Source organism: Engystomops pustulosus, chromosome 7, assembly GCF_040894005.1.
Source record: "Engystomops pustulosus chromosome 7, aEngPut4.maternal, whole genome shotgun sequence".
Lineage (NCBI taxonomy): Eukaryota > Metazoa > Chordata > Amphibia > Anura > Leptodactylidae > Engystomops > Engystomops pustulosus.
This window is the reverse complement of record NC_092417.1, coordinates 19,399,587-19,471,006: the sequence shown is the minus strand read 5'-3', so window position 1 is coordinate 19,471,006 and position 71,420 is coordinate 19,399,587. Positions and strand designations below refer to the sequence as shown.

The 71,420-nt window shown below is 46.4% G+C and overlaps 3 protein-coding genes across 3 annotated transcripts; all 3 read left to right on the top strand.

The window, feature by feature from the left end:
* Positions 1-20,697: 20,697 nt before the first annotated feature.
* On the top strand, positions 20,698-24,786 carry LOC140070066 (olfactory receptor 5B12-like). The gene is made up of 3 exons (XM_072116396.1): positions 20,698-21,588; positions 24,461-24,576; positions 24,666-24,786. Exons 1-3 carry the CDS (start codon positions 20,698-20,700, stop codon positions 24,784-24,786), a joined length of 1,128 nt encoding a protein of 375 aa, XP_071972497.1.
* Positions 24,787-41,689: 16,903 nt separating this feature from the next.
* LOC140070065 (olfactory receptor 5B12-like) lies at positions 41,690-45,778 on the top strand. The gene is made up of 3 exons (XM_072116395.1): positions 41,690-42,580; positions 45,453-45,568; positions 45,658-45,778. Exons 1-3 carry the CDS (start codon positions 41,690-41,692, stop codon positions 45,776-45,778), a joined length of 1,128 nt encoding a protein of 375 aa, XP_071972496.1.
* A 16,353-nt stretch (positions 45,779-62,131) lies between these two features.
* On the top strand, positions 62,132-66,220 carry LOC140070064 (olfactory receptor 5B12-like). The gene is made up of 3 exons (XM_072116393.1): positions 62,132-63,022; positions 65,895-66,010; positions 66,100-66,220. The coding sequence occupies exons 1-3, from the start codon at positions 62,132-62,134 to the stop codon at positions 66,218-66,220; spliced, it is 1,128 nt and encodes a 375-aa protein (XP_071972494.1).
* Positions 66,221-71,420: the final 5,200 nt, after the last annotated feature.

Below are 71,420 nucleotides of genomic sequence, written 5' to 3'. Positions count from 1 at the left end.
GTTTTACTCAAACAGGGGTGTAACAACTGGTGTTGCAGCCATAGCAGCTGCTATGGGGCTGAAAGTGTCAGGGAACTCGGCACCCGAACTGTCACACTGAAGAATGGAGGAGTTGCACTGTAATATACATATACACCATTGTACACCATATGCATATAACAATGCACAGCTTCCCCAAAATACAGCTGAGCTGGAAGCTGAGATCAGAAAGGGAAGGGAGAGGAGGGAGAGAGCAAAAAAGTAGGACTGGACGTCTAATACTTCTATTTCCTGCTGTCTACTTACATCAAGTGGTCTGTACTAGGCTTCATTTAGATGTGTGGCCTCTGACCTTCCTAGTGTAAGACGAGTACTTGACATTGAGTAAATATAAATGTCTGTATATACTGAATGTATGTGTATATGAATTCTATATATTATGTGTTTGTGTGTATATGCTATATGTAGGATTATGCAGTATGTTTGAATATAATATGTTTGAATAATATATATAATATATATACTGTTTGAGTGTATAAATATATATATGAGTGCATAAATGTGTGCATATGAGTGTATACATGTATGTATTTGTGGAAAAGTGTATAAATGTGTAGAACTTTGTGTGTATATAAGTATATAAATGTGTGTGGTTGTATAAAAATGTACAAATATGCATATTTTTAAGCAGCAAGGAGCCCCGTGCACCGGTCTGGTGACTTTTTGTCAGGATTTGAGGTAGTGGATCCTCTGTAACACTGCGAGCGATGGAGTAAGCCGACACCTGGGTGCGGAGTCTAAGTGGCATCGCAAAGCGGGATGGACTTGCTGCGGCAGGGTACCACAGGGCGCGACTTTGCCAGCGGTGGTGGCCAAGCGTGGTACAAAGTCGTGAGGCAGAATTGTGGTCAGGGACAGGCAAGAGGTTAAGACAGGCAGCACAGGATCAACATCAGGAACAAAGCAGGAGGTCAAGGCAGGCAGCACGGAGTCAAAGTCGGGAACGGAACCGGCGTCACAATGGGAAATCAGCAGACAGGCACAAGGCAACAAAACAAGCTTTCTCAGAGGCATGAAGCACAAAGATCTGGCGGGGAATGCAGGAAGTGGCAGCCTTTTATAAAATTCCAGGAAATGGCCAGGACCAATTAGCGGTGTGCTGGCCCTTTAAATCTTCGAGCGCTGGCCTAGGTGCCGGGGACGTGCGCGGCGCACTGCTGAATCCTGAGCAGGAGCATGGAGAGGTAAGGAGGTGTGGGGAATGCTGGGGGCCGCCGAGGAGCCGGGGACCGAAGCGAGGCACGGGTGTACCCACGACCCCCTTTGGCCTACCCCTCTTCTTGGTTTGGAGGGACCTCTGTAGGAGGCCACGGTCCAAGATATTGACCTCGGGCTCCCAAGATCTTTCCTCATGCCCAAACCCCTTCCAGTCAACAAATAAGAACCACTTCCCTATCACTGACTTCTTGTCCAGAACCTCCTTTACCTCGAATACATCAGTGGAGTCCGCCTCAGGAGCCGGAGGAGGAGATTGCCGAGACAAGCGGTTCAAGATGATGACAGGCATCAGGAGAGAGACGTGGAAGGATTTCGGGATGCGCATAGTGGGAGGAAGGCGGAGTTTATAAGCCACAGAATTTATGCGTTTTATCACCTTGAATGGCCCCAGAAAACTTGGACCAAGCTTGTAGCTGGGAATCTTCAAGCTGACGTATCTAGATGATTACCACACCTTGTCAGCTGGAGAGAAAACTGGAGGAGGCCTGCGCTTCCTATAAGCTTGGGTTTTGGTGCGGACTGACGCCTGAAGCAGAGAATGACGTGTCTCTTCCCAAATCAATTTGAGGTCCTGCACCAATTCTTCCACCTTCAGGGACATCCGAGGGCATGGACAGAGGAAGCGGTGGGCGTGGAATTAGTCCAAAAACAATAAAGAAAGGGTCAGCACCAGCAGACTCAGATTCCAAAGAGTTACAGAAGAACTCTGCCCATGGTAACAGGGTGGACCAGTTGTCCTGACGAGCAGAGACAAAGTGACGGAGGTAATAGCTCAGAGTTTGGTTGATCCTCTCTACTTGCCCGTTAGTCTGGGGATGATATGCGGAGAAGTCCAGCTTGACATGCATTTGATTGCAGAGGGAAGACAAGAATCTGCAAACAAACTGGGTCCCATGCTCCAAGAAAAGGTGCAGAGGGAGTTCATGTAGCCGAAAGATATGGAGGAAGAACAGACTGGTCAGACGAGGAGCTGACGGCAGACCTGACAGTGGAGCAAAATGAGACATCTTCGAGAACCTGTCAGTTACCACCCAAATGACGGAATTTCCAGAGGAAGGTGGTAGATCCATAAAAAAAGTCCGTGGCCACGTGAGTCCACGGGCAGCTGGGTAACAGCAGCGGCAACATGAGACCAGCAGGTTTTAGGCGAGATGGCTTATTACGAGCACAGTATGTGCAGGAACCCACAAACTCCTGCACATCTTTGACCATGTCTGGCCACCAATAGTAGCGAGAAATGAGGGCTACTGAACGAGGCACCCCAGGATGCCCAGCCACTCGAGAGCAATGTCCCGAAGTCAATATCTTTTTCCGAAAAGCAGGTTGGACATATGTCTTGCCAGGAGGGAGCTGCCGCAGATCCACTGGAGCAGCAAGAATCAGTCTTTCAGGAGGGATAACATGCTGCGAAGCTGGTTCTTCCCCAACAAGATCGGAGGCACGAGAGAGAGCATCGGCTTTGACATTCTTCTCAGCAGGACGGAAGTGGAACAGGAAATTAAAGTGAGAAATGAAAAGGTACCAGCAAGCTTGTCATGGGTCGAGGCACTGAGCAGTTTGGAGGTACAGGAGATTCTTGTGGTCCGTATATACACAGACCGGATGTTTAGCCCCCTCCAAAAGATAGCATCACTCTTCCAAGGCAAGTTTAATAGCGAGAAGTTCTCAGTTCCTCTTGGCAGCAGAGGAGAAAGTGAGTGTTTGGCCTATAGGCCCTTTCCGGGTGAGAACTGCTCCAGCACCTACAGAGGAAGCATCCACCTCAAGTTGAAGTGGTTTCTCAGTGTCGGGCCGTGTAAGGACAGGGGCATAAACAAAGGCAGATTTAAGCTTGGGAAATGCTTTTTTGGCTGTCAGAGGCTAGAGTTTAGGATCAGCGTTCTTTTTTGTTAACGCCACAATGCTGGACACAAGAGAGGAAAAATGCGATATAAACTGCTAGTAGTAATTGGCGAAACCCAGGAATCTCTGTATAGCATGAAGTCCTACTGGGCGAGGCCACTGAAATACTGCAGATAACTTGGTTGGATCCATCTGTAGGCCGTCACCGGAGAGGATGTATCCAAGAAATGGAAGACTCTACTGATGGAACTGGCACTTCTCCATTTTGGCATAGAGACGGTTTTTCCTAAGGCACCTAAGAACTTGTCGTACGTGGACATGGTAAGACTCCAGGTCAGATGAAAACACCAAGAAATCGTCTAGGTAGACTACGACACAGGTGAAGAGAAAGTCTCTAAAAATGTCATTGACAAATTTCTGAAACGCTGCAGGCACATTATACAGTCCAAAGGGCATAACCAGGTGTCCAAAGTGCCCGTCACGAGTATTGAAGGTGGTCTTCCACTCATCGCCTTCATAGATGCAGATTAGGTTATATGCCCGCTGCAGATCCATCTTGTTGAAAACCTTGGCATCAAGTAAAAGTTCAAAAAATTCTGTGATCAAGGGTAGTGGGTAGCGTTTCTTCACCGTGATTTTATTGAGGCCGCGGTAGTCAATAAGGGAGCCATCCATCTTGGCCACGAAGAAGAATCCAGCACTGGCAGTAGAAGAGGATTTGCGGATGAACCCCTTCTGCAGATTCTCCTTGATATAGGCCAACATAGCCGCAGTCTCAGGCAAGGAGAGTGGATATACCCGACCACGTGGAGGAGAAGTGCCTGGTAGCAACTCTATAGGACAGTCGTAAGGACCCGAGCGGCAGCTACAAAATTCCCTGCCGAATTGGAGTCCAGGAAGGCCAAGACTGGAACAGGATCACTGGTTCCAAAGCTGAGCAGAATTGGAAGATGCAGGCGTGGAGAAGCTTTACTCTCGCCTAGGGATGGACCTCCTCAAAACCATAGATGTGAATGACTTCCTAGACGCTGTGGACGCACTGGACAAGACTGGAGGAAATGTTCCGGGCTCGCACAGTAGATGCAGAGATTTCCCTGTCTATGTCTGGAGCACTTTTGGGGTGTTAGCCGGGTTTTACCCATCTGCAAGGGCTTTTTGGTAGCAGACGTAGGAGATGGAAGAGGAGATCTTTGGAAAACCAGAGTCAGACGAGAAAGACGTCGGACTCTGGGTTGTGCCAGTTCAACCCGCTTTTCTTCCTTGTGTTCAGAGTAGCCAAGGAAATGAGACCATTCAGGGTGGCAGGTCTCGTGCAGACAAGACGTCTTTGATCTGACTAGACAGTCCTTTTTAAAAGGTAGCGACCCAAAGCTGCTTCATTCCAGGAAAGTTCTGAAGCCAGAATATGGAATTGCACCACATTTTCGCCCACGGAGGAATCCCCTTGGCACAAGTTCAGAAGGGCAGTCTCAGTAGAAGACGCCCGGGCTGGTTCCTCGAAGAATGTCCATAATTCAGCGAAGAAAGCGGTAATGTCTGTTGTAACTGGGTCTCCCTTGTCCCAGAGGTGTGTTCCCCATGCCAGGGCCCTTCCAGAGAGAAGACTGATCACGAAAGCCACTCTCAACCGTTCAGTTACAAACTGTGTAAGCATTAGTTCAATATGGAAGGAGCAATAAAGACTTGCACAACTTCACATCTCCATCATATTTGGAAGGCATAGAGAGCCTCAGCCTAGGTTCAGTGGAAGGTAGACAAACCGGGCTAGCAGATGGAATCGCAGGGACTTGATGTGGCTGCTGGGAAGACAATAGCCGCTGTAGAATGGCATCTCCTAGCTGCTGACTTTGTACAGCAATATGCTGGGAATGCCAGATTACTATGGCGGAGAGATCAGTCAGTTCTGGTAGCGGAACCTTGGCGGGATCCATGGCTGGATCTTACTTTATGGATCTGAGGTAGTAGGTCTTCTGTACCACCGCAAGCAATGGAGTAAGTTGACATCTGGGAGCGGAGTCTAAGTGGCACTTGGTTTTCACCAGAGCCCGCCGCAAAGCGGGATGGACTTGCTGGGTCAGGGTACCACCAGATTGCTCCTCAGGCGTGACTTTGCCTGCGGTGGTGGCCAAGGTTTGGTACAAAGTCGGTAACGGAACCGGGATCACAACGGGCGATCAGCAGACAGGCACAAGGCAATGAAACAAGCTTTCTCAGAGGCATGAAGCACAAAGATCTGGCGGGGAATGCATGAGGTGGCTGACTTTTATAAAATTCCAGGAAATGGCCAGCACCAATTAGGCCAGCACCAATTAGAAGAGGGGTAGGCCAAAGGGGGTCGTGGGTACACCCGTGCCTCGCTTCGGTCCCCGGCTCCTCGGCGGCCCCCAGCATTCCCCACACCTCCTTACCTCTCCATGCTCCTGCTCAGGATTCAGCAGTGCGCCCGAACCCCTTCCAGTCAACAAGGAAGAACCACTTCCCTATCACTGGCTTCCGAATCCTGAGCAGGAACATGGAAAGGTAAGGGAGGGCGGGGGGAGCCGGGGGCCGTGGAGAAGCCGGGGACCGGAGCGAGGCACAGGTGTACCTGCGACCTGAGACGTGGGTCACGGGGACACCCGTGACACTTTTAAGATTGTTACAAACAAGTCAGCAGTGTATAAAGTTGATTCTATGGTATATAGCGCTATTCACACTGTATAGTAGTATGTCATGTGGAGTTCTCAGTATTTGTATGGGTTTTAGCTAAATGAATCTCATATGAATTACGCAAGATTGCACATATGGTCTATTTCATCTTTTGAAACTGTACAATCTATAATTACGCTTTTTAAATTTAATTGATTTAATTAATTTTTTTTTATGGACATCCAGGCTTTTCTCTTGAACATGTATAAAAAGTTAAGGATTTTTTGTGAGCCAGGTGCTCCCTCAGCTTCCGAAAGGACATTTGTGGACATACTATAGCCAGAATAGAATAAACTATAGAAGAGCAATTCAAGTAAGACCTAATAAATAGAAGGGAAAGGCTTTTTATGATTTAGGGGTGAGAACACAAAGGTTATTGATAGTGATGAGCGCCCCCATTAAATATCTGTGGCGGACAAACCCGAATTTTAAAAAACTCTTTGGGTTCAAGTACTGAACCAAGACCTGAAACACCAACGGAAACACTCGCAATTGGTGCTTGCACTTATTGTGGGTGATCACTGTTTAAATTAGAGGGGCCACATGTGTGCTGGCACTGACAGGAGTAGCCATTTTAAGGAGGGTCGTTAGTCTTGCAGACATAATCAGGAAGCAATGAACCTCCCCAAAATGGTGACTCCCTGCACCGCTGGCATGCTGGTGCCTGCAAGCATGCCCACAGCTATTCATATGCCAGTGGCATGTAAAGAGATAATGCAGCAGCAATTGCAGCCATGAATGGCGGTGTGGCTTGAGCTAAACCCAGACCTGGGCCCAAACTATTAATAAACTTCTTTTCAGTTCTGCTTAACACTAGTTTTGGTCTTAGGTGTGAGGGCATAGATGTTCATAATCCACAAGAATAGGGGCATAAGGGTTTCATGGAATAGAGGAGTTAGCATACAATTGCTGAATCTATAGAAGTGCAATCACAGTATACAGTATAGCTTTGTATGAAGAACATGGTTGTCTTAGTCTTATAGAATGGGGTTAGGGTTAGAGATGAACGAGCACTAAAATGCTCGGGTACTCGTTATTCGAGACGAACTTTTCCCGATGCTCGAGTGCTCGTCTCGAATAACGAGCCCCATTGAAGTCAATGGGAGACTCGAGCATTTTTCAAGGGGACCAAGGCTCTGCACAGGGAAGCTTGGCCAAACACCTGGGAACCTCAGAAAAGGATGGAAACACCACGGAAATGGACAGGAAACAGCAGGGGCAGCATGCATGGATGCCTCTGAGGCTGCTTAATCGCACCATTATGCCAAAACTATGGGCAACAGCATGGCCATGACAGAGTGACAGAATGAAGCTAGATAGCATCTAAAACATCCAATAATTGACCCTGACACTATAGGGGACGGCATGCAGAGGCAGCGGCAGCAGCGGCAGGCTGGAGAGTGTCATGGCGACATACCCTAAATGGACTCAGGCTTCAAACCAATGGGTGGCAGAGAGGAACCAAAGGAGGTGAGCAAGAAGCGCTCAAATAATATCGGTACATGATAAAAGTTTGCCAGTATATTTTGTGGATTACACAGCAGGGTGGCGACAAAGTTAACATGGAAGCCATGAAAACAACCCAAAATTCTGGCTGACACAGCTCGTTTGATAAGGGGACCATGTATGGAGGCAGTGAACTAGTAGTAGATTAAAGGTGCTGCAGTTAAAACTATGTTAGTTGGATCTTGGCATGGAGCTGGCGCTCCGCTGCCAGGCGAGCTTTCGCCAATCCAAGCCCCTGTCTCTAGGCTACTCCCCAAACAGCACTTCTAAGAACCTTTTGTATAAGATATAGTGTAGTAGCGTTCTTATAAGTTTAAGATATGGCGGGTGAGGGGAATGTAAACAGATGCGCAAGAAGCGCATGATGCGCATGGAGCTGGCGCTCCGCTGCCAGGCGAGCTTTCGCCAATCCAAGCCCCTGTCTCTAGGCTACTCCCCAAACAGCACTTCTAAGAACCTTTTGTATAAGATCAAGTGTAGTAGCGTTCTTGTAAGTTTAGGATATGGCGGGTGAGGGGAATGTAAACAGATGCGCAAGAAGCGCTGAAATAATATCGGTAAATGATAAAAGTTTGCAAGTATATTTTGTGGATTACACAGCAGGGTGGCGACAAAGTTAACAAGTTTGATGTGGAATGCCCTGTAATAGCTCTTGGGCGGTGTGCCTTTTATCGCCTAGGCTCAGCAGTTTGAGCACCGCCTGCTGTCGCTTAGCGACGGCACTGCTGCTGTGCCTAGAGCTACCGACTGATGGCGCCATTGCCACGGATGGTAATTCGGAGGAGGAGGAGGTGGAGGAGGGGTGGGAGGAGGAGGAGGTATACTAGACCTTTGAGACCTGGACCGAGGTAGGCCCCGCAATTCTCTGCGTCGGCAGTATATGACCAGCCCCAGGGTCAGACTCGGTCCCAGCCTGCACCAAGTTAAGTGTAGTAGCGTTCTTATAAGTTTGGGATATGGCGGGTGAGGGGAATGTAAACAGATGCGCAAGAAGCGCATGATGCGCATGGAGCTGGCGCTCCGCTGCCAGGCGAGCTTTCGCCAATCCAAGCCCCTGTCTCTAGGCTACTCCCCAAACAGCACTTCTAAGAACCTTTTGTATAAGATCAAGTGTAGTAGCGTTCTTATAAGTTTAGGATATGCCGGGTGAGGGGAATGTAAACAGATGCGCAAGAAGCGCTGAAATAATATTGGTAAATGATAAAAGTTTGCCAGTATATTTTGTGGATAACACAGCAGGGTGGCGACAAAGTTAACAACTTTGATGTGGAATCCATGAAAACAACCCAAATTTCTGCCTGACACACCTCGTTTGATAAGGGGACGATGTATGGAGGCAGCTATATGGACGACTTTTGGAGGTAGCAATGGAGACAACGTGTGGAGGCTGCTATGGAGACAATTTAATTTGGATAGTGCCTGTATGTGGCAGTCCAAAAAAGTTTTCAAACCAGAGGAGCAGGTAGGTGGCCCTCCAGAAAAATTGAATAGATTGAGTGCCTGTATGTGGCAGTCCAAAAAAATTTTCAAACCAGAGGAGCAGGTAGATGGCCCTCCAGTAAAATGGAATAGATTGAGTGCCTGTATGTGGCAGTCCAAAAAACTTTTCAAACCAGAGGAGCAGGTAGGTGGCCCTCCAGTAAAATGGAATAGATTGAGTGCCTGTATGTGGCAGTCCAAAAAACTTTTCAAACCAGAGGAGCAGGTAGGTGGCCCTCCAGTAAAATGGAATAGATTGAGTGCCTGTATGTGGCAGTCCAAAAAAGTTTTCAAACCAGAGGAGCAGGTAGGTGGCCCTCCAGAAAAATTATATAGATTGAGTGCCTGTATGTGGCACTCCCAAAAATTGTTTAAAACAGAGGACCGGGTAGGTGGCCCTCCAGAAAAATTGAATAGATTGAGTGCCTGTATGTGGCACTCCCAAAAATTGTTTAAAACAGAGGACCGGGTAGGTGGCCCTCCAGAAAAATTAAATGCATAAAGTACTATAGCTAGAGCCAGTGGGCCCTGTCAAAAAATAGCCAGTTTCCTCTGCTTTACTGTACAAAGAGGAGGAGAAGGAGGAAAATGAGGAGGAGGAGGAGTGGATCAATTATTCAGGTTGAGCTTCCTTCACCTGGTGGAGATTGGAAATTATGAGAAATCCAGGCTTTATTCATCTTAATAAGCGTCAGCCTGTCAGCGCTGTCAGTCGACAGGCGTGTACGCTTATCGGTGATGATGCCACCGGCTGCACTGAAAACCCGCTCGGACAAGACGCTAGCGGCAGGCAAGAACCTCCAAGGCGTACAGCGCCAGTTCGTGCCACATGTCCAGCTTTGAAACCCAGTAGTTGTAGGGAGCTGTGTGATCATTTAGGACGATGGTATGGTCAGCTACGTACTCCCTCACCATCTTTCTGTAAAGATCAGCCCTACTCTGCCGAGACTGGGGACAGGTGACAGTGTCTTGCTGGGGTGACATAAAGCTGGCAAAAGCCTTGTAAAGCGTACCCTTGCCAGTGCTGGACAAGCTGCCTGCTCGCCTACTCTCCCTCGCTACTTGTCCCGCAGAACTACGCACTCTGCCGCTAGCGCTGTCAGAAGGGAAATACTGTTTCAGCTTGTGAACCAGGGCCTGCTGGTATTCATGCATTCTCACATTCCTTTCCTCTCCAGGGATGAGAGTGGAAAGATTTTGCTTGTACCGTGGGTCCAGGAGAGTGAACACCCAGTAATCGGTGCTGGAATAAATTCTTTGAACGCGAGGGTCACGGGATAGGCAGCCTAGCATGAAATCTGCCATATGCGCCAGAGTACCAACGCGTAAGAATTCACTCCCCTCACTGGCCTGACTGTCCATTTCCTCCTCCTCCAACTCCTCCAACTCCTCTTCTTCTGCCCATACACGCTGAACAGTGAAGGACTCAACAATGGTCCCCTCTTGTGTCTCGCCAACATTCTCCTCCTCTTCCTCCTCCACCTCCACCTCCTCCGATATGCGCTGAGAAACAGACCTAAGGGTGCTTTGGCTATCAACAAGGGAATCTTCTTCCCCCGTCTCTTGTGACGAGCGCAAAGCTTCCGACTTCATGCTGATCAGAGAGTTTTTCAACAGGCCAAGCAGCGGGATGGTGAGGCTGATGATGGCGGCATCGCCACTGACCATCTGTGTTGACTCCTCAAAGTTACTCAGCACCTGACAGATATCAGACATCCACGTCCACTTCTCATTGTAGACTTGAGGAAGCTGACTGACCTGACTACCAGTTCTGGTGGAAGTTGACATCTGGCAGTCTACAATGGCTCGGCGCTGCTGGTAAACTCTGGATAACATGGTCAGTGTTGAATTCCACCTCGTGGGCACGTCGCACAACAGTCGGTGAGCGGGCAGTTGGAGGCGGCGCTGCGCTGCCCTGAGAGTGGCAGCATCTGTGCTGGACTTCCTGAAATGCGCACAGATGCGGCGCACCTTCGTGAGCAAATCAGACAGATTGGGGTATGTCTTGAGGAAACGCTGAACTATCAGATTTAACACATGGGCCAGGCATGGCACATGTGTCAGTCTGCCGAGTTGCAGAGCCGCCACCAGGTTACGGCCGTTGTCACACACAACCATGCCTGGCTTCAGGTTCAGCGGTGCCAGCCACAGATCAGTCTGCGCCGTGATGCCCTGTAATAGCTCTTGGGCGGTGTGCCTTTTATCGCCTAGGCTCAGCAGTTTGAGCACCGCCTGCTGTCGCTTAGCGGCGGCACTGCTGCTGTGCCTAGAGCTACCGACTGATGGCGCCATGCCCACGGATGGTAATTCGGAGGAGGAGGAGGTGGAGGATGGGTGGGAGGAGGAGGAGGCATAGTAGGCCTGAAACACCTGGACCGAGGTAGGCCCCGCAATCCTCGGCGTCGGCAGTATATGACCAGCCGCAGGGTCAGACTCGGTCCCAGCCTCCACCAAGTTAACCCAATGTGCCGTCAGCGATATATAGTGGCCCTGCCCGGCAGCACTCGTCCACGTGTCCGTGGTCAGGTGGACCTTGTCAGAAACGGTGTTGGTCAGGGCACGGATGATGTTGTCTGACACGTGGTGCAGGGCTGGGACGGCACATCGGGAAAAGTAGTGGCGGCTGGGGACCGAATACCGAGGGGCGGCCGCCACCATGAGGTTTCGAAAGGCCTCGGTCTCTACTAGCCTATAGGGAAGCATCTCCAGGCTAAGCAATCTGGAGATGTGCACATTAAGGGCTTGGGCGTGCGGGTGGGTTGCACTATATTTGCGTTTCCGCTCCAGCGTCTGGGGTATGGAGAGCTGAACGCTGGTGGATGCTGTGGAGTATCGTGGAGGCGACGATGGGGTTTTTGTGGCAGGGTCCTGGGCAGGGGGCTGACAATCAGCTGACACAGGGGAAGGAGCAGTGGTGTGCACGGCCGGAGGTGAACGGGCTTGTTGCCACTGAGTGGGGTGTTTAGCATTCATATGCCTGCGCATACTGGTGGTAGTTAAGCTAGTAGTGGTGGAACCCCTGCTGAGCCTGGTTTGGCAAATGTTGCACACCACAGTCCGTCGGTCATCCGGTGTTTCCTTAAAGAACCTCCAGACTTCTGAAAATCTAGCCCTCGCCGCAAAAGCCCTCGCCACGGGAGCTTCACTAGTTGACACATTTGGCGCTGATGCACCAGCTCTGGCCCTGCCTCTCCGTCTGGCCCCACCACTGCCTCTTCCAACCTGTTCTGGTCGAGGACTCTCCTCTGTCTCAGAAGCACTGTGTTCACCCGGCCTATCAACCCAGCTTGGGTCTGTCACCTCATCATCCTCCGATCCCTCAGTCTGCTCCCCCCTCGGACTTCCTGCCCTGACAACAACTTCCCCACTGTCTGACAACCGTGTCTCCTCATCGTCGAACACCTCTTTAGACACTTCTTTCACTACGTCAAGAAGGTCATCATCACCCACAGACTGCGACTGGTGGAAAACCTGGGCATCGGAAAATTGCTCAGCAGCAACCGGACAAGTGGTTTGTGAGTGTGGGAAGGGTCCAGAAAACAGTTCCTCAGAGTATGCCGGTTCAAATGCCAAATTTTCCTGGGAGGGGGCAGACTGGGGGGGAGGAGGCTGAGGTGCAGGAGCTGGAGGAGTGCCGATTTCGGTGACATGGGTGGACTGCGTGGAAGACTGACTGGTGGACAAATTGCTCGAAGCATTGTCGGCAATCCACGACATCACCTGTTCGCACTGTTCTGGCCTCAACAGTGCTCTACCACGAGTCCCAGTAACTTCAGACATGAACCTAGGGAGTGTAGCTCTGCGGCGTTCCCCTGCTCCCTCATAAGCAGGTGGTGTCTCACCCCGCCCAGGACCACGGCCTCATTTTGAAAATGAGAGTTATAACTTTAATTTTTTTTTAACTTTTTTTTGTGTTTTTTTGTTTTTTGGTTTGGCAAATGTTGCACACCACAGTCCGTCGGTCATCCGTTGTTTCCTTAAAGAACCTCCAGACTTCTGAAATTTAGCCCTCGCCGCAAGAGCCCTCGCCACGGGAGCTTCACTAGTTGACACATTTGGCGCTGATGCACCAGCTCTGGCCCTGCTTCTCCGTCTGGCCCCACCACTGCCTCTTCCAACCTGTTCTGGTCGAGGACTCTCCTCTGTCTCAGAAGCACTGTGTTCACCCGGCCTATCAACCCAGCTTGGGTCTGTCACCTCATCATCCTCCGATCCCTCAGTCTGCTCCCCCCTCGGACTTCCTGCCCTGACAACAACTTCCCCACTGTCTGACAACCGTGTCTCCTCATCGTCGAACACCTCTTTAGACACTTCTTCCACTACGTCAAGAAGGTCATCATCACCCACAGACTGCGACTGGTGGAAAACCTGGGCATCGGAAAATAGCTCAGCAGCAACCGGACAAGTGGTTTGTGAGTGTGGGAAGGGTCCAGAAAACAGTTCCTCAGAGTATGCCGGTTCAAATGCCAAATTTTCCTGGGAGGGGGCAGACTGGGGGGGAGGAGGCTGAGGTGCAGGAGCTGGAGGAGTGCCGATTTCGGTGACATGGGTGGACTGCGTGGAAGACTGACTGGTGGACAAATTGCTCGAAGCATTGTCGGCAATCCACGACATCACCTGTTCGCACTGTTCTGGCCTCAACAGTGCTCTACCACGAGTCCCAGTAACTTCAGACATGAACCTAGGGAGTGTAGCTCTGCGGCGTTCCCCTGCTCCCTCATAAGCAGGTGGTGTCTCACCCCGCCCAGGACCACGGCCTCTGACCCCTGCAGTAGTTGGACGCCCACGTCCCCGCCCTCGTCCTCTACCCCTAGCCCTCGGGTTAAACATTTTGAAAATGAGAGTTATAACTTAAATTTTTTTTTAACTTTTTTTTGTGTTTTTTTGTTTTTTTTTGTGTTTTTTAGTTTTTAAAACCAAACGATGCTATCCTATTGCTATGGCTATTTTCTAGCCAAGTATGAAAGCACACTACTATGGCAGATGAGATGACGCTGAGTTATTAAACAAAATAAACGTAAAATAAAAAAGGAAATGGCAGACTGTGCCTAATTGAAATCCAACCCCTAATAAATTTTCCCACTTCGGTCTTTGCAATGGATATGTGCGTCACTAAGCGCAAAACACAGCGGTCGCAAGTCTCACTACAAATTGCTCACAATTTGCTAGTAGATGCACTGCAGCAAGTACAGCCACCAGCAGATCAACCAGAAATCAAATATATATAACGCTACTGTAGGCGTAAGTAAGCCGTTTGGATTCTCCTATGGCTATTTTCTAGCCAAGTATGAAAGCACACTACTATGGCAGATGAGATGACGCTGAGTTATTAAACAAAATAAACGTAAAATAAAAAAGGAAATGGCAGACTGTGCCTAATTGAAATCCAACCCCTAATAAATTTTCCCACTTCGGTCTTTGCAATGGATATGTGCGTCACTAAGCGCAAAACACAGCGGTCGCAAGTCTCACTACAAATTGCTCACAATTTGCTAGTAGATGCACTGCAGCAAGTACAGCCACCAGCAGATGAACCAGAAATCAAATATATATAACGCTACTGTAGGCGTAAGTAAGCCGTTTGGATTCTCCTATGGCTATTTTCTAGCCAAGTATGAAAGCACACTACTATGCAAGATGAGATGACACTGAGTTATTAAAAAAATAAACGTAAAATAAAAAGTAAATGGCAGACTGTGCCTAATTGAAATCAAACCCCTAATAAATTTTCCCACTTTGGTGTTTGAGGTGGATATGTGTGTCACTAAGAGCTAAACACAACGGTAGCAAGTCCTTCTGCAAATTCCTCACAATATGGTACTAGCTGCAAATTAAAAAAAAAAAGTATAACGTTATTGTAGCCCTAAGAAAGGCTGTTGGGTTCTTCGAGAATCACTCCTGCCTAACAGTAAGCTAATAGAACACCCTAACGCTTTCCCTGACCAGCAGCAGCTCTCTCCCTAGCGGCATCCAGACACAGAATGATCCGAGCAGCGCGGGCAGCGGCTAGTCTATCCCAGGGTCACCTGATCTGGCCAGCCAACCACTGCTATCGACGTGTAAGGGTACCACGTCATGCTGGGTGGAGTGCAGAGTCTCCTGGCTTGTGATTGGCTCTGTTTCTGGCCGCCAAAAAGCAAAACGGCGGGAGCTGCCATTTTCTCGAGCGGGCGAAGTATTCGTCCGAGCAACGAGCAGTTTCGAGTACCCTAATGCTCGACCGAGCATCAAGCTCGGACGAGCATGTTCACTCATCTCTAGTTAGGGTTGATGTTGTAATACTCTGTCAGAGTGGGGTGTTATCTGCACAGTCATAAGTAAGGGTACATTTCCTATTAGATCTTATATGTGAATAATAACTAAGATGGGAACATGTCTGATTGATTGATGGTTATTCTTTCAGAGTGATATCTTACTTTGAAATGCTTTTCAAACACTAACGTTACAGAGCATTGTCCAAGTTCTCTACAAGAAAAAAAATAAATTAAATAAAGGCGCCAAATACATTTCAATAACATTGATGATTCAAAAACACAGTTCTCCTTGTCTGAAGTAAATACATTGTGGGGAATTGGTTTAACTTTTAAAATTGACTTTTTTGAATTTAAGCTTATTTTATGACGGAATAGGCAGTAAAGTCTGCCCATCGCAACAGTGAAAATGACTGTCAATAAATGCCTTTGTTGTATGTGTCTATGTAAGCCAAAAATGGGTTGTAGCCTCCTAAGTCCCTGCATTCTGCTACTTCTGGTTTTCTCCCCTTATCTGGTTTTGATCACTTTGGTCTAAGAAGAATGTAAAAAATGGTATTCAAAGTGTGTTTCCCCCCCCCAATTAAATATAAATAAAAACTATATCTCATCCTGCAAAACAGAAGCCTGGCTAAAGCTATGCCAATGGAAAACTAAACGGCAAAGTGTGATTGAAGCATTTGAAAATTAGCCTGAAAACTTTATGGCCAGTTTTACACAATAAGGAGGATTTATCAAAGTTTTAGTTTGCTGGCATACAAGCCTTGATTTGTTCGTATTCTTGGAGCATGGCTAGGGTCACCTTACATCATATCCACTTCAAGTCAAGTGCGGAGTCAGGATCCAGGGGTAGTGAACCCACTGGACCACCGCGGACAATGACGTAAGCCAACACCTGGGACCTGAGTGTAAGTGACAACTGTTTTTCACCAGAGCCCGTCGCAAAGTGGGTTGGACTTGCTGCGGCATGGTACCACCAGGTCGTTCCACAGGTGCGACTTTGTCCCCATTGGCTGTCGAGGCAAATACAGAAACGGAAGGCAGGTCCATGGTCAGGGACATACAGGAGGTCAAGACAGGTGGCAAAGATTTAGGGTCAGAGGCAGAGCAGAAGGTCAGGGCTGACGGTGGAGGAGCGTAAACAGGAACAGGTCCGGGGTCACAACGGGAAATCACATTAATCACTAAGGTCATGGGAAACAAGCGCTTTTTAAGGCTGTGAGGCACAAAGATCTGGCAGGGTGTGCGGGGAGAGGCTGGGTTAAATAGAATTCTGGGTAAGGCCAGCGCCAATTAATGGTGCACTGGCCCTTTAAATCTTGTAAAGCCAGAGTGCATGGAGCCTAGCCCTGCATGCCTATTCACTAGCTATAGCCTGTGCTTAATCCAGGCACAGGATACAGTGCAATTCTATACCAGATAACCTGGTGTTTAATTGTCCGGCCATGTAGCTAACTACCGGAAATATCAATAGGCTGGCGCCTCTTTATACTGTTTATCTGGTGTGATAGAAGAGTTATGGTAAATACGAAAGGGTGATGTATCATGTGCCAGAGTGAGAAAAATTCCTGCTAAATGTATTTCCCTCCAGTTTTCTCTGACAATTTACAAAATCTTAGTATAACAAGCAGTGTAATGTCACTGTGTCACCTAACCTTGGCTGTCACCTTGACTGAAGGCTAATCGCAAGGGCTAAATCCATAAGTCCCCATTAGTTTGCACCCTTTCACCCCATGCAGGGATCTGGACTTTGCTGAGACAAGGACTGAAAGCTGTTGACTTGAAGCTGCCCCAATGTTTATGATAGCTGACCAAAGTGGGCCATACAGCACCAGTCCAAACAAATAGGAATCAGACAAAGAATAGTTGAGAAAGTCCAGGTTTGGAGCCGGAAAGCAATAGGTCAGGGAAAACATCAGACAAAATGCAAGTTACCTGTCAGGGGTCAGGGCAGGAAAATAGGGATAACGAGCAGGTCAAGCCAAGCTTGATCACAGAACACGGATCCGATTCTGAACCAGTCAAAGAACAGAGTTGTGTACAAATACAGAAATTCATATAATGGCAGACAAGCATAACTTTGCATAGAAACTCAAAACTCTGGAAACTCCCAATGCTTAATAAATCTGCCCCAAAGTGTTAGCTTTCATGATTTATTAGTTTTCTTTTTATTTATTAACATATTTAAATTGTAATCTTTATTGTTTAATATTCTCTTTCAATTCTGGACAAAAAAATTGCAGTTGTAAAGTTTCAGTGATCTAAAATCTTCACTTTCTGCAGTGTTCTTATCTTGTCTCAAATCAATGTAAACATTTCTATTGGAATAATATTTAAGGTATTACAGGTATTGTAATTGTGCTGGGAGAGTCCAAGACACAAAACGGTGATACAATTAAATTGATTGCACCTTCTCCCAAAAAAAAAACAAGTCCTCTGGGGATCGTAGAAGTATATTTATTAGGAAATATTTTATGGCACTGACCATATTCTCTATATTTGCTTAACATCACAGATGTGCATACTGTGCACATAGATAATACAATTTGGACATAAGCACAGTAAGTATATATGCATCACTTTATTTAAATGGTGAACCCTGTAGCTCCACTGGCCTAAATCCTTTGAAACCTGTCTTAGGTGCCTCATTCACATTCCTAATGCAACTTCTTTATGGTCTACAAGTGGAAATAGAGGAACTTCTTCTTTGTTGAAAACATTTTGGAGTGCAAATTTGTGCCATGTATTCTGAGGATGGTATCATTTGAGGGACAATTTAGGGGGTCTCTGTTAATGCCACTCTTAAAGGCATCTCAATATTTTTACGAGGGGCACATTCTGTAATCATTTTCTAATCATTAGTTAAAATATCATAACATCAATGTCTAGAGAAGTAGAAATAAAATCAAGCATCATGTGGATATCAGCTTCTTCTTCTTTAATGAAAAATGTTTTAAAAAGGCCCTACAGCCATTGCAAGCTCCCCACACACTGACCAATTTCGTTTTCACAAAGTCTTACTTATGGTCATGAGTAAGACTTTGTGTAGTTGAAACACATTTGTCGTCTCAGAGTTTGCAATGGTGTATTTAAACATTTTTCAATAAAGAAGATGTTCTGCCAGTATCCATGATGTGCTGGATATCTGTCTACTATCTGGCTTTAGGAATTAAAAGTGCACCTGGAAAGTGCACCTACAGAGCAGAAGCCATTGCCGGTTGCATTAGGGTGAGCGGTATAGAAAAGCAAAATGTGATAAATATTAAGACATAACTTTTAATAGTAAAGATAAAAAACATTAAATCCTAAAATCTGAATGACGCCGCACAGCATGTTACAATTGGTAAGGGCAAGTGTATATATCACTGATAGGACACAGATCTTTTTATGTACACGTGATTAGTGCATATCATACTCCTATACAGATCATTAGCCAATGTCAAAATCATGTAACTTCTTATAGTCAATAACATAACCAGCTACAGCACATAGAGAGGAGGAAAAGTTGAACCAATCTCACCCAGTCCAGTAGTGCACTTGGTTCGAGTTCAGATGCTGCGATAGGATGACAGGGAGCCTATTGTCCAGATGTGACAGCTATCCCTAAGTTCTCTCACCTATCGCCCAGAAGATTGACTCCCGCCCTAACAAGGGCGGTCCCACACTTGCCCTATTGGTTATGCTGTCCCTAGATGTCCAAAGGGTCCAGAGAAAAAAATCCCATCCCTATTAGGGTGAGCTGAATCAATGTTTTGCTCTGTTGTAGGTCTCTAGTAAGTGAAGGAAATCATATTCCATTACAAAAAAACCTAAACATTTAATTTACCCTTTTCCCTTGAAATTATTTACAAGTAAATGTAACAATTATCATAAACATGTTAAGCATCACTGGGGGACATGTATCATTATTTCTGCTTGTCAAATTGTCTCATTTTTGCGACTTTTGTCGTATTTGCGACTTTTTTGCGACTTTTCACTCGTCGTCTTTCAAGTACGCCTTGGACTGCACCTTTTGCAGTGTGCCTTATGTATCTTTGTTTTCCAGATGTTCCGTGCGACGTTTCACTTAGGTTTCACTTTTTAGTGCCTTTTTTGCGACATTTTAGGCGCAAATCTGCACCTGGTCCAGGGCAAGTGCAAAGGGAGTTTTTTTTTCATGGACCCGATTTTAACATGTAAATAGGAATTATTTCACATGCTTTGAATCTTTAATATTTTGCACAGTAACCTCTTTTGTCAAAATTCTTAAATTTTTGCATTTTTTTTTTTAAATTGTTACATCTAAGGGGTGAGGTCACACGAAGCAGTTTAATTGCATTTTAATGCATTTTGAAACCAATTACAACAGCTGAGCAGAGGTGATTTGCCTTATTTCATTACTGTTAACATTTGTGCTTACAAAACGCAATGCATGTGTTATTATTGCATTTACTATGCGTTTTGTAAATTCAATTGTTAACAGTAATGAAATAAGGCAAATCACCTCCTCAGCTGTTGTCAATAGTTTCAAAATGCATTAAAAATGAAACATGTTAAATCCCAAATTAACAGTAGTGTCCACTCCGGTATATAACCCCCTCACATGGCTTGTATCCTCTCCTGTATATAACCCCCTCACATGGCTTGTATCCTCTCCTGTATATAACCCCCTCACATGGCTTGTGTCCTCTCCTGTATATAACCCCTCACGTGGCTTGTATCCTCTCCTGTATATAACCCCTCACATGGCTTGTGTCCTCTCCTGTATATAACCCCTCACATGGCTTGTGTCCACTCCTGTATATAACCCCCTCACGTGATTTGTATCCTCTCCTGTATATAACCCCTCTCATGGCTTGTGTCCTCTCCTGTATATAACCCCCTCACATGGCTTGTGCCCTCTCCTGTATATTAACCCCATCACATGGCTTGTATCCTCTCCTGTATATAATCCCCTTACATGGCTTGTATCATCTCCTGTATATAACCCCCTCACATGGCTTGTGTCCTCTCCTGTATATAACCCCTTACATGGCTTGTATCCTCTCCTGTATATAACCCCCTCACATGGCTTGTGTCCTCTCCTGTATATAACCACTCAAATGTCTTGTGTCCACTCCTGTATATAACCCCCTCACATAGCTTGTGTCCTCTCCTGTATTGAGCATCTCTGGAGAGCCTTTAAAATGGCCTCCACCAGTGTTCGCCATCCAACCTGAGGATGACTACTTGGTACAAAATGTTACAAATTATTGCTATAGACATTTCATTTTTTCCCCTTTTTTGCCATGTATATCCGAGACTTGGCACTTCTGTGATAAGGCTTGGCTGCCAGTAACCCAAACGTTGAGATTGAAGTCATTACCTAGTCTTCTCAGAAAATCAGAAATCCTAAACCATTTTAGCTAACATAAATACATATAACTAGTATTAGTGATTCCCAAATGTACTGTCCAAATCCTTCACCAAGAATAGAACCGAGGGGAAATTTTCTAGTTGAGGTTGGAGACTTTTTCTGTTGGGGAGAAGATGGGTCACAGTCGGAGAGTAGATGGGTTGCAGTGGTGTTGAACTATAGGTCTATTTATAAACTGAAAAAACTTATAAAAATGTTAAATTCCAGTCTCTTTCTTACTATTAAGTAATTTCCAATCATTTATCCAGTTAAATAATAAACATCTTATGCAGATAAAATATGAATCAAACATTGGTGAAAACCTTTATCCTCATAGGACTCTCTAACAATCCAGATTGGCAACTTATCCTCTTTTTTTTGTTTGTCTTTATGTATTTGGTGACACTATCTGGAAACTTTCTGATAATCATTGTGGTGAGGTTTAATTCTTCTCTCCAGACACCAATGTACTTCTTCCTCAGCAATCTTGCAATTATTGATCTTTGTTTCTCCACCACCATTGTACCCAAGCTGCTTAAAAATACCATATCCCAGGATAGGACAATATCTTTCTTGGCATGTGCTACACAGATGTACTTCCATTTGAGTCTGGGATCTACAGAGTGTTTGATGTTGGCTGTTATGGCTTATGATAGATATGTTGCTATCTGTAAGCCTTTGCATTATAAAACAATCATAGACACAAGGAGACGTCTAGGGTTGGCTGCCGGATCCTGGACTTTAAGCTTCTCATTCTCTATGATCCATGCAGTTCTGACCTTCCGGTTGTCCTATTGTAAGTCCACTCAAGTGAACCATTATTTTTGTGAGATGCCACCACTCCTCCAGCTATCGTGTACAGACACTTGGGTCAATGAACTTGTACTCTTTATCACCGGTGCCTTCTTTACTCTTTGCTCATTCCTGTTGACGCTGGTATCTTATATTCAAATCATTTCAACCATTCTAAAAATCCACATTACCAAAGGAAGACTCAAAGCTTTCTCTACATGTTCCTCCCATCTTACAGTGGTATCCCTATACTATTGCACACTAGTATTTATGTACATGAGCCCAAGGTCTAGTCACTTGCCAGGTCAGGATAAAGTTCTCTCTATCCTCTACACAGTAGTCACTCCCATGTTGAATCCCATCATTTATAGTGTAAGAAATTCGGAATTTAAAAAATGTGTAATAAAGATTTTTAGAAACAAAAAGTGTTTAATGACAACAAATTAACCTTCAATAACCTTTTCTAATAATAATCTTCATTATGCTTTCTGTCTGTTCTCCTGCTTCTTTTTCTGATTTAATAAACCATTGGGTTATTTTGCTATATTTGAGGAGTTTTTCTTGCATATTACAGGGGCTATAGGGAGACTGTTTGTGGCATAACTTTCTGATTTTCATCCGCTAACCCAAATTATACCTCCAATAAAAGTAAAAAATGCAAAAAAGTCAAGTAACAAGGACACGCCTTTGCAGTCTGGTCCCACCCACTGATTATGAGGTCTGTGGAACGGCTGGTGGGGGTAGGCTGCAATAAGCACAGAGCGGGCATGCATATGTTATAAGGCAACGGATCAAGAGGTGCTACAGTGACATAGGCTGGAGTGCCTCAGGCTCATTTTAATATTTTTAGTCTTTTTAAGAAAATCTCATTGTTCCTGGACATACTAAAAGCAATGTCATCTCCTTGACAAATGAACACGAATTTAAGTATGGTACATCTACCATTAGTAGTAGTAGTAGTAGTTAGATGGTACCAATCAATTTCAATCAATTTTTCTATAACATTAATCAATTTAATAATAACATTTCTACTCCTCGTATCTCTGAATCCCAATATAAGTTCAAGAATACCTGGTCTGCGATAAGGTTGCAAAATGAACTAATCTTTGTGGAGCTGGACTGGAAAGGTTTTGACTCAGAGAGTTAGTTGAAACCTGTTCACAATAATAATGCTTTTGCACTACCCTACTCCTATCCAAATCAAAGTTACTGTGACATGGAGAGGGTGTCTGATTGTTGGGTTTCTTATCTTGGTTGTTCCTTACAAAAATTTCCTGTTGATATCAAATTCTAGAATTCTTCTCTGTGATTGACATCCTCTAACCAACCTAGACGATCTTCCACCAGAGAGAGAGATAGTGTTCTTGTGAAACTGTAAAGTAAAGTCCAGAACCCTCTATGGGGCTACCATAAGGGTAGTGCACTTGGACTAAGCGCCAAGGCAAACAGGTCTGTTAGCACAATGAGCTCACATGTATTCACTTGTTTTACTCAAACAGGGGTGTAACAACTGGTGTAGCAGCCATAGCAGCTGCTATAGGGCTGAAAGTGTCAGGGAACCCGGCACCCGAACTGTCACACTGAAGAATGGAGGAGGTGCCCTGTAATATACATATACACCATTGTACACCATATGCATATAATAATGCACAGCTTCCACAAAATACAGCTGAGCTGGAAGCTGAGATGAGAAATGTTAGGGAGGAAGAGAGCAAAAAAGTAGGACTGGACGTCTATTACCTCTGTTTCCTGCTGTCTACTTACATCAAGTGGTCTGTACTAGGCTTCATTTAGATGTGTGGCCTCTGACCTTCCTAGTGTAAGAAGAGTGCTTGACATTGAGTAAATACAAATGTCTGTATATATTGAATGTATGTGTGTATGAATTCTATATATTGTGTGTTTGTGTGTATATGCTATATGTAGGATTATGCAGTATGTTTGAATATAATATGTTTGAATAATATATATAATATATATACTGTATGAGTGTATAAATATATATATATATGAGTGCATAAATGTGTGCATATGAGTGTATACATGTATGTATTTGTGGAAAAGTGTATAAATGTGTATGTATGAGTGTAGAACTTTGTGTGTATATAAGTATATAAATGTGTGTGGTTGTATAAACATGTACAAATATGCATATTTTTAAGCAGCAAGGAGCCCCGTGCACCGGTCTGGCTAGCTTTTTGTCAGGATTTGAGGTAGTGGATCCTCTGTAACACCGTGAGTGATGGAGTAAGCCGACACCGGGGAGCGGAGTCTAAGTGGCAGCGCAAAGCGGGATGGACTTGCTGCGGCAGGGTACCACCGAGCGCGAATTTGCCCGTGGTGGTGGCCAAGGCGTGGTACAAATTTGTGAGGCAGAATTGTGGTTGGGGACAGGCAAGAGGTTGAGACAGGCAGCACAGGATCAACATCAGGAACAAAGCAGGAGGTCAAGGCAGGCAGCACGGAGTCAAAGTCGGGGACGGAACCGGCGTCACAATGGGAAATCAGCAGACAGGCACAAGGCAACGAAACAAGCTTTCTCAGAGGCATGAAGCACAAAGATCTGGCGGGGAATGCAGGAAGTGGCCGCCTTTTATAAAATTCCAGGAAATGGCCAGCACCAATTAGCGGTGTGCTGAACCTTTAAATCTTTGAGCGCTGCCCTAAGTGCTGGGGACGTGCGTGGTGCGCTGCCGAATCCTGAGCAGGAGTGTGGAGGGGTAAGGAGGTGTGGGGAATACTGGGAGCTGCCGAGGAGCCGGGGACTGAAGCGAGGCACGGGTGTACCCACGACCCCCTTTGGCCTACCCCCTCACAGAGGAACCTCTGTGGGAGGCCACGGTCCAAGATATTGACTCCGGGCTCCCAAGATCTTTCCTCAGGCCCGAACCCCTTCTAGTCAACAAGGAAGAACTGCTTCCCTATCACTGTCTTCATGTCCAGAATCTCCTTTACCTCGAATACATCAGTGGAGTCCGCCTCAGGTGCCGGAGGAGGAGATTGCCGAGACAAGCGGTTCAAGATGACAGGCATCGGGAGAGTGACGTGGAAGGATTTCGGGATGCGCATAGTGGGAGGAAGGTGGAGTTTTTAAGCCACAGGATGTATGCGTTTTATCACCTCGAATGGCCCCAGAAAACTTGGACCATATCTAGATGATAACCACACCTTGTCACCCGGAGAGAAAACTAAAGGAGGCCTGCGCTTCCTATAAGCTTGGGTCTTGGTGCGGACTGATGCCTGAAGCAGAGACTGACGTGTCTCTTCCCAGATCAAGTTGAGGTCCTGCACCAATTCTTCTACCGCAGGGACGTCCGAGGGCACGGACAGTGGAAGCGGTGTACGTGGAATTAGTCCAAAGACAATAAAGAAAGGGTCAGCGCCACGGTAACAGGGTGGACCAGTCGTCCTGACGAGCAGAGACAAAGTGAGGTAATAGCCCAGAGTTTGGTTGACCCTCTTTACTTGCCCGTTAGTCTGGGGATGATATGCGGAGAAGTCCAGCTTGACCTGCAGTTGATTGCAGAGGGAACACCAGAATCTGCAAAGAAACTGGGTCCCATGCTCCAAGAAAATGTGCAGAGGGAGTCCATGTAGCCGAAAGATATGGAGGAAGAACAGACTGGCCAGACGAGGAGCTGATGGCAGACCTGACAGCGGAACAAAATGAGACATCTTCGAGAACCTATCAGTTACCATCCAAATGACCGAATTTCCAGAGGAAGATGGTAGATCCGTAAAAAAGTCCATGGCCATGTGAGTCCACGGGCAGCTGGGTAGCAGCAGCGGCAACATGAGACCAGCAGGCTTAAGGCGAGATGGCTTATTATGAGCACAGTACGTGCAGGAACCCACAAACTCTTGCACATCTTTGACCACGTCTGGCCACCAATAGTAGCGAGAAATGAGGGCTACTGAACGATGCACCCCAGGATGCCCAGCCACTCGAGAGCAATGTCCCCAAGTCAATATCTTTTTCCGAAAAGCAGGTTGGACATATGTCTTGCCAGGAGGGAGCTGCCGCAGATCCACTGGAGCAGCAAGAATCAGTCTTTCAGGAGGGATAACATGCTGCAGAGCTGGTTCTTCCCAAACAAGATCGGAGGCACGAGAGAGAGCATCGGCTTTGACATTCTTCTCAGCAGGGCGGAAGTGGAACAGGAAATTAAAGTGAGAAAAGAAAAGGTACCAGCGAGCTTGTCATGGGTTGAGGCACTGAGCAGTTTGGAGGTACAGGAGATTCTTGTGGTCCGTATATACACAGGCCGGATGACTAGCCTCCAAAAGATAGCACCACTCTTCCAAGGCAAGTTTAATAGCAAGAAGTTCTCGATTCCTCTCGGCAGCAGAGGATGTCTTAGAGAAAAACACACAAGTGACTGTTTGGCCTTTGGGCCCTTTCTGGGTGAGAACAGCTCCAGCACCTACAGAGGAAGCATCCACCTCATGTTGAAATGGTTTCTCAGTGTCGGGCCGTGTAAGGACAGGGGCATAAGCAAAGGCAGATTTAAGCTTGGGAAATGCTTCTTCGGCCGTCAGAGGCTAGAGTTTAGGATCAGCGTTCTTTTTTGTTAATGCCACAATGCTGGACACGAGAGAGGAAAAATGCAATATAAACTGCCAGTAGTAATTGGCGAAACCCAGGAATCTCTGTATAGCATGAAGTCCTACTGGGCAAGGCCACTGAAGTACCGCAGATAACTTGGTTGGATCAATCTGTAGGCCCTCACCGGAGATGATGTATCCACGAAATGGAAGACTCTTCTGATGGAACTGACACTTCTCCAGTTTGGCATAGAGACGATTGGTCCTTAGGCGCCTAAGAACTTGTCGTACGTGGACATGATAAGACTCCAGATCAGAAGAAAACACCAAGAAATCGTCTAGGCAGACTACGACACAAACGTGAATTTAGATTAAAAAAGGGGGGTATTTTTGGTATACACTGATGAGATACAGATGTAGATGGGTTGGACAGAGTGCTTAAATAAGCAAGAAAAAACCTTCGCTGGTAAGGACAATGTGCCTCTCCACTGCTACAAACACTACTTATGTAAAAACAAAAGATACCTTCGCTGGCTATAAAGTTTGGACTATTAGGTTCGGATAAACGCTATACCACTAATGGATCTACAATGATTTAAACATCAGTGTGCACGATGCACAAACCTGTATATGGAACCCCTCCTGTGTGGGAAGTTCGATTCCTTCCGTTTAGTGAGGTTTTGTCCCGTAGGTCCCGTAAATCTCATGTAGAGCAATAGTCTTTTCGTGAGGTGTATTTCACTTTGGATAGTGTTTCCAAGCCAAATAGTAGTCCACAAGGTGCAGATCAACATAGCCAGCGCAGGTATCTTTTGTTTTTACAAGACTACGACACAGGTGAAGAGAAAATCTCTAAAAATGTCATTGACAAATTTCTGAAACACTGCAGGCACATTGTACAGTCCAAAGGGCATAACCAGGTACTCAAAGTGCCCGTCACGAGTATTGAAGGTGGTCTTCCACTCATCGCCTTCATAGATGCAGATGAGGTTATATGCCCACCGCAGTTGAAAACCTTGGCCCACCGCAGTTGAAAACCTTGGCATAACGTAAAAGGTCAAAAAGTTCTGTGATCAAGGGTAGCGGGTAGCGTTTCTTCACCGTGATTTTATTGAGGCCGCGGTAGTCAATACATGGACGGAGGGAGCCATCCATCTTGGCCGCGAAGAAGAATCCAGCACTGGCAGTAGAAGAGGATTTGTGGATGAACCCCTTCTGCAGATTCTCCTTGATATAGGCCAACATAGCCGCAGTCTCGGGCAAGGAGAGTTGATATACCCAACCACGTGGAGGAGAAGTGCCTGGTAGCAACTCTATAGGACAGTCGTAAGGATCAGAGCACAGAATTGGAGTCCAGGAAGGCCAAGACTGGAACAGGGTCACTGGTTCCGAAGCTGAGCAGAACTGGAAGATGCAGGCGTGGAGAAGCCTCGCCTTGGGATGCTCCTCCTCAAAACCGTAGGAGTGAATGACTTCCTAAATGCTGTGGACGTACTGGACAAGACTGGAGGAAGTGTTCCGGGCTGGCACAGTAGATGCAGAGATTTCCCTGTCTACGTCTGGAGCACTTTTGGGGTGATAGCCGGGTTTTACCCATCTGCAAGGGCTTTTTGGTAGCAGACGTAGGAGATGGAAGAGGAGATCTTTGGAAAACCGGAGTCAGACGAGAAAGACGTCGGACTCTGGGTTGTGCCAGTTCAACCCGCTTTTCTTCCTTGTGTTCATAGAAGTTGATGTCTATCCGAGTAGCCAAGGAAATGAGACCATTCAGGGCGGCAGGTCTCGTGCAGACAAGACGTCTTTGATCTGACTAGACAGTCCTTTTTTAAAGGTAGCGACCAAGGCTGCTTCATTCCAGGAAAGTTCTGAAGCCAGAATATGGAATTGCTCAACATTTTCCCCCACGGAGGAGTCCCCTTGGCACAAGTTCAGAAGGGCAGTCTCAGCAGAAGACGCCCGGGCTGGTTCCTCGAAGACAGTCTATAATTCAGCGAAGAAAGTGGTAATGTCTGCTGTAACTGGGTCTCCCTTGTCCCAGAGGGTGTTCCCCATGCCAGGGCCCTTCCAGAGAGAAGACTGATCATGAAAGCCACTCTCAACGATTCAGTTACAAACTGTGTAGGCATTAGTTCAATATGGAAGGAGCAATAAAGCCTCTGCACAACTTCACATCTCCATCATATTTGGAAGGCATAGAGAGCCTCAACCTAAGTTCAGTGGAAAGTAGACAAACCAGGCTAGCAGATGGAACCGCAGGGACTTGATGTGGCTGCTGGGAGGACAATATCCGCTGTAGAATGGCGTTTCCTAGCTGCTGACTTTGTACGGCAATATGCTGGGAATGCCAGGTTACTATGGCGGAGAGATCAGTCAGTTCTGGTAGCGGAACCTCGGCGGGATCCATGACCGGATCTTACTTTCAGGATCTGAGGTAGTGGATCCTCTGTACCACCGTGAGCAATGGAGTAAGCTGACACCTGGGAGCGGAGTCTAAGGCGCACCTGGTTTTCACCAGAGCCTGCCGCAAAGCGGGATGGACTTGCTGCGTCAGGGTACCACCAGATTGCTCCTCAGGCGTGATTTTGCCCGCGGTGGTGGCCAAGGTGTGGTACAAAGTCGTGAATCGAGGTTGGGGACAGGCAAGAGGTTGAGACAGGCAGCACAGGATCAACAACAGGAACAAAGCAGGATGTCAAGGCAGGCAGCACGGAGTCAAAGTCGGTAACGGAACTGGAATCACAACGGGAAATCAGCAGACAGGCACAAGGCAACGAAAAAAGCTTTCTCAGAGGCATGAAGCACAAAGATCTGGCGGGGAATGCAGGAAGTGGCCGACTTTTATAAAATTCCAGAAAACGGCCAGCACCAATTAACGGTGTGCTGGTCCTTTAAATCTTCGAGCGCTGCCAGACGCGCCCTAGGTGGCAGGGATGTCTGTGGCGCGCTTCCGAATCCTGAGCAGGCACATGGAGAGGTAAGGAAGTGCGGGGGGAGCTGGGGGCTGTGGAGAACCCGTGGACCGGAGCGAGGCACGGGTATATTGCGGGGACACCCGTGACACTTTTAAAATTGTTACAAACAAGTCAGCAGTGTATAAAGTTGATTCTATGGTATATAGCGCTATTCACACTGTATAGTAGTATGTCATGTGGAGTTCTCAGTATTTGTATATGAGTTTTAGCTAAATGAATCTCATATGAATTACGCAAGATTGCACATATGGTCTATTTCATCTTTTGAAACTGTACAATCTATAATTACGCTTGTACATTTAATTGATTTAATTAATTTTTTTTATGGACATCCAGGCTTTTCTCGTGAACATGCTCCCTCAGATTCCAAAAGGACATTTGTGGACATACTATAGCCACAGAATAAACTATAGAAGAGCAATTCAAGTAAGCCCTAAGAAATAGAAGGGAAAGGGTTTTTATGATTTAGGGGTGAGAACACAAAGGTTATTGAAAGTGATGAGCTCCCCCATTAAATATTTGTGGCGGACAAACCCGAATTTTAAAAAACTGTTTGGGTTCAAGTACTGAACCAAGTAACACCAACCTGAAACACCAACGGAAACACTCGCAATTGGTGCTTGCACTGATTGTGGGTGATCACTGTTTAAATTAAAGGGGCCACATGTGTGCTGGCACTGACAGGAGTAGCCATTTTAAGGAGGATCGTTAGTCTTGCAGACATAATGAGGAAGCAATGAACCTCCCCAAAATGGTGACGCCCTGCACCACCGGCATGCTGATGCCTGCAAGCATGCCCACAGCTATTCATATGCCAGTGGCATGTAAAGAGATAATGCAGCAGCAATTGCTGCCATGAAAGGCGGTGTGGCTTGAGTTAAACCCAGACCTGGGCACAAACTACTAATAAACTTCTATTCAGTTCTGCTTAACACTAATTTTGGTCTTAGGTGGGAGGGCGTAGATGTTCATAATCCATAAGAATAGAGGCATAAGGGTTTCATGGAATAGAGGAGTTAGCATATAATTGCTGAATCTATAGAAGTGCAATCACAGTATATAGTATAGCTTTGTATGAAGAACATGGCTGTCTTAGTCTTATAGAATGGGGTTAGGGTTGATGTTGTAATACTCTGTCAGAGTGGGGTGTTATCTGCACATTTCCTATTAGATCTTATATGTGAATAATAACTAGGATGGGAACATGTCTGATTGATTGATGGTTATTCTTTCAGAGTGATATCTTACTTTGAAATGCATTTCGAACACTAACGTTACAGAGCATTGTCCAGGTTCTCTAAAAGAAAAAAATAAATTAAATAAAGGCGCCAAATACATTTCAATAACATTGGTGATTCAAAAACACAGTTCTCCTTGTCTGAAGTAATTGCAATATGGGGAATGTGTTTAACATTTTTAAATTTACTTTAATAAGGATTTCAGCTTATTTTACGGCGAAATAGGCAGTAAAGTCTGCCCATCGCAACAGTGAAAATGACTGTCAATAAACGCCTTTGTTGTATGTGTCTATGCAAGCCAAAAATGGGTTGTAGCCTCCTAAGTCCCTGCATTCTGCTACTTCTGGTTTTCTCCCCTTATCTGGTTTTGATCACTTTGGGTCTAAGAAGAATGTAAAAAATGGTATTCAAAGTGTTTTTTCCCCCCACAATTAAATATAAATAAAAACTATATCTCATACTGCAAAACAGAAGCCTGACTAAAGCTATGCCAATGGAAAACTAAAGGGCAAAGTGTGATTAATGTGATTGAAAATTAGTCTGAAAACTTTATGGCCAGTTTCACACAATAAAGGGGATTTATCAAAGTGTTAGTTTGCTGGCATACAAGCCTTGATTTATTCGTATTCTTGGAGCATGGCTAGGGTCACCTTACATCATATCCACCTCAAGTCGAGTGCGGAGTCAGGATCCAGGGGTAGTGAACCCACTGGACCACCGCGGACAATGACGTAAGCCAACACCTGGGACCTGAGTCTAAGTGACAACTGGTTTTCACCAGAGCCTGCCGCAAAGTGGGTTGGACTTGCTGCGGCATGGTACCACCAGGTCATTCCACAGGTGCGACTGTCACGGGTGCTCCCGCGATCCCTGTCTCGGATCGCGGGCGCATCCGTGCACCCCCGTTTGCCCCTGCTGCAGTCCGGTCTCTGCACTCACCTCTCCCGGCTCCTGCTCTTCCCCGGACTGGTGTGCGCGCGTGTCCCCGCCTCCTAGGGCGCGCGCGCGGCTCCTGCCGAAAATTTAAAGGGCCAGCGCACCGCTAATTGGTGCACTGGCTGAACCTCACCTTTAAGAATCCTGCCTCTTCCTGTGTCCCCTGCCGGATCTTTGTGCCTCATAGCCTTAGAGAAAGCTTCCAAGCGAGTATTCCTGCGTTCCTGTGTATTCCTGCGTATTCCTGTGTTCCTGTGCATTCCTGTGTGTTCCCGCTCCTGAGTCCTGTGTTGCCGTGTTACCTGAGTTCCTCCGTGTTGCTGTGTTCCGTGTGCCTGTGTTCCCGTTCCCACCTGCCTGGACCTCCTGTTGCTGACCCCGGACTTGGACCTGACGTTGCATCTCTGCCGCCTGCCCTGACCCTGTGCCTGGACCCGTCTACGAGATTGTCATCCGCTAAGGTACCTCGACCTCGGCTGCCACCATGGGCTAGTCACTCCTGGGAACGACCTAGTGGTATCCTGCTGCAGCAAGTCCAACCCGCTTTGCGGCGGGCTCTGGTGAATACCAGGTGCCGCTAGGCTCCGGTTCCGGGTGTTGGCTAGTTACATCTCCCGCGGTGGTCCAGAGGATCCACTGATCCTAACAGTAAGATCCGGCCATGGATCCCGCCGAGGTTCCGCTTCCCACTCGACCAAACTTTGCTGCCATAGTGGTCCAGCAATCCCGGGAGATTGCCGCTCAACGCGAACAGCTGGATCAAGTCACCACCATGCTGCAACAGCTGCTAGCCACCCAGCAACAGCAACAGGTTCCCGTGTCTGCTCCCGTGGCTCCTGCAACCCCGGTCTGCCTTCCTGCTGCTGAGCTACGACTACGGCTGTCTATGCCCAGCAAATTTGACGGAGACCCCAAACAGTGCAGGGGTTTTATTACTCAATGCTCCCTACAAATAGAACTTATGCCTTCGCAATTTGTCACGGAGCGTTCCAAGGTGGCATTTTTCGTCAGTCTTCTCTCTGGGAAGGCCCTGGCATGGGCCACTCCTCTTTGGGACAGAGGCGACCCGGTCACGGCTACCCTTGCGGCTTTTCCGGGCCGTTTTTGAGGAACCAGCACGGGCTTCTTCTGCCGAGACTGCGTTGTTGAACCTTCGCCAAGGCAACTCATCTGTGGGAGAGTATGCTGTTCAGTTCCGCACCCTGGCCTCTGAACTTGCCTGGAACGATGCAGCTCTCATCGCCACCTTTAAGAAAGGACTCTCGCCGCAGGTCAAAGATGCGCTGGCGGCTCGGGATCTACCGTCAACTCTGGGTGGTCTCATCACACTGGCCACTCGGATAGATGTCCGGTTTAAGGAACGCGCTGAGGAACTTCGCTCTGAGCATCCTCAAGCTCAGGTAAGACGTTTTCCTCGCCTCGCACCTGCTTTCCAAAGACCGCTCCAGCCTCCGCCTGTATCGTCTGCTGAGGAACCCATGCAGGTGGACAGAATCCGGCTCTCTCTACAAGAGCGTTCCAGAAGACGACAGGAGAACCTTTGTCTGTATTGTGCCAGTCCAGGGCACTTCATCGGGACTTGTCCTGTTCGTCCCCCACGTCCGGGAAATGCCAGCACCTAGGGCTCTTGGGAGAAGCGTCCCTAGGTGTGAGCCAAGCTTCTCCACGTCTGATTATTCCTGTGCTCCTCAGCGTAGACACCGGCACCCAGATTCAAGTTTCTGCTTTCCTGGATTCAGGCTCTACAGCGAACTTTATGGACGCAGCCCTGGTCTCCCGGCATCACTTCCCAGTGGTTCGTCTTGAGAAACCATTGTCCATTGCCTCAGTCAGTGGCCAGATTCTTTCCGTGCCCATCCGGTTTCGCACGGAACCCCTGCTTCTGCAAGTTGGAGCCTTGCATAAAGAAAGACTTTCTTTTTTTGTACTGCCCCAAAGCACTTCCACCCTCCTGTTGGGTCTCCCCTGGTTGCAGCAACATGCCCCTGTGCTGGACTGGTCCTCTGGGGAGATTCTCCGTTGGGGCCCTGCTTGTTCTTCTCATTGTATGGAGGTCCCTCGTCCGCTCCCTGTCTGGACTTCCACCTTGTCTCCCAAGCCCCTGGAGGGGCTCCCCGCTCCATACTTGGATTTCGCAGATGTGTTCTCCAAAAAACAGGCAGAGACTCTTCCTCCACATCGTCCCTATGATTGCCCCATCGACTTGCTGCCCGGCTCTTCTCCTCCACGGGGTCGGGTGTCAGCCGCCATGTCTGAATATATTAAGGAAAATCTGCAAAGAGGTTTCATACGTAAATCCTCCTCTCCAGCTGGCGCAGGTTTCTTTTTTGTCACCAAGAAAGATGGCTCTCTTCGCCCCTGTATAGACTATCGCGGTCTTAACAAAGTCACCGTTAAGAATCGCTACCCCTTGCCGCTGATCACGGAGTTGTTTGATCGTCTACGGGGCGCGAGAGTCTTTACCAAGTTGGATCTTCGTGGTGCCTACAATCTTATTCACATCAGGAAGGGTGACGAGTGGAAGACTGCCTTTAACACCCGTGATGGGCATTTTGAATATTTAGTTATGCCCTTTGGACTTTGCAATGCACCAGCCGTTTTCCAGGAATTCGTTAATGATATCGTCAGGGACTTATTGTACAGCTGTGTTGTGGTTTACCTGGATGACATCCTCGTGTTTTCTGCTGATCTCGAGTCCCATCAGTCCCATGTACGGCAAGTGCTCAGTCGCCTCAGGACTAACCATCTCTATGCCAAACTGGAAAAATGCCACTTTCATCAAAGGAGCCTTCCATTCCTTGGCTACATTATTTCCGACAGAGGCCTGCAGATGGATCCCGCTAAACTATCTGCAGTTCTTCAGTGGCCACGCCCAGTGGGACTGCGTGCTATCCAAAGATTCCTGGGCTTTGCCAATTATTATAGGCAATTCATTCCACATTTTTCTTCCCTGGTAGCTCCACTGGTGGCGCTAACAAAAAAAGGTGTCAATTCTCGTCTCTGGCCCCCTGCGGCTGAGGAGGCCTTCACGAGATTAAAGACGGCGTTTTCCTCTGCATCTGTTCTTACCAGACCTGATACCGAGAAGCCATTCTTTCTGGAAGTCGATGCCTCTTCCGTAGGAGCTGGAGCGGTTCTTACCCAGAAGGGGCCTAGGGGCCGAACTCTCTCCTGTGGCTTCTTCTCCAAAACATTTTCCTCCGCAGAGAGAAATTATTCTATAGGGGATCGTTAGCTTCTGGCTATCAAGCTTGCCTTGGAGGAATGGCGTCATCTGCTGGAGGGAGCTCGATTTCCAGTCAGTATTTTCACGGACCACAAGAACCTCCAGTACCTGCAGACAGCTCAACGGTTGAACCCACGTCAAGCCCGGTGGTCCCTATTCTTTTCCCGTTTTGACTTCCAGATCCATTTTAGCCCAGCCGAGAAAAACATCAAGGCTGACGCCCTGTCACGTGCTTCCGATGTTATGGGGGAGGACTATGCTCCGAGACACATCATTCCTCCAGAGAGGCTTGTGCTGGCAGCGCCGGTGGACCTTCAGCAATTACCTCCCGGCAAGACTTATGTGCGACCTGGACTTCGAAAGAGGATCCTGACCTGGGGACATTCTTCTCGAGTGGCTGGGCACCCTGGGGTGCAGCGCTCTGTGGCCCTGATTTCCCGTTTCTATTGGTGGCCTGATTTGGTCAAGGATGTTCGGGATTTTGTGCGGTCTTGTGCCTCTTGTGCTCGCAATAAGCCCTCACGACAAAAACCAGCTGGTCTTCTGTTGCCGTTACCCGTGCCTACCTGCCCGTGGTCTCACGTGGCTATGGACTTCATTACTGATCTGCCGCCATCATCTGGCAATACCGTTATCTGGGTGGTGACAGACCGCTTCTCTAAGATGTCCCATTTTGTCCCTCTACCAGGTTTGCCTTCAGCCCCACGTCTTGCCAGTCTCTTCTTCCAGCACATCTTCCGGCTTCATGGCCTTCCCCGGCACATCGTTTCTGATCGAGGTGTTCAGTTCGTGTCCAAGTTCTGGAGATCTCTGTGCAATCAGCTGCAAGTGAAATTGGACTTTTCCTCTGCCTATCATCCTCAGTCCAACGGCCAAGAAGAGAGGGTGAATCAGACTTTGGGATGCTATCTCCGCCACTTTGTGTCCGCTCGTCAGGATGACTGGGCTTCTCTTTTACCATGGGCGGAGTTTTCCTACAATTCCCTGGACTCCACTTCTGCTGGTTCTGCTCCCTTCTTTATTAATTACGGACTGCACCCACGGCCTCCTCTTCCGTTACCTGTGTCTGCAGATGTTCCTGCTGTGGAGGACTTGGTACAGGATCTAAAAGCCATCTGGGAACAAGTCCGTACCTCATTGCTCCAAACTTCTGCCAAGACCAAGCATCAAGCGGACAAGAAACGTCGGCCTTTTCCTGTCTTAGCTCCTGGTGACAGGGTCTAGTTATCCTCAAGGTACGTCCGACTGAAGATCCCTGGTTACAAATTGGGACCCCGGTTCGTGGGTCCATTTGAAATCCTCAGTCGCATCAACCCGGTAGCCTACAAATTGCGGCTGCCTCCTAGCATGCGCATACCCAACTCCTTCCACGTTTCCCTCCTCAAGCCAGTCATCTTAAACCACTTCACCCGACAAGTTCCTCTCCCTCCGGCCCCACAAGCGGACTCTACTGATGTCTTCGAGGTGAAGGAGATCCTGGATACTAAGACAGTGAGAGGTAGGCGGTTGTTTCTGGTAGACTGGAAGGGATTTGGTCCTGAAGAGAGATCTTGGGAGCCAGAGGATAACATCTTGGACAAGAGCCTGCTCCAACGTTTTCTCAGGCCCAAGAAGAGAGGGAGGCCGAAGGGGGGCACTGTCACGGGTGCTCCCGCGATCCCTGTCTCGGATCGCGGGCGCATCCTTGCACCCCCGTTTGCCCCCGCTGCAGGCCGGTCTCTGCACTCACCTCTCCCGGCTCCTGCTCTTCCCCGGACTGCTGTGCGCGCGCGTCCCCGCCTCCTAGGGCGCGCGCGCGGCTCCTGCCGAAAATTTAAAGGGCCAGCGCACCGCTAATTGGTGCACTGGCTGAACCTCACCTTTAAGAATCCTGCCTCTTCCTGTGTCCCCTGCCGGATCTTTGTGCCTCATAGCCTTAGAGAAAGCTTCCAAGCGAGTATTCCTGCGTTCCTGTGTATTCCTGCGTATTCCTGTGTTCCTGTGTATTCCTGTGTGTTCCCGCTCCTGAGTCCTTTGTTGCCGTGTTACCTGAGTTCCTCCGTGTTGCTGTGTTCCGTGTGCCTGTGTTCCCGTTCCCACCTGCCTGGACCTCCTGTTGCTGACCCCGGACTTGGACCTGACGTTGCATCTCTGCCACCTGCCCTGACCCTGTGCCTGGACCCGTCTACGAGATTGTCATCCGCTAAGGTACCTCGACCTCGGCTGCCACCGTGGGCTAGTCACACCTGGGAACGACCTAGTGGTATCCTGCCGCAGCAAGTCCAACCCACTTTGCGGCGGGCTCTGGTGAATACCAGGTGCCGCTAGGCTCCGGTTCCGGGTGTTGGCTAGTTACATCTCCCGCGGTGGTCCAGAGGATCCACTGATTCTAACAGCGACTTTGTCCCCATTGGCTGTCAAGGCAAATACAGAAATGGAAGTCAGGTCTATGGTCAGGGACAGGCAGGAGGTCAAGACAGGTGGCAAAGGTTCAGGGTCAGAGGCAGAGCAGAAGGTCCGGGCTGACGGTGGAGGAGCGTAAACAGGAACAGGTCCGGGGTCACAATGGGAAATCACACTAATCGCAAAGGTCATGGGAAACAAGCGCTTTTTAAGGCTGTGAGGCACAAAGATCTGTCAGGGTGTGCGGGGAGAGGGTGGGTTAAATAGAATTCTGGGTAAGGCCAGCGCCAATTAATGGTGCACTGGCCCTTTAAATCTTGTGAAGCCGGAGTGCATGGAGGCTAGCCCTGCATGCCTATTTACTAGCTATAGCCTGTGCTTAATCCAGGCACAGGATACAGTGCAATTCTATACCAGATAACCTGGTGTTTAATTGTCCGGCCATGTAGCTAACTACCGGAAATATCAATAGGCTGACGCCTTTTTATACTGTTTATCTGGTGTGATAAAAGAGGTATGGTAAATATAAAGGGATGTGAAAAATTCCTGCTTAATGAATTTCCCTCCAGTATTCTGTGACAATTTACAAAATCTTAGTATAACAAGCACCGCAATGTCACTGTGTCACCTAACCTTGGCTGTCACCTTGACTGAAGGCTAATCGCAAGGGCTAAATCCATAAGTCCCAATTAGTTTGCACCCTTTCACCCCATGCAGGGATCTGGACTTTGCTGAGACAAGGACTGAAAACTGTTGACTTGAAGCTGCCCCAATGTTGATGATAGCTGACCAAAGTGGGTCATACAGCACCAGTCCAAACAAATAGGAATCAGACAAAGAATAGTCAGAGAAAGTCCAGGTTTGGAGCTGGAAAGCAATAGGTCAGGGAAAACATCAGACAAAATGCAAGTTACCTGTCAGGGGTCAGGGCAGGAAAATAGGGATAACAAGCAGGTCAAGCCATGCTTGGTCACAGAAAACTGATCCGATTCTGAACCAGTCATAGAACAGAGTTGTGTACAAATACAGAAATTCATATAATGGCAGACAAGCATAACTTTGCATAGAAACTCAAAACTCTGGAAACTCCCAATGCTTAATAAATCTGCCCCAAAGTGTTAGCTTTCATGATTTATTAGTTTTCTTTTTATTTATTAACATATTTAAATTGTAATCTTTATTGTTTAATATTCTCTTTCAATTCTGGACAAAATAATTGCAGTTGTAAAGTTTCGGCGATCTAAAATCTTCACTTTCTACTGTGTTCTTATCTTGTCTCAAATCAATGTAAACATTTCTATTGGAATAATATTTAAGGTATTACAGGTATTGTAATTGTGCTGGGAGAGTCCAAGACACAAAACGGTGATACAATTAAATTGATTGCACCTTCTCCCAAAAAAAAACAAGTCCTCTGGGGATCGTAGAAGTATATTTATTAGGAAATATTTTATGGCACTGACCATATTCTCTTTATTTGCTGAACATCACAGATGTGCATACTGTGCACATAGATAATACAATTTGGACATAAGCACAGTAAGTATATGTACATCACTTTATTTAAATGGTGAACCCTGTAGCTCCACTGGCCTAAATCCTTTGAAACCTGTCTTAGGTGCCTCATTCACATTCCTAATGCTACTTCTTTATGGTCTACAAGTGGAAATAGAGGAACTTCTTCTTTGTTGAAAACATTTTGGAGTACAAATTTGTGCCATGTATTCTGAGGATGGTATCATTTGAGGGACAATTTAGGGGGTCTCTGTTAATGCCACTCTTAAAGGCATCTCAATATTTTTACGGGGGGCACATTCTGTAATCATTTTCTAATCATTAGTTAAAATATCATAACATCAATGTCTAGAGAAGTAGAAATAAAATCAAGCATCATGTGGATATCAGCTTCTTCTTCTGTAATGAAAAATGTTTTAAAAAGGCCCTACAGCCATTGCAAGCTCCCCACACACTGACCAATTTCGTTTTCACAAAGTCTTACTTATGGTCATGAGTAAGACTTTGTGTAGTTGAAACACATTTGTCGTCTCAGAGTTTGCAATGGTGTATTTAAACATTTTTCAATAAAGAAGATGTTCTGCCAGTATCCATGATGTGCTGGATATCTGTCTACTATCTGGCTTTAGGAATTAAAAGTGCACCTGGAAAGTGCACCTACAGAGCAGAAGCCATTGCCGGTTGCATTAGGGTGAGCTGTATAGAAAAGCAAAATGTGATAAATATTAAGACATAACTTTTAATAGTAAAGATAAAAAACATTAAATCCTAAAATCTGAATGACGCCGCACATCATGTGACAATTGGTAAGGGCAAGTGTATATATCACTGATAGGACACAGATCTTTTTATGTACACGTGATTAGTGCATATCATACTCCTATACAGATCATTAGCCGATGTCAAAATCTTGTAACTTCTTATAGTCAATAACATAACCAGCTACAGCACATAGAGAGGAGGAAAAGTTGAACCAATCTCACCCAGTCCAGTAGTGCACTTGGTTCGAGTTCAGATGGTGCGATAGGATGACAGGGAGCCTATTGTCCAGATGTGACAGCTATCCCTAAGTTCTCTCACCTATCGCCCAGAAGATTGACTCCCGCCCTAACAAGGGCGGTCCCACACTTGCCCTATTGGTTATGCTGTCCCTAGATGTCCAAAGGGTCCAGAGAAAAAAATCCCATCCCTATTAGGGTGAGCTGAATCAATGTTTTGCTCTGTTGTAGGTCTCTAGTAAGTGAAGGAAATCATATTCCATTACAAAAAAACCTAAACATTTAATTTACCTTTTTCCCTTGAAATTATTTACAAGTAAATGTAACAATTATCATAAACATGTTAAGCATCACTGGGGGACATGTATCATTATTTGTGCTTGTCAAATTGTCTCATTTTTGTGACTTTTGTCGTATTTGCGACTTTTTTGCGACTTTTCACTCGTCGTCTTTCAAGTACGCCTTGGACTGCACCTTTTGCAGTGTGCCTTATGTATCTTTGTTTTCCAGATGTTCCGTGCGACGTTTCACTTAGGTTTCACTTTTTAGTGCCTTTTTTGCGACATTTTAGGCGCAAATCTGCACCTGGTCCAGGGCAAGTGCAAAGGAAGTTTTTTTTTCATGGACCCGATTTTAACATGTAAATAGGAATTATTTCACATGCTTTGAATCTTTAACATTTTGCACAGTAACCTCTTTTGTCAAAATTCTTAAATTTTTCTATTTTTTTTTTAAATTGTTACATCTAGGGGTGAGGTCACACGAAGCAGTTTAATTGCATTTTTAATGCATTTTGAAACCAATTACAACAGCTGAGCAGAGGTGATTTGCCTTATTTCATTACTGTTAACATTTGTGCTTACAAAACGCAATATAAATGCCGCGTTAATGCATGTGTTATTATTGCGTTTACTATGCGTTTTGTAAATTCAATTGTTAACAGTAATGAAATAAGGCAAATCACCTCCTCAGCTGTTGTCAATAGTTTCAAAATGCATTAAAAATGAAACATGTTAAATCCCAAATTAACAGTAGTGTCCACTGCGGTATATAACCCCCTCACATGGTCTGTGTCCTCTCCTGTATATAACCTCTCACGTGGCTTGTATCCTCTCCTGTATATAACCCCTCACATGGCTTGTGTCCACTCCTGTATATAACCCCCTCACGTGATTTGTATCCTCTCCTGTATATAACCCCTCTCATGGCTTGTATCCTCTCCTGTATACAACCCCTCTCATGGCTTGTGTCCTCTCCTGTATACAACCCCTCACATGGCTTGTATCCTCTCCTGTATATAACCCCTCACATGGCTTGTATCCTCTCCTGTATATATCCCCCTCACATGGCTTGTATCCTCTCCTGTATATAACCCCCTCACATGGCTTCTGTCCTCTCCTGTATATATCCCCCTCACATGGCTTGTGCCCTCTCCTGTATATAACCCCATCACATGGCTTGTATCCTCTCCTGTATATAACCCCCTTACATGGCTTGTATCCTCTCCTGTATATAACCCCCTCACATGGCTTGTGTCCTCTCCTGTATATAACCCCTTACATGGCTTGTATCCTCTCCTGTATATAACCCCCTCACATGGCTTGTGCCCTCTCCTGTATATAACCCCATCACATGGCTTGTATCCTCTCCTGTATATAACCCCCTTACATGGCTTGTATCCTCTCCTGTATATAACCCCCTTACATGGCTTGTATCCTCTCCTGTATATAACCCCCTCACATGGCTTGTGCCCTCTCCTGTATATAACCCCATCACATGGCTTGTATCCTCTCCTGTATATAACCCTCTCACATGGCTTGTATCCTCTCCTATATAACCCCTCACATGGCTTGTGTCCTCTCCTGTATATAACCCCTCACATTGCTTGTATCCTCTCCTGTATATATCCCCCTCACATGGCTTGTATCCTCTCCTGTATATAACCCCCTCACATAGCTTGTGTCCTCTCCTGTATATAACCCCTCAAATGTCTTGTGTCCACTCCTGTATATAACCCCCTCATATAGCTTGTGTCCTCTCCTGTATTGAGCATCTCTGGAGAGCCTTTAAAATGGCCTCCACCAGCGTTCGCCATCCAACCTGAGGAACTGGAGAGGATCTGAAAGGAAGAGGCAGAGGATCTCCAAATCCAGGCTTCAATGAAATAGAGGGAGGAGACATTAGATTTCCCCACAAAATTTTTTTTTTTTTCAGATGACTACTTGGTACAAAATGTTACAAATTATTGCTATAGACATTTCATTTTTTCCCCTTTTTTGCCATGTATATCCGAGACTTGGCACTTCTGTGATAAGGCTTGGCTGCCAGTAACCCAAACGTTGAGATTGAAGTCATTACCTAGTCTTCTCAGAAAATCAGAAATCCTAAACCATTTTAGCTAACATAAATACATATAACTAGTATTAGTGATTCCCAAATGTACTGTCCAAATCCTTCACCAAGAATAAAACCGAGGGGAAATTTTCTAGTTGAGGTTGGAGACTTTTTCTGTTGGGGAGAAGATGGGTCACAGTCGGAGAGTAGATGGGTTGCAGTGGTGTTGAACTATAGGTCTATTTATAAACTGAAAAAACTTATAAAAATGTTAAATTCCAGTCTCTTTCTTACTATTAAGTAATTTCCAATCATTTATCCAGTTAAATAATAAACATCTTATGCAGATAAAATATGAATCAAACATTGGTGAAAACCTTTATCCTCATAGGACTCTCTAACAATCCAGATTGGCAACTTATCCTCTTTTTTTTGTTTGTCTTTATGTATTTGGTGACACTATCTGGAAACTTTCTGATAATCATTGTGGTGAGGTTTAATTCTTCTCTCCAGACACCAATGTACTTCTTCCTCAGCAATCTTGCAATTATTGATCTTTGTTTCTCCACCACCATTGTACCCAAGCTTCTTAAAAATACCATATCCCAGGATAGGACAATATCTTTCTTGGCATGTGCTACACAGATGTACTTCCATTTGAGTCTGGGATCTACAGAGTGTTTGATGTTGGCTGTCATGGCTTATGATAGATATGTTGCTATCTGTAAGCCTTTGCATTATAAAACAATCATAGACACAAGGAGACGTCTAGGATTGGCTGCCGGATCCTGGACTTTAAGCTTCTCATTCTCTATGATCCATGCAGTTCTGACCTTCCGGTTGTCCTATTGTAAGTCCACTCAAGTGAACCATTATTTTTGTGAGATGCCACCACTCCTCCAGCTATCGTGTACAGACACTTGGGTCAATGAACTTGTACTCTTTATCACCGGTGCCTTCTTTACTCTTTGCTCATTCCTGTTGACGCTGGTATCTTATATTCAAATCATTTCAACCATTCTAAAAATCCACATTACCAAAGGAAGACTCAAAGCTTTCTCTACATGTTCCTCCCATCTTACAGTGGTATCCCTATACTATTGCACACTAGTATTTATGTACATGAGCCCAAGGTCTAGTCACTTGCCAGGTCAGGATAAAGTTCTCTCTATCCTCTACACAGTAGTCACTCCCATGTTGAATCCCATCATTTATAGTGTAAGAAATTCGGAATTTAAAAAATGTGTAATAAAGATTTTTAGAAACAAAAAGTGTTTAATGACAACAAATTAACCTTCAATAACCTTTTCTAATAATAATCTTCATTATGCTTTCTGTCTGTTCTCCTGCTTCTTTTTCTGATTTAATAAACCATTGGGTTATTTTGCTATATTTGAGGAGTTTTTCTTGCATATTACAGGGGCTATAGGGAGACTGTTTGTGGCATAACTTTCTGATTTTCATCCGCTAACCCAAATTATACCTCCAATAAAAGTAAAAAATGCAAAAAAGTCAAGTAACAAGGACACGCCTTTGCAGTCTGGTCCCACCCACTGATTATGAGGTCTGTGGAACGGCTGGTGGGGGTAGGCTGCAATAAGCACAGAGCGGGCATGCATATGTTATAAGGCAACGGATCAAGAGGTGCTACAGTGACATAGGCTGGAGTGCCTCAGGCTCATTTTAATATTTTTAGTCTTTTTAAGAAAATCTCATTGTTCCTGGACATACTAAAAGCAATGTCATCTCCTTGACAAATGAACACGAATTTAAGTATGGTACATCTACCATTAGTAGTAGTAGTAGTAGTTAGATGGTACCAATCAATTTCAATCAATTTTTCTATAACATTAATCAATTTAATAATAACATTTCTACTCCTCGTATCTCTGAATCCCAATATAAGTTCAAGAATACCTGGTCTGCGATAAGGTTGCAAAATGAACTAATCTTTGTGGAGCTGGACTGGAAAGGTTTTGACTCAGAGAGTTAGTTGAAACCTGTTCACAATAATAATGCTTTTGCACTACCCTACTCCTATCCAAATCAAAGTTACTGTGACATGGAGAGGGTGTCTGATTGTTGGGTTTCTTATCTTGGTTGTTCCTTACAAAAATTTCCTGTTGATATCAAATTCTAGAATTCTTCTCTGTGATTGACATCCTCTAACCAACCTAGACGATCTTCCACCAGAGAGAGAGATAGTGTTCTTGTGAAACTGTAAAGTAAAGTCCAGAACCCTCTATGGGGCTACCATAAGGGTAGTGCACTTGGACTAAGCGCCAAGGCAAACAGGTCTGTTAGCACAATGAGCTCACATGTATTCACTTGTTTTACTCAAACAGGGGTGTAACAACTGGTGTAGCAGCCATAGCAGCTGCTATAGGGCTGAAAGTGTCAGGGAACCCGGCACCCGAACTGTCACACTGAAGAATGGAGGAGGTGCCCTGTAATATACATATACACCATTGTACACCATATGCATATAATAATGCACAGCTTCCACAAAATACAGCTGAGCTGGAAGCTGAGATGAGAAATGTTAGGGAGGAAGAGAGCAAAAAAGTAGGACTGGACGTCTATTACCTCTGTTTCCTGCTGTCTACTTACATCAAGTGGTCTGTACTAGGCTTCATTTAGATGTGTGGCCTCTGACCTTCCTAGTGTAAGAAGAGTGCTTGACATTGAGTAAATACAAATGTCTGTATATATTGAATGTATGTGTGTATGAATTCTATATATTGTGTGTTTGTGTGTATATGCTATATGTAGGATTATGCAGTATGTTTGAATATAATATGTTTGAATAATATATATAATATATATACTGTATGAGTGTATAAATATATATATATATGAGTGCATAAATGTGTGCATATGAGTGTATACATGTATGTATTTGTGGAAAAGTGTATAAATGTGTATGTATGAGTGTAGAACTTTGTGTGTATATAAGTATATAAATGTGTGTGGTTGTATAAACATGTACAAATATGCATATTTTTAAGCAGCAAGGAGCCCCGTGCACCGGTCTGGCTAGCTTTTTGTCAGGATTTGAGGTAGTGGATCCTCTGTAACACCGTGAGCGATGGAGTAAGCCGACACCGGGGAGCGGAGTCTAAGTGGCAGCGCAAAGCGGGATGGACTTGCTGCGGCAGGGTACCACCGAGCGCGAATTTGCCCGTGGTGGTGGCCAAGGCGTGGTACAAATTTGTGAGGCAGAATTGTGGTTGGGGACAGGCAAGAGGTTGAGACAGGCAGCACAGGATCAACATCAGGAACAAAGCAGGAGGTCAAGGCAGGCAGCACGGAGTCAAAGTCGGGGACGGAACCGGCGTCACAATGGGAAATCAGCAGACAGGCACAAGGCAACGAAACAAGCTTTCTCAGAGGCATGAAGCACAAAGATCTGGCGGGGAATGCAGGAAGTGGCCGCCTTTTATAAAATTCCAGGAAATGGCCAGCACCAATTAGCGGTGTGCTGAACCTTTAAATCTTTGAGCGCTGCCCTAAGTGCTGGGGACGTGCGTGGTGCGCTGCCGAATCCTGAGCAGGAGTGTGGAGGGGTAAGGAGGTGTGGGGAATACTGGGAGCTGCCGAGGAGCCGGGGACTGAAGCGAGGCACGGGTGTACCCACGACCCCCTTTGGCCTACCCCCTCACAGAGGAACCTCTGTGGGAGGCCACGGTCCAAGATATTGACTCCGGGCTCCCAAGATCTTTCCTCAGGCCCGAACCCCTTCTAGTCAACAAGGAAGAACTGCTTCCCTATCACTGTCTTCATGTCCAGAATCTCCTTTACCTCGAATACATCAGTGGAGTCCGCCTCAGGTGCCGGAGGAGGAGATTGCCGAGACAAGCGGTTCAAGATGACAGGCATCGGGAGAGTGACGTGGAAGGATTTCGGGATGCGCATAGTGGGAGGAAGGTGGAGTTTTTAAGCCACAGGATGTATGCGTTTTATCACCTCGAATGGCCCCAGAAAACTTGGACCATATCTAGATGATAACCACACCTTGTCACCCGGAGAGAAAACTAAAGGAGGCCTGCGCTTCCTATAAGCTTGGGTCTTGGTGCGGACTGATGCCTGAAGCAGAGACTGACGTGTCTCTTCCCAGATCAAGTTGAGGTCCTGCACCAATTCTTCTACCGCAGGGACGTCCGAGGGCACGGACAGTGGAAGCGGTGTACGTGGAATTAGTCCAAAGACAATAAAGAAAGGGTCAGCGCCACGGTAACAGGGTGGAGCAGTCGTCCTGACGAGCAGAGACAAAGTGAGGTAATAGCCCAGAGTTTGGTTGACCCTCTTTACTTGCCCGTTAGTCTGGGGATGATATGCGGAGAAGTCCAGCTTGACCTGCAGTTGATTGCAGAGGGAACACCAGAATCTGCAAAGAAACTGGGTCCCATGCTCCAAGAAAATGTGCAGAGGGAGTCCATGTAGCCGAAAGATATGGAGGAAGAACAGACTGGCCAGACGAGGAGCTGATGGCAGACCTGACAGCGGAACAAAATGAGACATCTTCGAGAACCTATCAGTTACCATCCAAATGACCGAATTTCCAGAGGAAGATGGTAGATCCGTAAAAAAGTCCATGGCCATGTGAGTCCACGGGCAGCTGGGTAGCAGCAGCGGCAACATGAGACCAGCAGGCTTAAGGCGAGATGGCTTATTATGAGCACAGTACGTGCAGGAACCCACAAACTCTTGCACATCTTTGACCACGTCTGGCCACCAATAGTAGCGAGAAATGAGGGCTACTGAACGATGCACCCCAGGATGCCCAGCCACTCGAGAGCAATGTCCCCAAGTCAATATCTTTTTCCGAAAAGCAGGTTGGACATATGTCTTGCCAGGAGGGAGCTGCCGCAGATCCACTGGAGCAGCAAGAATCAGTCTTTCAGGAGGGATAACATGCTGCAGAGCTGGTTCTTCCCAAACAAGATCGGAGGCACGAGAGAGAGCATCGGCTTTGACATTCTTCTCAGCAGGGCGGAAGTGGAACAGGAAATTAAAGTGAGAAAAGAAAAGGTACCAGCGAGCTTGTCATGGGTTGAGGCACTGAGCAGTTTGGAGGTACAGGAGATTCTTGTGGTCCGTATATACACAGGCCGGATGACTAGCCTCCAAAAGATAGCACCACTCTTCCAAGGCAAGTTTAATAGCAAGAAGTTCTCGATTCCTCTCGGCAGCAGAGGATGTCTTAGAGAAAAACACACAAGTGACTGTTTGGCCTTTGGGCCCTTTCTGGGTGAGAACAGCTCCAGCACCTACAGAGGAAGCATCCACCTCATGTTGAAATGGTTTCTCAGTGTCGGGCCGTGTAAGGACAGGGGCATAAGCAAAGGCAGATTTAAGCTTGGGAAATGCTTCTTCGGCCGTCAGAGGCTAGAGTTTAGGATCAGCGTTCTTTTTTGTTAATGCCACAATGCTGGACACGAGAGAGGAAAAATGCAATATAAACTGCCAGTAGTAATTGGCGAAACCCAGGAATCTCTGTATAGCATGAAGTCCTACTGGGCAAGGCCACTGAAGTACCGCAGATAACTTGGTTGGATCAATCTGTAGGCCCTCACCGGAGATGATGTATCCACGAAATGGAAGACTCTTCTGATGGAACTGACACTTCTCCAGTTTGGCATAGAGACGATTGGTCCTTAGGCGCCTAAGAACTTGTCGTACGTGGACATGATAAGACTCCAGATCAGAAGAAAACACCAAGAAATCGTCTAGGCAGACTACGACACAAACGTGAATTTAGATTAAAAAAGGGGGGTATTTTTGGTATACACTGATGAGATACAGATGTAGATGGGTTGGACAGAGTGCTTAAATAAGCAAGAAAAAACCTTCGCTGGTAAGGACAATGTGCCTCTCCACTGCTACAAACACTACTTATGTAAAAACAAAAGATACCTTCGCTGGCTATAAAGTTTGGACTATTAGGTTCGGATAAACGCTATACCACTAATGGATCTACAATGATTTAAACATCAGTGTGCACGATGCACAAACCTGTATATGGAACCCCTCCTGTGTGGGAAGTTCGATTCCTTCCGTTTAGTGAGGTTTTGTCCCGTAGGTCCCGTAAATCTCATGTAGAGCAATAGTCTTTTCGTGAGGTGTATTTCACTTTGGATAGTGTTTCCAAGCCAAATAGTAGTCCACAAGGTGCAGATCAACATAGCCAGCGCAGGTATCTTTTGTTTTTACAAGACTACGACACAGGTGAAGAGAAAATCTCTAAAAATGTCATTGACAAATTTCTGAAACACTGCAGGCACATTGTACAGTCCAAAGGGCATAACCAGGTACTCAAAGTGCCCGTCACGAGTATTGAAGGTGGTCTTCCACTCATCGCCTTCATAGATGCAGATGAGGTTATATGCCCACCGCAGTTGAAAACCTTGGCCCACCGCAGTTGAAAACCTTGGCATAACGTAAAAGGTCAAAAAGTTCTGTGATCAAGGGTAGCGGGTAGCGTTTCTTCACCGTGATTTTATTGAGGCCGCGGTAGTCAATACATGGACGGAGGGAGCCATCCATCTTGGCCGCGAAGAAGAATCCAGCACTGGCAGTAGAAGAGGATTTGTGGATGAACCCCTTCTGCAGATTCTCCTTGATATAGGCCAACATAGCCGCAGTCTCGGGCAAGGAGAGTTGATATACCCAACCACGTGGAGGAGAAGTGCCTGGTAGCAACTCTATAGGACAGTCGTAAGGATCAGAGCACAGAATTGGAGTCCAGGAAGGCCAAGACTGGAACAGGGTCACTGGTTCCGAAGCTGAGCAGAACTGGAAGATGCAGGCGTGGAGAAGCCTCGCCTTGGGATGCTCCTCCTCAAAACCGTAGGAGTGAATGACTTCCTAAATGCTGTGGACGTACTGGACAAGACTGGAGGAAGTGTTCCGGGCTGGCACAGTAGATGCAGAGATTTCCCTGTCTACGTCTGGAGCACTTTTGGGGTGATAGCCGGGTTTTACCCATCTGCAAGGGCTTTTTGGTAGCAGACGTAGGAGATGGAAGAGGAGATCTTTGGAAAACCGGAGTCAGACGAGAAAGACGTCGGACTCTGGGTTGTGCCAGTTCAACCCGCTTTTCTTCCTTGTGTTCATAGAAGTTGATGTCTATCCGAGTAGCCAAGGAAATGAGACCATTCAGGGCGGCAGGTCTCGTGCAGACAAGACGTCTTTGATCTGACTAGACAGTCCTTTTTTAAAGGTAGCGACCAAGGCTGCTTCATTCCAGGAAAGTTCTGAAGCCAGAATATGGAATTGCTCAACATTTTCCCCCACGGAGGAGTCCCCTTGGCACAAGTTCAGAAGGGCAGTCTCAGCAGAAGACGCCCGGGCTGGTTCCTCGAAGACAGTCTATAATTCAGCGAAGAAAGTGGTAATGTCTGCTGTAACTGGGTCTCCCTTGTCCCAGAGGGTGTTCCCCATGCCAGGGCCCTTCCAGAGAGAAGACTGATCATGAAAGCCACTCTCAACGATTCAGTTACAAACTGTGTAGGCATTAGTTCAATATGGAAGGAGCAATAAAGCCTCTGCACAACTTCACATCTCCATCATATTTGGAAGGCATAGAGAGCCTCAACCTAAGTTCAGTGGAAAGTATACAAACCAGGCTAGCAGATGGAACCGCAGGGACTTGATGTGGCTGCTGGGAGGACAATATCCGCTGTAGAATGGCGTTTCCTAGCTGCTGACTTTGTACGGCAATATGCTGGGAATGCCAGGTTACTATGGCGGAGAGATCAGTCAGTTCTGGTAGCGGAACCTCGGCGGGATCCATGACCGGATCTTACTTTCAGGATCTGAGGTAGTGGATCCTCTGTACCACCGTGAGCAATGGAGTAAGCTGACACCTGGGAGCGGAGTCTAAGGCGCACCTGGTTTTCACCAGAGCCTGCCGCAAAGCGGGATGGACTTGCTGCGTCAGGGTACCACCAGATTGCTCCTCAGGCGTGATTTTGCCCGCGGTGGTGGCCAAGGTGTGGTACAAAGTCGTGAATCGAGGTTGGGGACAGGCAAGAGGTTGAGACAGGCAGCACAGGATCAACAACAGGAACAAAGCAGGATGTCAAGGCAGGCAGCACGGAGTCAAAGTCGGTAACGGAACTGGAATCACAACGGGAAATCAGCAGACAGGCACAAGGCAACGAAAAAAGCTTTCTCAGAGGCATGAAGCACAAAGATCTGGCGGGGAATGCAGGAAGTGGCCGACTTTTATAAAATTCCAGAAAACGGCCAGCACCAATTAACGGTGTGCTGGTCCTTTAAATCTTCGAGCGCTGCCAGACGCGCCCTAGGTGGCAGGGATGTCTGTGGCGCGCTTCCGAATCCTGAGCAGGCACATGGAGAGGTAAGGAAGTGCGGGGGGAGCTGGGGGCTGTGGAGAACCCGTGGACCGGAGCGAGGCACGGGTATATTGCGGGGACACCCGTGACACTTTTAAAATTGTTACAAACAAGTCAGCAGTGTATAAAGTTGATTCTATGGTATATAGCGCTATTCACACTGTATAGTAGTATGTCATGTGGAGTTCTCAGTATTTGTATATGAGTTTTAGCTAAATGAATCTCATATGAATTACGCAAGATTGCACATATGGTCTATTTCATCTTTTGAAACTGTACAATCTATAATTACGCTTGTACATTTAATTGATTTAATTAATTTTTTTTATGGACATCCAGGCTTTTCTCGTGAACATGCTCCCTCAGATTCCAAAAGGACATTTGTGGACATACTATAGCCACAGAATAAACTATAGAAGAGCAATTCAAGTAAGCCCTAAGAAATAGAAGGGAAAGGGTTTTTATGATTTAGGGGTGAGAACACAAAGGTTATTGAAAGTGATGAGCTCCCCCATTAAATATTTGTGGCGGACAAACCCGAATTTTAAAAAACTGTTTGGGTTCAAGTACTGAACCAAGTAACACCAACCTGAAACACCAACGGAAACACTCGCAATTGGTGCTTGCACTGATTGTGGGTGATCACTGTTTAAATTAAAGGGGCCACATGTGTGCTGGCACTGACAGGAGTAGCCATTTTAAGGAGGATCGTTAGTCTTGCAGACATAATGAGGAAGCAATGAACCTCCCCAAAATGGTGACGCCCTGCACCGCCGGCATGCTGATGCCTGCAAGCATGCCCACAGCTATTCATATGCCAGTGGCATGTAAAGAGATAATGCAGCAGCAATTGCTGCCATGAAAGGCGGTGTGGCTTGAGCTAAACCCAGACCTGGGCACAAACTACTAATAAACTTCTATTCAGTTCTGCTTAACACTAATTTTGGTCTTAGGTGGGAGGGCGTAGATGTTCATAATCCATAAGAATAGAGGCATAAGGGTTTCATGGAATAGAGGAGTTAGCATATAATTGCTGAATCTATAGAAGTGCAATCACAGTATATAGTATAGCTTTGTATGAAGAACATGGCTGTCTTAGTCTTATAGAATGGGGTTAGGGTTGATGTTGTAATACTCTGTCAGAGTGGGGTGTTATCTGCACATTTCCTATTAGATCTTATATGTGAATAATAACTAGGATGGGAACATGTCTGATTGATTGATGGTTATTCTTTCAGAGTGATATCTTACTTTGAAATGCATTTCGAACACTAACGTTACAGAGCATTGTCCAGGTTCTCTAAAAGAAAAAAATAAATTAAATAAAGGCGCCAAATACATTTCAATAACATTGGTGATTCAAAAACACAGTTCTCCTTGTCTGAAGTAATTGCAATATGGGGAATGTGTTTAACATTTTTAAATTTACTTTAATAAGGATTTCAGCTTATTTTACGGCGAAATAGGCAGTAAAGTCTGCCCATCGCAACAGTGAAAATGACTGTCAATAAACGCCTTTGTTGTATGTGTCTATGCAAGCCAAAAATGGGTTGTAGCCTCCTAAGTCCCTGCATTCTGCTACTTCTGGTTTTCTCCCCTTATCTGGTTTTGATCACTTTGGGTCTAAGAAGAATGTAAAAAATGGTATTCAAAGTGTTTTTTCCCCCCACAATTAAATATAAATAAAAACTATATCTCATACTGCAAAACAGAAGCCTGACTAAAGCTATGCCAATGGAAAACTAAAGGGCAAAGTGTGATTAATGTGATTGAAAATTAGTCTGAAAACTTTATGGCCAGTTTCACACAATAAAGGGGATTTATCAAAGTGTTAGTTTGCTGGCATACAAGCCTTGATTTATTCGTATTCTTGGAGCATGGCTAGGGTCACCTTACATCATATCCACCTCAAGTCGAGTGCGGAGTCAGGATCCAGGGGTAGTGAACCCACTGGACCACCGCGGACAATGACGTAAGCCAACACCTGGGACCTGAGTCTAAGTGACAACTGGTTTTCACCAGAGCCTGCCGCAAAGTGGGTTGGACTTGCTGCGGCATGGTACCACCAGGTCATTCCACAGGTGCGACTGTCACGGGTGCTCCCGCGATCCCTGTCTCGGATCGCGGGCGCATCCGTGCACCCCCGTTTGCCCCTGCTGCAGGCCGGTCTCTGCACTCACCTCTCCCGGCTCCTGCTCTTCCCCGGACTGGTGTGCGCGCGTGTCCCCGCCTCCTAGGGCGCGCGCGCGGCTCCTGCCGAAAATTTAAAGGGCCAGCGCACCGCTAATTGGTGCACTGGCTGAACCTCACCTTTAAGAATCCTGCCTCTTCCTGTGTCCCCTGCCGGATCTTTGTGCCTCATAGCCTTAGAGAAAGCTTCCAAGCGAGTATTCCTGCGTTCCTGTGTATTCCTGCGTATTCCTGTGTTCCTGTGCATTCCTGTGTGTTCCCGCTCCTGAGTCCTGTGTTGCCGTGTTACCTGAGTTCCTCCGTGTTGCTGTGTTCCGTGTGCCTGTGTTCCCGTTCCCACCTGCCTGGACCTCCTGTTGCTGACCCCGGACTTGGACCTGACGTTGCATCTCTGCCGCCTGCCCTGACCCTGTGCCTGGACCCGTCTACGAGATTGTCATCCGCTAAGGTACCTCGACCTCGGCTGCCACCATGGGCTAGTCACTCCTGGGAACGACCTAGTGGTATCCTGCTGCAGCAAGTCCAACCCGCTTTGCGGCGGGCTCTGGTGAATACCAGGTGCCGCTAGGCTCCGGTTCCGGGTGTTGGCTAGTTACATCTCCCGCGGTGGTCCAGAGGATCCACTGATCCTAACAGTAAGATCCGGCCATGGATCCCGCCGAGGTTCCGCTTCCCACTCGACCAAACTTTGCTGCCATAGTGGTCCAGCAATCCCGGGAGATTGCCGCTCAACGCGAACAGCTGGATCAAGTCACCACCATGCTGCAACAGCTGCTAGCCACCCAGCAACAGCAACAGGTTCCCGTGTCTGCTCCCGTGGCTCCTGCAACCCCGGTCTGCCTTCCTGCTGCTGAGCTACGACTACGGCTGTCTATGCCCAGCAAATTTGACGGAGACCCCAAACAGTGCAGGGGTTTTATTACTCAATGCTCCCTACAAATAGAACTTATGCCTTCGCAATTTGTCACGGAGCGTTCCAAGGTGGCATTTTTCGTCAGTCTTCTCTCTGGGAAGGCCCTGGCATGGGCCACTCCTCTTTGGGACAGAGGCGACCCGGTCACGGCTACCCTTGCGGCTTTTCCGGGCCGTTTTTGAGGAACCAGCACGGGCTTCTTCTGCCGAGACTGCGTTGTTGAACCTTCGCCAAGGCAACTCATCTGTGGGAGAGTATGCTGTTCAGTTCCGCACCCTGGCCTCTGAACTTGCCTGGAACGATGCAGCTCTCATCGCCACCTTTAAGAAAGGATTCTCGCCGCAGGTCAAAGATGCGCTGGCGGCTCGGGATCTACCGTCAACTCTGGGTGGTCTCATCACACTGGCCACTCGGATAGATGTCCGGTTTAAGGAACGCGCTGAGGAACTTCGCTCTGAGCATCCTCAAGCTCAGGTAAGACGTTTTCCTCGCCTCGCACCTGCTTTCCAAAGACCGCTCCAGCCTCCGCCTGTATCGTCTGCTGAGGAACCCATGTAGGTGGACAGAATCCGGCTCTCTCTACAAGAGCGTTCCAGAAGACGACAGGAGAACCTTTGTCTGTATTGTGCCAGTCCAGGGCACTTCATCGGGACTTGTCCTGTTCGTCCCCCACGTCCGGGAAATGCCAACACCTAGGGCTCTTGGGAGAAGCGTCCCTAGGTGTGAGCCAAGCTTCTCCACGTCTGATTATTCCTGTGCTCCTCAGCGTAGACACCGGCACCCAGATTCAAGTTTCTGCTTTCCTGGATTCAGGCTCTACAGCGAACTTTATGGACGCAGCCCTGGTCTCCCGGCATCACTTCCCAGTGGTTCGTCTTGAGAAACCATTGTCCATTGCCTCAGTCAGTGGCCAGATTCTTTCCGTGCCCATCCGGTTTCGCACGGAACCCCTGCTTCTGCAAGTTGGAGCCTTGCATAAAGAAAGACTTTCTTTTTTTGTACTGCCCCAAAGCACTTCCACCCTCCTGTTGGGTCTCCCCTGGTTGCAGCAACATGCCCCTGTGCTGGACTGGTCCTCTGGGGAGATTCTCCGTTGGGGCCCTGCTTGTTCTTCTCATTGTATGGAGGTCCCTCGTCCGCTCCCTGTCTGGACTTCCACCTTGTCTCCCAAGCCCCTGGAGGGGCTCCCCGCTCCATACTTGGATTTCGCAGATGTGTTCTCCAAAAAACAGGCAGAGACTCTTCCTCCACATCGTCCCTATGATTGCCCCATCGACTTGCTGCCCGGCTCTTCTCCTCCACGGGGTCGGGTGTCAGCCGCCATGTCTGAATATATTAAGGAAAATCTGCAAAGAGGTTTCATACGTAAATCCTCCTCTCCAGCTGGCGCAGGTTTCTTTTTTGTCACCAAGAAAGATGGCTCTCTTCGCCCCTGTATAGACTATCGCGGTCTTAACAAAGTCACCGTTAAGAATCGCTACCCCTTGCCGCTGATCACGGAGTTGTTTGATCGTCTACGGGGCGCGAGAGTCTTTACCAAGTTGGATCTTCGTGGTGCCTACAATCTTATTCACATCAGGAAGGGTGACGAGTGGAAGACTGCCTTTAACACCCGTGATGGGCATTTTGAATATTTAGTTATGCCCTTTGGACTTTGCAATGCACCAGCCGTTTTCCAGGAATTCGTTAATGATATCGTCAGGGACTTATTGTACAGCTGTGTTGTGGTTTACCTGGATGACATCCTCGTGTTTTCTGCTGATCTCGAGTCCCATCAGTCCCATGTACGGCAAGTGCTCAGTCGCCTCAGGACTAACCATCTCTATGCCAAACTGGAAAAATGCCACTTTCATCAAAGGAGCCTTCCATTCCTTGGCTACATTATTTCCGACAGAGGCCTGCAGATGGATCCCGCTAAACTATCTGCAGTTCTTCAGTGGCCACGCCCAGTGGGACTGCGTGCTATCCAAAGATTCCTGGGCTTTGCCAATTATTATAGGCAATTCATTCCACATTTTTCTTCCCTGGTAGCTCCACTGGTGGCGCTAACAAAAAAAGGTGTCAATTCTCGTCTCTGGCCCCCTGCGGCTGAGGAGGCCTTCACGAGATTAAAGACGGCGTTTTCCTCTGCATCTGTTCTTACCAGACCTGATACCGAGAAGCCATTCTTTCTGGAAGTCGATGCCTCTTCCGTAGGAGCTGGAGCGGTTCTTACCCAGAAGGGGCCTAGGGGCCGAACTCTCTCCTGTGGCTTCTTCTCCAAAACATTTTCCTCCGCAGAGAGAAATTATTCTATAGGGGATCGTTAGCTTCTGGCTATCAAGCTTGCCTTGGAGGAATGGCGTCATCTGCTGGAGGGAGCTCGATTTCCAGTCAGTATTTTCACGGACCACAAGAACCTCCAGTACCTGCAGACAGCTCAACGGTTGAACCCACGTCAAGCCCGGTGGTCCCTATTCTTTTCCCGTTTTGACTTCCAGATCAATTTTATACCAACCGAGAAAAACATCAAGGCTGACGCCCTGTCACGTGCTTCCGATGTTATGGGGGAGGACTATGCTCCGAGACACATCATTCCTCCAGAGAGGCTTGTGCTGGCAGCGCCGGTGGACCTTCAGCAATTACCTCCCGGCAAGACTTATGTGCGACCTGGACTTCGAAAGAGGATCCTGACCTGGGGACATTCTTCTCGAGTGGCTGGGCACCCTGGGGTGCAGCGCTCTGTGGCCCTGATTTCCCGTTTCTATTGGTGGCCTGATTTGGTCAAGGATGTTCGGGATTTTGTGCGGTCTTGTGCCTCTTGTGCTCGCAATAAGCCCTCACGACAAAAACCAGCTGGTCTTCTGTTGCCGTTACCCGTGCCTACCTGCCCGTGGTCTCACGTGGCTATGGACTTCATTACTGATCTGCCGCCATCATCTGGCAATACCGTTATCTGGGTGGTGACAGACCGCTTCTCTAAGATGTCCCATTTTGTCCCTCTACCAGGTTTGCCTTCAGCCCCACGTCTTGCCAGTCTCTTCTTCCAGCACATCTTCCGGCTTCATGGCCTTCCCCGGCACATCGTTTCTGATCGAGGTGTTCAGTTCGTGTCCAAGTTCTGGAGATCTCTGTGCAATCAGCTGCAAGTGAAATTGGACTTTTCCTCTGCCTATCATCCTCAGTCCAACGGCCAAGAAGAGAGGGTGAATCAGACTTTGGGATGCTATCTCCGCCACTTTGTGTCCGCTCGTCAGGATGACTGGGCTTCTCTTTTACCATGGGCGGAGTTTTCCTACAATTCCCTGGACTCCACTTCTGCTGGTTCTGCTCCCTTCTTTATTAATTACGGACTGCACCCACGGCCTCCTCTTCCGTTACCTGTGTCTGCAGATGTTCCTGCTGTGGAGGACTTGGTACAGGATCTAAAAGCCATCTGGGAACAAGTCCGTACCTCATTGCTCCAAACTTCTGCCAAGACCAAGCATCAAGCGGACAAGAAACGTCGGCCTTTTCCTGTCTTAGCTCCTGGTGACAGGGTCTGGTTATCCTCAAGGTACGTCCGACTGAAGATCCCTGGTTACAAATTGGGACCCCGGTTCTTGGGTCCATTTGAAATCCTCAGTCGCATCAACCCGGTAGCCTACAAATTGCGGCTGCCTCCTAGCATGCGCATACCCAACTCCTTCCACGTTTCCCTCCTCAAGCCAGTCATCTTAAACCACTTCACCCGACAAGTTCCTCTCCCTCCGGCCCCACAAGCGGACTCTACTGATGTCTTCGAGGTGAAGGAGATCCTGGATACTAAGACAGTGAGAGGTAGGCGGTTGTTTCTGGTAGACTGGAAGGGATTTGGTCCTGAAGAGAGATCTTGGGAGCCAGAGGATAACATCTTGGACAAGAGCCTGCTCCAACGTTTTCTCAGGCCCAAGAAGAGAGGGAGGCCGAAGGGGGGCACTGTCACGGGTGCTCCCGCGATCCCTGTCTCGGATCGCGGGCGCATCCTTGCACCCCCGTTTGCCCCCGCTGCAGGCCGGTCTCTGCACTCACCTCTCCCGGCTCCTGCTCTTCCCCGGACTGCTGTGCGCGCGCGTCCCCGCCTCCTAGGGCGCGCGCGCGGCTCCTGCCGAAAATTTAAAGGGCCAGCGCACCGCTAATTGGTGCACTGGCTGAACCTCACCTTTAAGAATCCTGCCTCTTCCTGTGTCCCCTGCCGGATCTTTGTGCCTCATAGCCTTAGAGAAAGCTTCCAAGCGAGTATTCCTGCGTTCCTGTGTATTCCTGCGTATTCCTGTGTTCCTGTGTATTCCTGTGTGTTCCCGCTCCTGAGTCCTTTGTTGCCGTGTTACCTGAGTTCCTCCGTGTTGCTGTGTTCCGTGTGCCTGTGTTCCCGTTCCCACCTGCCTGGACCTCCTGTTGCTGACCCCGGACTTGGACCTGACGTTGCATCTCTGCCGCCTGCCCTGACCCTGTGCCTGGACCCGTCTACGAGATTGTCATCCGCTAAGGTACCTCGACCTCGGCTGCCACCGTGGGCTAGTCACACCTGGGAACGACCTAGTGGTATCCTGCCGCAGCAAGTCCAACCCACTTTGCGGCGGGCTCTGGTGAATACCAGGTGCCGCTAGGCTCCGGTTCCGGGTGTTGGCTAGTTACATCTCCCGCGGTGGTCCAGAGGATCCACTGATTCTAACAGCGACTTTGTCCCCATTGGCTGTCAAGGCAAATACAGAAATGGAAGTCAGGTCTATGGTCAGGGACAGGCAGGAGGTCAAGACAGGTGGCAAAGGTTCAGGGTCAGAGGCAGAGCAGAAGGTCCGGGCTGACGGTGGAGGAGCGTAAACAGGAACAGGTCCGGGGTCACAATGGGAAATCACACTAATCGCAAAGGTCATGGGAAACAAGCGCTTTTTAAGGCTGTGAGGCACAAAGATCTGTCAGGGTGTGCGGGGAGAGGGTGGGTTAAATAGAATTCTGGGTAAGGCCAGCGCCAATTAATGGTGCACTGGCCCTTTAAATCTTGTGAAGCCGGAGTGCATGGAGGCTAGCCCTGCATGCCTATTTACTAGCTATAGCCTGTGCTTAATCCAGGCACAGGATACAGTGCAATTCTATACCAGATAACCTGGTGTTTAATTGTCCGGCCATGTAACTAACTACCGGAAATATCAATAGGCTGACGCCTTTTTATACTGTTTATCTGGTGTGATAAAAGAGGTATGGTAAATATGAAGGGATGTGAAAAATTCCTGCTTAATGAATTTCCCTCCAGTATTCTGTGACAATTTACAAAATCTTAGTATAACAAGCACCGCAATGTCACTGTGTCACCTAACCTTGGCTGTCACCTTGACTGAAGGCTAATCGCAAGGGCTAAATCCATAAGTCCCCATTAGTTTGCACCCTTTCACCCCATGCAGGGATCTGGACTTTGCTGAGACAAGGACTGAAAACTGTTGACTTGAAGCTGCCCCAATGTTGATGATAGCTGACCAAAGTGGGTCATACAGCACCAGTCCAAACAAATAGGAATCAGACAAAGAATAGTCAGAGAAAGTCCAGGTTTGGAGCTGGAAAGCAATAGGTCAGGGAAAACATCAGACAAAATGCAAGTTACCTGTCAGGGGTCAGGGCAGGAAAATAGGGATAACAAGCAGGTCAAGCCATGCTTGGTCAAAGAAAACAGATCCGATTCTGAACCAGTCATAGAACAGAGTTGTGTACAAATACAGAAATTCATATAATGGCAGACAAGCATAACTTTGCATAGAAACTCAAAACTCTGGAAACTCCCAATGCTTAATAAATCTGCCCCAAAGTGTTAGCTTTCATGATTTATTAGTTTTCTTTTTATTTATTAACATATTTAAATTGTAATCTTTATTGTTTAATATTCTCTTTCAATTCTGGACAAAAAAATTGCAGTTGTAAAGTTTCAGTGATCTAAAATCTTCACTTTCTGCAGTGTTCTTATCTTGTCTCAAATCAATGTAAACATTTCTATTGGAATAATATTTAAGGTATTACAGGTATTGTAATTGTGCTGGGAGAGTCCAAGACACAAAACGGTGATACAATTAAATTGATTGCACCTTCTCCCAAAAAAAAACAAGTCCTCTGGGGATCTTGGCAGTATATTTATTAGGAAATATTTTATGGCACTGACCATATTCTCTATATTTGCTGAACATCACAGATGTGCATACTGTGCACATAGATAATACAATTTGGACATAAGCACAGTAAGTATATATGCATCACTTTATTTAAATGGTGAACCCTGTAGCTCCACTGGCCTAAATCCTTTGAAACCTGTCTTAGGTGCCTCATTCACATTCCTAATGCAACTTCTTTATGGTCTACAAGTGGAAATAGAGGAACTTCTTCTTTGTTGAAAACATTTTGGAGTACAAATTTGTGCCATGTATTCTGAGGATGGTATCATTTGAGGGACAATTTAGGGGGTCTCTGTTAATGCCACTCTTAAAGGCATCTCAATATTTTTACGAGGGGCACATTCTGTAATCATTTTCTAATCATTAGTTAAAATATCATAACATCAATGTCTAGAGAAGTAGAAATAAAATCAAGCATCATGTGGATATCAGCTTCTTCTTCTTTAATGAAAAATGTTTTAAAAAGGCCCTACAGCCATTGCAAGCTCCCCACACACTGACCAATTTCGTTTTCACAAAGTCTTACTTATGGTCATGAGTAAGACTTTGTGTAGTTGAAACACATTTGTCGTCTCAGAGTTTGCAATGGTGTATTTAAACATTTTTCAATAAAGAAGATGTTCTGCCAATATCCATGATGTGCTGGATATCTGTCTACTATCTGGCTTTAGGAATTAAAAGTGCACCTGGAAAGTGCACCTACAGAGCAGAAGCCATTGCCGGTTGCATTAGGGTGAGCGGTATAGAAAAGCAAAATGTGATAAATATTAAGACATAACTTTTAATAGTAAAGATAAAAAACATTAAATCCTAAAATCTGAATGACGCCGCACAGCATGTGACAATTGGTAAGGGCAAGTGTATATATCACTGATAGGACACAGATCTTTTTATGTACACGTGATTAGTGCATATCATACTCCTATACAGATCATTAGCCGATGTCAAAATCTTGTAACTTCTTATAGTCAATAACATAACCAGCTACAGCACATAGAGAGGAGGAAAAGTTGAACCAATCTCACCCAGTCCAGTAGTGCACTTGGTTCGAGTTCAGATGGTGCGATAGGATGACAGGGAGCCTATTGTCCAGATGTGACAGCTATCCCTAAGTTCTCTCACCTATCGCCCAGAAGATTGACTCCCGCCCTAACAAGGGCGGTCCCACGCTTGCCCTATTGGATATGCTGTCCCTAGATGTCCAAAGGGTCCAGAGAAAAAAATCCCATCCCTATTAGGGTGAGCTGAATCAATGTTTTGCTCTGTTGTAGGTCTCTAGTAAGTGAAGGAAATCATATTCCATTACAAAAAAACCTAAACATTTAATTTACCCTTTTCCCTTGAAATTATTTACAAGTAAATGTAACAATTATCATAAACATGTTAAGCATCACTGGGGGACATGTATCATTATTTGTGCTTGTCAAATTGTCTCATTTTTGCGACTTTTGTCGTATTTGCGACTTTTTTGCGACTTTTCACTCGTCGTCTTTCAAGTACGCCTTGGACTGCACCTTTTGCAGTGTGCCTTATGTATCTTTGTTTTCCAGATGTTCCGTGCGACGTTTCACTTAGGTTTCACTTTTTAGTGCCTTTTTTGCGACATTTTAGGCGCAAATCTGCACCTGGTCCAGGGCAAGTGCAAAGGGAGTTTTTTTTTCATGGACCCGATTTTAACATGTAAATAGGAATTATTTCACATGCTTTGAATCTTTAATATTTTGCACAGTAACCTCTTTTGTCAAAATTCTTAAATTTTTGCATTTTTTTTTTTAAATTGTTACATCTAAGGGTGAGGTCACACGAAGCAGTTTAATTGCATTTTAATGCATTTTGAAACCAATTACAACAGCTGAGCAGAGGTGATTTGCCTTATTTCATTACTGTTAACATTTGTGCTTACAAAACGCAATGCATGTGTTATTATTGCATTTACTATGCGTTTTGTAAATTCAATTGTTAACAGTAATGAAATAAGGCAAATCACCTCCTCAGCTGTTGTCAATAGTTTCAAAATGCATTAAAAATGAAACATGTTAAATCCCAAATTAACAGTAGTGTCCACTCCGGTATATAACCCCCTCACATGGCTTGTATCCTCTCCTGTATATAACCCCCTCACATGGCTTGTATCCTCTCCTGTATATAACCCCCTCACATGGCTTGTGTCCTCTCCTGTATATAACCCCTCACGTGGCTTGTATCCTCTCCTGTATATAACCCCTCACATGGCTTGTGTCCTCTCCTGTATATAACCCCTCACATGGCTTGTGTCCACTCCTGTATATAACCCCCTCACGTGATTTGTATCCTCTCCTGTATATAACCCCTCTCATGGCTTGTGTCCTCTCCTGTATATAACCCCCTCACATGGCTTGTGCCCTCTCCTGTATATTAACCCCATCACATGGCTTGTATCCTCTCCTGTATATAATCCCCTTACATGGCTTGTATCATCTCCTGTATATAACCCCCTCACATGGCTTGTGTCCTCTCCTGTATATAACCCCTTACATGGCTTGTATCCTCTCCTGTATATAACCCCCTCACATGGCTTGTGTCCTCTCCTGTATATAACCACTCAAATGTCTTGTGTCCACTCCTGTATATAACCCCCTCACATAGCTTGTGTCCTCTCCTGTATTGAGCATCTCTGGAGAGCCTTTAAAATGGCCTCCACCAGTGTTCGCCATCCAACCTGAGGATGACTACTTGGTACAAAATGTTACAAATTATTGCTATAGACATTTCATTTTTTCCCCTTTTTTGCCATGTATATCCGAGACTTGGCACTTCTGTGATAAGGCTTGGCTGCCAGTAACCCAAACGTTGAGATTGAAGTCATTACCTAGTCTTCTCAGAAAATCAGAAATCCTAAACCATTTTAGCTAACATAAATACATATAACTAGTATTAGTGATTCCCAAATGTACTGTCCAAATCCTTCACCAAGAATAGAACCGAGGGGAAATTTTCTAGTTGAGGTTGGAGACTTTTTCTGTTGGGGAGAAGATGGGTCACAGTCGGAGAGTAGATGGGTTGCAGTGGTGTTGAACTATAGGTCTATTTATAAACTGAAAAAACTTATAAAAATGTTAAATTCCAGTCTCTTTCTTACTATTAAGTAATTTCCAATCATTTATCCAGTTAAATAATAAACATCTTATGCAGATAAAATATGAATCAAACATTGGTGAAAACCTTTATCCTCATAGGACTCTCTAACAATCCAGATTGGCAACTTATCCTCTTTTTTTTGTTTGTCTTTATGTATTTGGTGACACTATCTGGAAACTTTCTGATAATCATTGTGGTGAGGTTTAATTCTTCTCTCCAGACACCAATGTACTTCTTCCTCAGCAATCTTGCAATTATTGATCTTTGTTTCTCCACCACCATTGTACCCAAGCTGCTTAAAAATACCATATCCCAGGATAGGACAATATCTTTCTTGGCATGTGCTACACAGATGTACTTCCATTTGAGTCTGGGATCTACAGAGTGTTTGATGTTGGCTGTTATGGCTTATGATAGATATGTTGCTATCTGTAAGCCTTTGCATTATAAAACAATCATAGACACAAGGAGACGTCTAGGGTTGGCTGCCGGATCCTGGACTTTAAGCTTCTCATTCTCTATGATCCATGCAGTTCTGACCTTCCGGTTGTCCTATTGTAAGTCCACTCAAGTGAACCATTATTTTTGTGAGATGCCACCACTCCTCCAGCTATCGTGTACAGACACTTGGGTCAATGAACTTGTACTCTTTATCACCGGTGCCTTCTTTACTCTTTGCTCATTCCTGTTGACGCTGGTATCTTATATTCAAATCATTTCAACCATTCTAAAAATCCACATTACCAAAGGAAGACTCAAAGCTTTCTCTACATGTTCCTCCCATCTTACAGTGGTATCCCTATACTATTGCACACTAGTATTTATGTACATGAGCCCAAGGTCTAGTCACTTGCCAGGTCAGGATAAAGTTCTCTCTATCCTCTACACAGTAGTCACTCCCATGTTGAATCCCATCATTTATAGTGTAAGAAATTCGGAATTTAAAAAATGTGTAATAAAGATTTTTAGAAACAAAAAGTGTTTAATGACAACAAATTAACCTTCAATAACCTTTTCTAATAATAATCTTCATTATGCTTTCTGTCTGTTCTCCTGCTTCTTTTTCTGATTTAATAAACCATTGGGTTATTTTGCTATATTTGAGGAGTTTTTCTTGCATATTACAGGGGCTATAGGGAGACTGTTTGTGGCATAACTTTCTGATTTTCATCCGCTAACCCAAATTATACCTCCAATAAAAGTAAAAAATGCAAAAAAGTCAAGTAACAAGGACACGCCTTTGCAGTCTGGTCCCACCCACTGATTATGAGGTCTGTGGAACGGCTGGTGGGGGTAGGCTGCAATAAGCACAGAGCGGGCATGCATATGTTATAAGGCAACGGATCAAGAGGTGCTACAGTGACATAGGCTGGAGTGCCTCAGGCTCATTTTAATATTTTTAGTCTTTTTAAGAAAATCTCATTGTTCCTGGACATACTAAAAGCAATGTCATCTCCTTGACAAATGAACACGAATTTAAGTATGGTACATCTACCATTAGTAGTAGTAGTAGTAGTTAGATGGTACCAATCAATTTCAATCAATTTTTCTATAACATTAATCAATTTAATAATAACATTTCTACTCCTCGTATCTCTGAATCCCAATATAAGTTCAAGAATACCTGGTCTGCGATAAGGTTGCAAAATGAACTAATCTTTGTGGAGCTGGACTGGAAAGGTTTTGACTCAGAGAGTTAGTTGAAACCTGTTCACAATAATAATGCTTTTGCACTACCCTACTCCTATCCAAATCAAAGTTACTGTGACATGGAGAGGGTGTCTGATTGTTGGGTTTCTTATCTTGGTTGTTCCTTACAAAAATTTCCTGTTGATATCAAATTCTAGAATTCTTCTCTGTGATTGACATCCTCTAACCAACCTAGACGATCTTCCACCAGAGAGAGAGATAGTGTTCTTGTGAAACTGTAAAGTAAAGTCCAGAACCCTCTATGGGGCTACCATAAGGGTAGTGCACTTGGACTAAGCGCCAAGGCAAACAGGTCTGTTAGCACAATGAGCTCACATGTATTCACTTGTTTTACTCAAACAGGGGTGTAACAACTGGTGTAGCAGCCATAGCAGCTGCTATAGGGCTGAAAGTGTCAGGGAACCCGGCACCCGAACTGTCACACTGAAGAATGGAGGAGGTGCCCTGTAATATACATATACACCATTGTACACCATATGCATATAATAATGCACAGCTTCCACAAAATACAGCTGAGCTGGAAGCTGAGATGAGAAATGTTAGGGAGGAAGAGAGCAAAAAAGTAGGACTGGACGTCTATTACCTCTGTTTCCTGCTGTCTACTTACATCAAGTGGTCTGTACTAGGCTTCATTTAGATGTGTGGCCTCTGACCTTCCTAGTGTAAGAAGAGTGCTTGACATTGAGTAAATACAAATGTCTGTATATATTGAATGTATGTGTGTATGAATTCTATATATTGTGTGTTTGTGTGTATATGCTATATGTAGGATTATGCAGTATGTTTGAATATAATATGTTTGAATAATATATATAATATATATACTGTATGAGTGTATAAATATATATATATATGAGTGCATAAATGTGTGCATATGAGTGTATACATGTATGTATTTGTGGAAAAGTGTATAAATGTGTATGTATGAGTGTAGAACTTTGTGTGTATATAAGTATATAAATGTGTGTGGTTGTATAAACATGTACAAATATGCATATTTTTAAGCAGCAAGGAGCCCCGTGCACCGGTCTGGCTAGCTTTTTGTCAGGATTTGAGGTAGTGGATCCTCTGTAACACCGTGAGTGATGGAGTAAGCCGACACCGGGGAGCGGAGTCTAAGTGGCAGCGCAAAGCGGGATGGACTTGCTGCGGCAGGGTACCACCGAGCGCGAATTTGCCCGTGGTGGTGGCCAAGGCGTGGTACAAATTTGTGAGGCAGAATTGTGGTTGGGGACAGGCAAGAGGTTGAGACAGGCAGCACAGGATCAACATCAGGAACAAAGCAGGAGGTCAAGGCAGGCAGCACGGAGTCAAAGTCGGGGACGGAACCGGCGTCACAATGGGAAATCAGCAGACAGGCACAAGGCAACGAAACAAGCTTTCTCAGAGGCATGAAGCACAAAGATCTGGCGGGGAATGCAGGAAGTGGCCGCCTTTTATAAAATTCCAGGAAATGGCCAGCACCAATTAGCGGTGTGCTGAACCTTTAAATCTTTGAGCGCTGCCCTAAGTGCTGGGGACGTGCGTGGTGCGCTGCCGAATCCTGAGCAGGAGTGTGGAGGGGTAAGGAGGTGTGGGGAATACTGGGAGCTGCCGAGGAGCCGGGGACTGAAGCGAGGCACGGGTGTACCCACGACCCCCTTTGGCCTACCCCCTCACAGAGGAACCTCTGTGGGAGGCCACGGTCCAAGATATTGACTCCGGGCTCCCAAGATCTTTCCTCAGGCCCGAACCCCTTCTAGTCAACAAGGAAGAACTGCTTCCCTATCACTGTCTTCATGTCCAGAATCTCCTTTACCTCGAATACATCAGTGGAGTCCGCCTCAGGTGCCGGAGGAGGAGATTGCCGAGACAAGCGGTTCAAGATGACAGGCATCGGGAGAGTGACGTGGAAGGATTTCGGGATGCGCATAGTGGGAGGAAGGTGGAGTTTTTAAGCCACAGGATGTATGCGTTTTATCACCTCGAATGGCCCCAGAAAACTTGGACCATATCTAGATGATAACCACACCTTGTCACCCGGAGAGAAAACTAAAGGAGGCCTGCGCTTCCTATAAGCTTGGGTCTTGGTGCGGACTGATGCCTGAAGCAGAGACTGACGTGTCTCTTCCCAGATCAAGTTGAGGTCCTGCACCAATTCTTCTACCGCAGGGACGTCCGAGGGCACGGACAGTGGAAGCGGTGTACGTGGAATTAGTCCAAAGACAATAAAGAAAGGGTCAGCGCCACGGTAACAGGGTGGACCAGTCGTCCTGACGAGCAGAGACAAAGTGAGGTAATAGCCCAGAGTTTGGTTGACCCTCTTTACTTGCCCGTTAGTCTGGGGATGATATGCGGAGAAGTCCAGCTTGACCTGCAGTTGATTGCAGAGGGAACACCAGAATCTGCAAAGAAACTGGGTCCCATGCTCCAAGAAAATGTGCAGAGGGAGTCCATGTAGCCGAAAGATATGGAGGAAGAACAGACTGGCCAGACGAGGAGCTGATGGCAGACCTGACAGCGGAACAAAATGAGACATCTTCGAGAACCTATCAGTTACCATCCAAATGACCGAATTTCCAGAGGAAGATGGTAGATCCGTAAAAAAGTCCATGGCCATGTGAGTCCACGGGCAGCTGGGTAGCAGCAGCGGCAACATGAGACCAGCAGGCTTAAGGCGAGATGGCTTATTATGAGCACAGTACGTGCAGGAACCCACAAACTCTTGCACATCTTTGACCACGTCTGGCCACCAATAGTAGCGAGAAATGAGGGCTACTGAACGATGCACCCCAGGATGCCCAGCCACTCGAGAGCAATGTCCCCAAGTCAATATCTTTTTCCGAAAAGCAGGTTGGACATATGTCTTGCCAGGAGGGAGCTGCCGCAGATCCACTGGAGCAGCAAGAATCAGTCTTTCAGGAGGGATAACATGCTGCAGAGCTGGTTCTTCCCAAACAAGATCGGAGGCACGAGAGAGAGCATCGGCTTTGACATTCTTCTCAGCAGGGCGGAAGTGGAACAGGAAATTAAAGTGAGAAAAGAAAAGGTACCAGCGAGCTTGTCATGGGTTGAGGCACTGAGCAGTTTGGAGGTACAGGAGATTCTTGTGGTCCGTATATACACAGGCCGGATGACTAGCCTCCAAAAGATAGCACCACTCTTCCAAGGCAAGTTTAATAGCAAGAAGTTCTCGATTCCTCTCGGCAGCAGAGGATGTCTTAGAGAAAAACACACAAGTGACTGTTTGGCCTTTGGGCCCTTTCTGGGTGAGAACAGCTCCAGCACCTACAGAGGAAGCATCCACCTCATGTTGAAATGGTTTCTCAGTGTCGGGCCGTGTAAGGACAGGGGCATAAGCAAAGGCAGATTTAAGCTTGGGAAATGCTTCTTCGGCCGTCAGAGGCTAGAGTTTAGGATCAGCGTTCTTTTTTGTTAATGCCACAATGCTGGACACGAGAGAGGAAAAATGCAATATAAACTGCCAGTAGTAATTGGCGAAACCCAGGAATCTCTGTATAGCATGAAGTCCTACTGGGCAAGGCCACTGAAGTACCGCAGATAACTTGGTTGGATCAATCTGTAGGCCCTCACCGGAGATGATGTATCCACGAAATGGAAGACTCTTCTGATGGAACTGACACTTCTCCAGTTTGGCATAGAGACGATTGGTCCTTAGGCGCCTAAGAACTTGTCGTACGTGGACATGATAAGACTCCAGATCAGAAGAAAACACCAAGAAATCGTCTAGGCAGACTACGACACAAACGTGAATTTAGATTAAAAAAGGGGGGTATTTTTGGTATACACTGATGAGATACAGATGTAGATGGGTTGGACAGAGTGCTTAAATAAGCAAGAAAAAACCTTCGCTGGTAAGGACAATGTGCCTCTCCACTGCTACAAACACTACTTATGTAAAAACAAAAGATACCTTCGCTGGCTATAAAGTTTGGACTATTAGGTTCGGATAAACGCTATACCACTAATGGATCTACAATGATTTAAACATCAGTGTGCACGATGCACAAACCTGTATATGGAACCCCTCCTGTGTGGGAAGTTCGATTCCTTCCGTTTAGTGAGGTTTTGTCCCGTAGGTCCCGTAAATCTCATGTAGAGCAATAGTCTTTTCGTGAGGTGTATTTCACTTTGGATAGTGTTTCCAAGCCAAATAGTAGTCCACAAGGTGCAGATCAACATAGCCAGCGCAGGTATCTTTTGTTTTTACAAGACTACGACACAGGTGAAGAGAAAATCTCTAAAAATGTCATTGACAAATTTCTGAAACACTGCAGGCACATTGTACAGTCCAAAGGGCATAACCAGGTACTCAAAGTGCCCGTCACGAGTATTGAAGGTGGTCTTCCACTCATCGCCTTCATAGATGCAGATGAGGTTATATGCCCACCGCAGTTGAAAACCTTGGCCCACCGCAGTTGAAAACCTTGGCATAACGTAAAAGGTCAAAAAGTTCTGTGATCAAGGGTAGCGGGTAGCGTTTCTTCACCGTGATTTTATTGAGGCCGCGGTAGTCAATACATGGACGGAGGGAGCCATCCATCTTGGCCGCGAAGAAGAATCCAGCACTGGCAGTAGAAGAGGATTTGTGGATGAACCCCTTCTGCAGATTCTCCTTGATATAGGCCAACATAGCCGCAGTCTCGGGCAAGGAGAGTTGATATACCCAACCACGTGGAGGAGAAGTGCCTGGTAGCAACTCTATAGGACAGTCGTAAGGATCAGAGCACAGAATTGGAGTCCAGGAAGGCCAAGACTGGAACAGGGTCACTGGTTCCGAAGCTGAGCAGAACTGGAAGATGCAGGCGTGGAGAAGCCTCGCCTTGGGATGCTCCTCCTCAAAACCGTAGGAGTGAATGACTTCCTAAATGCTGTGGACGTACTGGACAAGACTGGAGGAAGTGTTCCGGGCTGGCACAGTAGATGCAGAGATTTCCCTGTCTACGTCTGGAGCACTTTTGGGGTGATAGCCGGGTTTTACCCATCTGCAAGGGCTTTTTGGTAGCAGACGTAGGAGATGGAAGAGGAGATCTTTGGAAAACCGGAGTCAGACGAGAAAGACGTCGGACTCTGGGTTGTGCCAGTTCAACCCGCTTTTCTTCCTTGTGTTCATAGAAGTTGATGTCTATCCGAGTAGCCAAGGAAATGAGACCATTCAGGGCGGCAGGTCTCGTGCAGACAAGACGTCTTTGATCTGACTAGACAGTCCTTTTTTAAAGGTAGCGACCAAGGCTGCTTCATTCCAGGAAAGTTCTGAAGCCAGAATATGGAATTGCTCAACATTTTCCCCCACGGAGGAGTCCCCTTGGCACAAGTTCAGAAGGGCAGTCTCAGCAGAAGACGCCCGGGCTGGTTCCTCGAAGACAGTCTATAATTCAGCGAAGAAAGTGGTAATGTCTGCTGTAACTGGGTCTCCCTTGTCCCAGAGGGTGTTCCCCATGCCAGGGCCCTTCCAGAGAGAAGACTGATCATGAAAGCCACTCTCAACGATTCAGTTACAAACTGTGTAGGCATTAGTTCAATATGGAAGGAGCAATAAAGCCTCTGCACAACTTCACATCTCCATCATATTTGGAAGGCATAGAGAGCCTCAACCTAAGTTCAGTGGAAAGTAGACAAACCAGGCTAGCAGATGGAACCGCAGGGACTTGATGTGGCTGCTGGGAGGACAATATCCGCTGTAGAATGGCGTTTCCTAGCTGCTGACTTTGTACGGCAATATGCTGGGAATGCCAGGTTACTATGGCGGAGAGATCAGTCAGTTCTGGTAGCGGAACCTCGGCGGGATCCATGACCGGATCTTACTTTCAGGATCTGAGGTAGTGGATCCTCTGTACCACCGTGAGCAATGGAGTAAGCTGACACCTGGGAGCGGAGTCTAAGGCGCACCTGGTTTTCACCAGAGCCTGCCGCAAAGCGGGATGGACTTGCTGCGTCAGGGTACCACCAGATTGCTCCTCAGGCGTGATTTTGCCCGCGGTGGTGGCCAAGGTGTGGTACAAAGTCGTGAATCGAGGTTGGGGACAGGCAAGAGGTTGAGACAGGCAGCACAGGATCAACAACAGGAACAAAGCAGGATGTCAAGGCAGGCAGCACGGAGTCAAAGTCGGTAACGGAACTGGAATCACAACGGGAAATCAGCAGACAGGCACAAGGCAACGAAAAAAGCTTTCTCAGAGGCATGAAGCACAAAGATCTGGCGGGGAATGCAGGAAGTGGCCGACTTTTATAAAATTCCAGAAAACGGCCAGCACCAATTAACGGTGTGCTGGTCCTTTAAATCTTCGAGCGCTGCCAGACGCGCCCTAGGTGGCAGGGATGTCTGTGGCGCGCTTCCGAATCCTGAGCAGGCACATGGAGAGGTAAGGAAGTGCGGGGGGAGCTGGGGGCTGTGGAGAACCCGTGGACCGGAGCGAGGCACGGGTATATTGCGGGGACACCCGTGACACTTTTAAAATTGTTACAAACAAGTCAGCAGTGTATAAAGTTGATTCTATGGTATATAGCGCTATTCACACTGTATAGTAGTATGTCATGTGGAGTTCTCAGTATTTGTATATGAGTTTTAGCTAAATGAATCTCATATGAATTACGCAAGATTGCACATATGGTCTATTTCATCTTTTGAAACTGTACAATCTATAATTACGCTTGTACATTTAATTGATTTAATTAATTTTTTTTATGGACATCCAGGCTTTTCTCGTGAACATGCTCCCTCAGATTCCAAAAGGACATTTGTGGACATACTATAGCCACAGAATAAACTATAGAAGAGCAATTCAAGTAAGCCCTAAGAAATAGAAGGGAAAGGGTTTTTATGATTTAGGGGTGAGAACACAAAGGTTATTGAAAGTGATGAGCTCCCCCATTAAATATTTGTGGCGGACAAACCCGAATTTTAAAAAACTGTTTGGGTTCAAGTACTGAACCAAGTAACACCAACCTGAAACACCAACGGAAACACTCGCAATTGGTGCTTGCACTGATTGTGGGTGATCACTGTTTAAATTAAAGGGGCCACATGTGTGCTGGCACTGACAGGAGTAGCCATTTTAAGGAGGATCGTTAGTCTTGCAGACATAATGAGGAAGCAATGAACCTCCCCAAAATGGTGACGCCCTGCACCACCGGCATGCTGATGCCTGCAAGCATGCCCACAGCTATTCATATGCCAGTGGCATGTAAAGAGATAATGCAGCAGCAATTGCTGCCATGAAAGGCGGTGTGGCTTGAGTTAAACCCAGACCTGGGCACAAACTACTAATAAACTTCTATTCAGTTCTGCTTAACACTAATTTTGGTCTTAGGTGGGAGGGCGTAGATGTTCATAATCCATAAGAATAGAGGCATAAGGGTTTCATGGAATAGAGGAGTTAGCATATAATTGCTGAATCTATAGAAGTGCAATCACAGTATATAGTATAGCTTTGTATGAAGAACATGGCTGTCTTAGTCTTATAGAATGGGGTTAGGGTTGATGTTGTAATACTCTGTCAGAGTGGGGTGTTATCTGCACATTTCCTATTAGATCTTATATGTGAATAATAACTAGGATGGGAACATGTCTGATTGATTGATGGTTATTCTTTCAGAGTGATATCTTACTTTGAAATGCATTTCGAACACTAACGTTACAG

Excerpts from the sequence above, each read along its gene's own strand:
- LOC140070066 (XM_072116396.1), top strand. The coding sequence starts at position 20,698 with ATGAATCAAACATTGGTGAAAACCTTTATCCTCATAGGACTCTCTAAC. Across the intron at positions 21,589-24,460 it reads ATTCGGAATTTAAAAAATGT|ATCAAGTTGAGGTCCTGCAC; the intron begins GTAATAAAGATT and ends GTCTCTTCCCAG. Across the intron at positions 24,577-24,665 it reads AAGAAAGGGTCAGCGCCACG|TCTGGGGATGATATGCGGAG; the intron begins GTAACAGGGTGG and ends CTTGCCCGTTAG.
- LOC140070064 (XM_072116393.1), top strand. The coding sequence starts at position 62,132 with ATGAATCAAACATTGGTGAAAACCTTTATCCTCATAGGACTCTCTAAC. Across the intron at positions 63,023-65,894 it reads ATTCGGAATTTAAAAAATGT|ATCAAGTTGAGGTCCTGCAC; the intron begins GTAATAAAGATT and ends GTCTCTTCCCAG. Across the intron at positions 66,011-66,099 it reads AAGAAAGGGTCAGCGCCACG|TCTGGGGATGATATGCGGAG; the intron begins GTAACAGGGTGG and ends CTTGCCCGTTAG.
- LOC140070065 (XM_072116395.1), top strand. The coding sequence starts at position 41,690 with ATGAATCAAACATTGGTGAAAACCTTTATCCTCATAGGACTCTCTAAC. Across the intron at positions 42,581-45,452 it reads ATTCGGAATTTAAAAAATGT|ATCAAGTTGAGGTCCTGCAC; the intron begins GTAATAAAGATT and ends GTCTCTTCCCAG. Across the intron at positions 45,569-45,657 it reads AAGAAAGGGTCAGCGCCACG|TCTGGGGATGATATGCGGAG; the intron begins GTAACAGGGTGG and ends CTTGCCCGTTAG.